The sequence below is a fragment of the Phascolarctos cinereus genome, unplaced genomic scaffold (assembly GCF_003287225.1).
Source record: "Phascolarctos cinereus isolate Bilbo 61053 unplaced genomic scaffold, phaCin_HiC Scaffold_4;HRSCAF=312, whole genome shotgun sequence".
NCBI lineage: Eukaryota > Metazoa > Chordata > Mammalia > Diprotodontia > Phascolarctidae > Phascolarctos > Phascolarctos cinereus.
This window is the reverse complement of record NW_027555847.1, coordinates 678,544,450-678,616,538: the sequence shown is the minus strand read 5'-3', so window position 1 is coordinate 678,616,538 and position 72,089 is coordinate 678,544,450. Positions and strand designations below refer to the sequence as shown.

At 43.1% G+C, this 72,089-nt stretch overlaps 1 protein-coding gene across 2 annotated transcripts; it reads left to right on the top strand.

The window, feature by feature from the left end:
- Positions 1–19,540: 19,540 nt before the first annotated feature.
- Positions 19,541–53,565, top strand: PGPEP1 (pyroglutamyl-peptidase I). Of its 2 annotated transcripts, none has more exons than XM_078154152.1 (5): positions 19,541–19,665; positions 24,118–24,170; positions 46,770–46,886; positions 48,665–48,897; positions 50,203–53,565. In XM_078154152.1, the coding sequence occupies exons 1-5, from the start codon at positions 19,632–19,634 to the stop codon at positions 50,393–50,395; spliced, it is 630 nt and encodes a 209-aa protein (XP_078010278.1). In that variant the 5' UTR covers positions 19,541–19,631; the 3' UTR covers positions 50,396–53,565. The 2 variants fall into 2 exon arrangements, with proteins under 2 accessions (XP_078010278.1, XP_020864515.1); XM_021008856.2 differs by lacking the exon at positions 19,541–19,665 and adding an exon at positions 35,416–35,530.
- Positions 53,566–72,089: the final 18,524 nt, after the last annotated feature.

Sequence of the window (72,089 nt, the reverse complement as noted above, 5' to 3'; positions counted from 1 at the left end):
CATAACTTCAAAGTCATTCTTGACTCTTCTTTCTCCTTTATCCCTCATAGCTAATCAGTTGCCAAGTTTTGTTGCTTCTATTTTCACAACACCTCTTGCATCCATCCCTTTATCTCTACTCGTCTGGTCACCAACACAGTCTGCAGAGCTCCATACTTGGAAGAGACATGGAATAAATAGACCCTGAGAGAGGAGAAGCCGACCCTCCACCCCACATCTTCTGAGAGGGCAGCTCAGCCTGCTCTCTGACCTGAACACCCCCTCTAACAGGGGCAGCAGGGAGAGGAAGAGCTCCAGGTCAGGAGCCTGGCTTCCAGCTTTGACTCTCCACCCTCAAGTCACTTACCCAATCTGGACCTCAGTTTCCCCATCTGTAGAATGGAATCTATAACCCTCGTGCCCCTGACCCTCGGGGTTTTTGTAAAGGAAGTGCTCGATAAAAGCCTTAGAGGCCCTATAGAAACGGATCTGCAGGTTCCAATGAGCCCCAAACCCTAGGCTGAGTGGAGAAGGATAGTGTGTATCCAGCAAGGCAGGTGATGATCCTGCTGCCTTCTGGCCTAGTCAGGCCACGCCTGCAGGATGGTTTTGAGGGGAGCATGTTCTAGGAAGGCCATGGACAAGCTGGAGGGTGATCAGGATGGTGAGAGCACTGGAGACCCCAGGAGGAGCTGAAAGAATTGGAGATGGTTTTAGCCTGGAGAAGAGAAGATTTGGCAGGGCTGAGGGGCTGCCTGTCTCCTAGCATTGCAAGAGGGCAGAACTAGAAGCAATGGGTGGAAGTTGCAGAGGCTCTGATTGCAGCTCAGCATGAAGGAGTTCCCAGTAATCACAGCAGTCCTGACAGCCTGGAAGGTTAGGGAGATGCATGTCACTGGAAGTCTTCATGCAGCAGAGATGCTGGAGAGGGAATTCCTGCTTCAGGTAGGGGTTGAAGTAGATGGAGAGATGTTGTCCAAGCACCTTTCCAGGTCTGAGAGTCTAGGATTTCTGGAGTTCTTTTAAAAACCTACTTTTGAGTGAGGTTCAAACTGGAGGATTTTGTGAAGTGCTTTGCAAACCTTAAAACACTAGTAATTGTCAGGTTGGTTTTTTTTAAGCTGGTATCCCACCTTTTTCTGTGTAGAGTACTGTGTTGGACCCTGGGGGAGAGGCTTGTTTTTGAAGTTGGAAGGGTTGTTATAGATCCCTTTTCAGATGAGGAAACTGAGGCCCAGAGAGGCTAAGTAACTTGCTGGTAATGAAGGCATGGTCCCTAGTTCTAACACAAATGTTCTGAAGAGGAAAGACCACTAAATTTAGAATCAGTACCTAAGTTTTTGGAGAAGCTATGGATAGAGTGCTGGAGTCAGGAAGACTTATCTTCCTGAGTTCAGATCTGGCCTCAGTTACTAGCTGTGTGACCCTAGACAAGTCACTTAACTCTGTTTGCCTTAGTTTACTCATTTGTAAAATGAGCTGGAGAAAGAAATGGCAAATCCCTCCAGGGTCCTTGCCAAGAAAACCCCAAATGGGGTCACAAAGAGTCAGACATCACTGAAAATGACTGAATAACAACTTAAGTTTGAATCTCAGCTCTGCTAGCTAATAGCTGTGGGGCAAGTCACTTGACTTTTGTGTGCTTTGTTTTCCTTGTCTGTAAAATGAGCAAGTGTGACTAGATTTCCTTTCCAATACTCAGGTTTTTTTTAATCCAATATCCAAATAAGTATAAGATACTATAGAATAAATGGGGATAAGATTGAAGAGTAAGGCCAAGTTTTATATGTAACACAGATGGAAGGAAAAGTAATGTCCAAAATGGCGGAAGATACCTTTTGTCTAGTAGCTGTCTTTTCCTTGCAGGCATGTAAGACAATATTATTCTTGTAGATGATGCTCTCAGAGAAATACGGTGGGGAGAGGCTTCCCAGGTTCTCTATCCCTCCTCCCAGTATACCTTTTGGGGGATATGTACCTGAGCACATTCTTTGTCTTCAGTGCTGAATAAAAATACTACTAAATGTCCCCTCTGATGTGTGTAGTAGAGACAGTGTTTGCTCAGCCCATGGAGGGTAGCTCTGACAAAGCCCTTTGTACAAAGGGCAACTACTGACACAAAACGAAAGCAAAAATTCCAGTAAATGAAATTCAGAGTAATAGATCAAGAAAAAGGAGAGAAGATAATTTGTAAAGTATTTTCCTTACCACAACCTTTTTTTTGTTTGTTTTTTGTTTGTTTTTCATGAGGAAGTCGGGGTTAAGTGACTTGCCCAGAGTCACACAGCTAGTGAGTGTTATGTATCTGAGGTCGGATTTGAACTCAGTTCCTTCTGATTCCAAGGCCAATGCTCTATCCACTGCACCACCTAGCTGCCCCACCACAACCTTTTAAGAGGTAGGCATAATATGGGTCATTAATTCCATTTTATAGTCAAAAAAGCTAAGGCTCAATGAAGTAACTCAGGGTCTCACAAGCTGTGAGTGGCAGCACCAGAACGTGTTCTTATGGTTCTCAGTCAAGCACTTTCTGCAATAAAATGCCACTGCTGAGCCAAGATGGCAGAAGAAAGGCAGGGATTTACCTAAGCTCTGCCCCAAACCCCTTCAAATAACTTTAATGTCTAGAGTGGCAGAACCTACAAAAGGGCAGGATGAAAGAATTTTCCAGCTCAAGACAACTTAGAAAGTCATCAGGAAGGGTGTGTTGTACCAGGGTGATGTGAAGCCTAGTCTAGTGCTGGTAGACTGGGCCCCAGCAAACCAGGAGCAGGCCTTGGGGGCAACTGAATCAGTGGTGGAAGTGGGAGTTTCCAGACCTCTCAGCTCACATATGGTAAGGGGATCAGACAACTGGTCAGAAGGATATTGCAGGGGTACCTTGGCAGGCAGTGGGGACAGGACTCTGTTGCATTGCCCATACTTGGATCTGAGTTGCAGTCCAGGATCTCAGTCCCAGGGCAAGGAGGAGCAATAGAACACCAGAGCTTGCCAGCCACAGGGGAGTGGGGACCCTTGGTTACAGTTCCAGAGTGGAAAAGAAGAGAGTAGTAAACACACCTCTCCTTAGATCACACCACCTTGGAAGAACCAAAAACTTACAGGTCCCCAGAATTACTTTTGAAAACAGCTGCACAAAAAACCTAAATCTTGGTGCAGCTAGGTGGCATAGTGGATAGAGCACTGGCCCTGGAATCAGGAGGACCTGAGTTCAAATCCAGCCTCAGACACATGACACTTACTAGCTGTGTGACCCTGGGCAAGTCATTAACCCCAATTGCTTCACCAAAAAGCAAAACCAAAAACAAAACCCTAAATCCTGGGACAGTGCCTTCACCATTCCAGAAACAGAGCCCCACTTTAGCGTAGAGTTAAAAGTCAAGAAAATAGGCTGGAAAATGAGCAAACAGCAGAACAAGATCCTGACTATAGAAAATTACTGTGGTGACAGGGAAGATCAAAACACAAACTCAAAAGAAGACCACAAAGTCAAAATTCCTATATCCAAAGCCTCAAAGAAAAATATAAATTGGCTGCAAGCCATGGAGGAGCTCAAAAAGGGATTTTAAAAATCAAGTAAGATTTAAAAATCAAGTAGAGGAATAACTAGGAAGAGAAATGAGAGTGATGCAACAAAACCATAAAAAAATCATGAGAGTCGGCTTGGTAAAGGAGGCATCAAAAAAAAATACTGAGGAAACAACACCTTAAAAAACAGAATGGGCCAAATTGGTAAAAGAGGCACAAAAATCCAATGAAGAGAAGAATGCCTTGAAAAGCAGAACTGGCCAAATGGAAAACGAGTTACAAAAGCTCACTGAAGGAAAAATTCCTTAAAAATTAGAATTTGCCAAATGGAAGGTAATGACTTTATGAGACATCAGAAAACAATAAACAAAATCAAAAGAATGAAAAAAAGTGTGAAATATCTCATTGGAAAAACAACAGACCCAGAAAAGAGATCTAGGAGAGATAGTTTAAGAATTGCTGAACTACCTGAAAGTCATGATCAAAAAAAGAGCCTAGACATCATCTTTCAAGAAACTGTCAAGGAAAACTGCCCTGATATTCTAGAACCAGAGGGTAAAATAGAAATTGAAAGAACCCATGATTACCTCCTGAAAGAGAACCCAAAATGAAAACTCCCAAGAATATTATAGCCAAATGCCAAAGGTTCCAGGTGAAAGAGAAAATATTGCAATCAGCCAAAAAGAAACAATTCAAATATCATGGAGCACAGTCAGGATTACATGAGATTTAGCAGTTTCTACATTAAAAGATCAGAGGGCTTGGGATATGATATTCCAGAGGACAAAAGAGCTAAGATTACAACTAAGGATCATCTATCCAGCAAAACTGAGTATACTCCTTCAGGGGAAAACATGGATATTCAATGAAATAGAGGACTTTCAGGCATTCCTGATGAAAAGACCGGAGCTGAATAGAAAATTTTGAATTTCAAATGCAAGACTCAAAAGAAACATGAAAAGGTAAACAGGAAAGAGAAATCATAAGGGAATCAGTAAAGTCAAACTGTTTACGTCCCTACATGGGAAAATGATATTTTTAACTCTCAAGAACTTTATTAGGACAGTAAGAAGGAATATACTTAGACAGAAAGCACCGGTGTGAATTGAATATGATGAGATGATTATCTGAAAAAAATAAAGGGTGACAGCTTCTGGGATAAGAACTTACTCTTTGAAAAAAACTGCTAGGAAAACTGGAAAAGAGTATGGCAGAAACTAGGCATAGACCAAAATATCACACCATGTACCAAAATAAAGTCAAAATGGGTTCATGATTTAGATATAAAGGCTGATACTATAAGTAAACTGGGAGAGCAAGGAATAGTTTACCTATCAGATATATGGAGAACAGAAGAAATTCATAACCAAATGAGATAGAGAACATTACGAAAAGCAAAATGGATAATTTTGGTTACATTAAGTTGAAAAGTTTTTGCATAAACAAAACCAATGCAACTAAAATTAGAAGGAAGGTAGAAAATTGGGAAAGAATTGTTACAAGCAGTCTCTCTGATAAGGGCCTCATTTCTAAAATATATAGAAAATTAAGTCAAATTTATAAGAATACAAGCCATTCCCCAATTGATAAATGGTCAAAGGATATGAGCAGACAGTTCTCAGATGAAGAAATTAAAGCCATCTATAGTCATATGAAAAAAATGCTCTAAATCATTATTGATTAGAGAAATGCAAATCAAAACAACTCTGAGGTACCACATCACACCTATCAGATTGGCCAACATGACAAAACAGGAAAATGATAAATGTTGGAGAAGATGTGGGAAAACTGGAACACTACTGCATTGTTGGTGGAGTTGTGAAATGATCCAGCCATTTTGGAGAGCCATTTGGAACTATGCCCAAAGGGCTACAAAAATGTACATACCCTTTGACCCAGCAATAGCACTTCTAGGGCTATATCCCAAAGAGATCATACAAATGGGAAAAGGACCCACATGTACAAAAATACTCATAGCAGCTCTTTTTGTGGTGGCAAAGAATTGGAAATTGAGAGGATGCCCATCAATTGGGGAATGGCTGAACAAGTTGTGGTATATGAATTGTAATGGAATAGTATTGTGCTATAAGAAATGATGAGAAGGCTGACTTCAGAAAAACCTGGAAAGACTTTTGTGGTCTGATGCTGAGTGAAATGAGCAGAACCAAGAGAACGTTGTACACAATAATAGCCATGTTGTGTGATGACTAATATTGATAAACTTAACAATTCCCAGCAATACAAGGATCTAAGACATCTCCAAAGGCCTCGTGATGGAAAATGCTATCCATATCCAAAGAAAGAACTATGAAAGTTGAATTGCTATTTTTTTCTCTTCTGTTGAATTTTGTTTCATCTTTCTGATGGTTCCTTCTGTTGGTTTTAATTTTTACTTACAATACCACTAATGTGAAAATATGTTTAATAGGAATGTAAATGTATAGCCTATATCAGGTTGTGCACTGTCTTGGGGAGGGTGGTGGGGAGGAAGGGGGAGAAAAATTTTCAACTCAAAAGCATATGGAAGTGATTGTTAATAAATCAAAATAAAATTAATAAATTTAAAAAAAAATAAAAGGTGAGAAAGAAGAATTCATTGGGAGAAGGGGAAAGGGAGAGATAGAATGGGGTAAATTATCCGACATGAGTCCTGAAAGAGATTTTATTTTGGAAATGGGGGTGGGGGGCCAGAAAGGAACTTGTGAATCTTACTGTCATCAGAATTGGCTCAAAGAGGGAATAACATACACTCTCAGTTGGGTATAGAAATCTATCTTACCATACAGGAAAGTAAGAGGGGGTCCTGATAGAAGGGAGGGCAGATTGGGGGAGGTAAAAGTCAGAAGCAAAACACTTTTGTGAAAGAACAGAGAGTAGGATAAACAGAGAAAGTAAGGATGGAGGGAAATACATAGTTGTAATCATTACTGTGAAAAAAAACAGCAAGTTTCTCTGATAAAGATCTCATTTCTCAAATATAAAGAGAACTGAGTCAAATTTATAGAAACAAGAGCCATTCCTAAATTGATAAATGATCAAAGAATACGAACACGCAGTTTTCAGGCAAAATAAAGCTATCTGTAGTCATGAAAAAAAATGCTCTAAACCACTACTGATTAGAGAAATGCAAATTAAAACAACTTTGCGGTACCATCTCACACCTATCAGATTGGCTGATACGACAGAAAAGGAAAATGACAAATGTTGGAAGGATGTGGGAAAATTAGAACACTAATGCACTGTTGTTGAAGCTGTATACTGATTCAACCATTCTGGACAACAGTTTAGAACTATGCCCAAAGGGCTATAAAACTGTGCATACCCTTTGACCAAGCAATACCACTGTTAGGTCTGTATCCCAAAGAGATAAAAAACACAAAAGAAAAGGATCTATGTGTACAAAAATATTGATAGCAGCTCTTTTAGTGGTGGCAAAGAATTGGAAATTGAGGGGAAGTCCATCAATTGGGGAAAGGCTGAACAAGTTGTGGTATATGAATGTAATGCAACACTATTGTGCTATAAGAAATGATGAGCAGAATGTTCTCAGAAAAACCTGGAAAGACTTACATGCACTGATGCAAAGTGAAATGAGCAGAACCAGGAGAACATTGCACACAGTAACAGCAATATTGTACAATGATCAACTGTGAATGACTTAGCTGTTCTCAGCAATACGAAGATCCAAGATAAGTCAGAAGGATTTATGATGAAAAGTGCTGTCCATCTCCAAAGAAAGAATTGGTGGAATCAGAATGCAGATCGAAGATAGCTTTTCTTTACTTTCTTTATTTTTCTTGGGTTTTTTTTTTGTCTGTGTTTTCTTTCCAACATGATGTGCATAGAAATGTGTTTTGTATGACTACACATATATAACCTATGTAAAATTGCTAGCCTTCTCAATGGGGGAAGGAAGGGAGGGAGAGATTTGGAACTCAAAATTTGAAAAAAGAATGTTAAAATTGTTTTAACATGTAATTGGGAAAAAATAAAATATTTAATTAAAAATGAGCCACAGAAAAAAATCACCACTGCCCAGTGAAAATGAGGCAGAGGGCTATGGTGTCATAGCAAGAGCCCTGGATTCAGGGCTAGGAGACCTAGGGCTGAATCCTGGCTTGGCTACTTATTATCTGCTTGACTAATCTAGTCAATTCACTTCCCCATGTCCCAGTTTTCTTATCTATAAAATGAGGAGGTTGGACTAGATAATGTCTAAGGTTGCTTCCAGCTCTACATGCCACACACCTATAAACTTTATTGGGATATTCTACAACATCATAGGCATTTATGGTCCAAGATCATCTATCAGTAAAAATCCCATAAAGGGACTAAATAAAAAGATGATAAGCTTAGAGAAAATTCCATTCTTATCTGATTCATTTGATTAAACAATTTTACTATGAATGTAGGCTGATTTTACTTTCATGTCTTGATTTCTCATAATGGGAATTTGTTGGAGACCTGCTTTCAATATGTAAAATTGGTGGTTTCTAAACCAGCCTTAGAGCACACATCTCTGTATCTCCCCCACTTCCTCCTGAGCAGTTGGAAATTCCACCTCAGCTAGGCACTCTAGTACAAAATTTGAATAGTATTCAGATGAAAACAGACTTCAGAGGGGATGGCTTTTTCAGCACCCACCCAGCTTCTCTAGGTAAAATATACATAAGCCAAACCAAGGCATTCAGTGGAAAGGGCACTAAGAGTTGAAGTTGAAAGACCTTGGTTCTAGTTCTCCATTAATAGCTGCATGAGCTTGGCCAAGTCACATGATCTCTTTAGCCCCCGTTTCTCCTCTATAAAATGAGGATAAAATTCTTGTATTTCCTACCACACAGTGTTACTGTGAGGAAAATATGTCAACTCAAATAGAATTAAGAGAATTATTATTACAATATCTGCTGTAATGATAATTTCCATGGATGAAATAAAGGTTTGCATCCATAGAAAAGGGTCATTGGCAACATCTGAAATATAAATTGGATATACGTCAGGCTTTTTCTGGGAAGTGGATGCTATGGCCTAATACTTCTATTTCTGTCGGGTATTTAGAACAGCAGGATTTGACCCTTCGTCTATTTTTATTTCTCAAATGAGAAACAGTAATTTTACTGTTTTAGTTCTGAAAAATTCAGATATACAGATATTTCCCATCCCCTCCCATCTCCTTTAACCAGCACCCCATGGGCTGTTAGGCCTATGGGCAGGAGGGCAGTTTCCAGAAGAGAACAAGCTATTCTTTTGGTTCATTTTGTGCTCTCACTCCCAAGGCCAAGCCCAGGCCTGCTTTCACATTCCTTAACTAATATGCAGAGTAGTAAGATCGATGAAAATAGCAGCTTATCCACCGTCAGTGTTCCTGTATCTGCATAAGCCAGACCCAGAGTTCTGCTCCGTCAAGTACAAGCAAATGGACTGGTCAGCAGAATAAGAATGGACTCTGTACGAGATCTTATCCAGACTCCTAGTTATTAGTCAGGTGGGCCAATAATTAGCCAACAAAATTTTAAAACAACCAGAGCCCAACTTTGCTCAAAGTTATGTCATCACATCAGTTTTAGGGTTAGGCCCTCCCCTGAAGGAGCAGCCAGGAATCTAGGCTTTCTGAATCTGTGGCTCCATACCCCACCTCCTTTGGAAAGAATGCATTATAAAGAGACAAACCCTGTGTTTACCTTAGGTCCCTTCTCAGGGCAAAAACAAAACCTTTAGGGGCAGGACAGGCAGCTGGCCCAGAAAAAGCTGGAGTCTGGGCCAAAGTCTTATCAAAGTAGTAAATCACTATGATGACCTTTTCAGAATCAAGAAGGCCACACAGATCCATCCACTGGGGGATAGAGTTGAAGCAGCAGAAGATAACAGTCTTCTTTTTTTGCAGTTCACTGTTCATTTGTATTTAGGTGAAGGAAGAGCCTCCAGAAATGTACAGTTGTGTACTGAGAAGCAAATGTTTCTACAAGTTTTCATTAATTCTTCAAAAAAAAAAGAAAAAAGAATTATTTCAAGGAACATGATTGTGCACTCAAATGCACCCTCTGAGGCTGAAATGCAACAAAGTATGGATTGATTCTGTGTTGCTTGTGTTAATTTGGCCTAACAGTTAACACCAAGAAAACACAAGTTCTTCACCAATCAGCACCACACCATCCATATGTGGAACCATTGGTTACAGCACATGGAGAAATTTTTAATGCTGTGGATAAGTTCACTTATCTTGGCAGTATACTTTCTAAGGATGTACATGTAGGTGATGAGGTTGCTGCATGCATTGTCAGAACTTAGTGTTTGAGAAGCTCCAAAGAAAAGTTTGGGAGACACTCTCCCCTATCAACCTCTGAAAACCCAGAAAATATCACCCCAGGAAAAAAAAAAACCCTGGAACACATGAACTAGAAGAAAGACAAGGAGCAGCAGTGCAGTAGCCCAGCAAACGGGTCTCCCAGTGCCTCAGCAAAAACAAGGGGCCCCAGGCAGATAAGTACCCTGTGCATTCATCTGAAAGGAGGTGAAGAAAACAACCTAAGGCTTCCTAAAGCCCGGCCTTGCTGATTCCAACCCAACACCAATGAGCTTAGGAGCCCTGAAGCCTCCAATTGTGAAGAAATCCTGAAGCCCAGGTGGTAGGGCAGGCAAACACCAACACCTGGACCTCCGAGTGCCTCAGTGAGGGTGGGGGGAACCGGTGGAAACCAGCTCAGAAAACCACCAGGAGTCTCGGCACTCCACCGCAAAGGAATCTCCCGGTGCATTAGCAGAAACGAGGGAGACAACACTGCAGAGGGCCCCAGGCAGATAAACATCCTGCAGCAGCCATCTAAAAGGAGCTGAAGAAAGCTAAAGGAAAGGAAAAGCAGGCAACCTAGAATTGCCTGAAAGTTCCAGCCTTGCTGATTCCAGCCCAACACAGGTAAGCTGCCAGAAACCTACAGCCTCTAGTTCCCAGCATAAGAGGCCCCAGAACGCAAAGCCAGTGACCAAGACCTAGGCTTCCAACACAAGAAGCTTGGGTCAGTACCCTCTGTTCCCCAGCAGGAGAGCTCAATCTCTTTAAAGGCCAGGGAATAAAGAAACACCATGAGTAAAAAGAAACGTACCATAGATTCATATTATGAGAAGAGTGAAGATCAAGACAAAATTCTGAAGAGGACAACATTGTCAACAAACCCACATCAACAACAAAAGGGAATATGAACTGGTCTGAAGCCCAAAAAGCCTTCTTAGAAGAGCTCAAGAAGGATTTTAATAGTCAAATGAGAGAGGTAAAGAGTCCTTCAAAAATACAATTGGCCAGTTGGAAAAAAATACACTGAAGAAAACAAGTCCCTAAAAAACACAATTGGCCAGTTGAAGAAGGAAGTACAAAAACTAACAGAAGAAAACAATCTGTTAAAAACTAGAATTGGACAAATGGAAACTAATGTCTCTATGAGAGAGCAAGAATCAGTCAAACAGAAACAAAAAAATGAAAAAATAATGAAAATGTAAAATACCTCATCAGTAAAACAACCACCTGGAAAATCGACTCAGGAGAGACAATTTAAAAATTATTGGACTACCTGAAAATCATGATGAAAAAAAGAGCCTGGACAGTATCTTTCAGGAAATCATAAAGGAAAACTGCCCAGAAGTCCTAGAACCAGAAGGGAAAATAACCATAGAAAGAATCCACCATCACCACCTGAAAGAGATCCCAAATTGACAACACCAAGAATATAATAGCAAAATTCCAAAATTACCAGATGAAAGAGAAGGTGCTGCAAGCAGCCAGAAAGAAAATTTAAATATCATGGAACCACAGTCAGGATTACACAGGACCTTGCAGCTTCTACATTAAAAGACCAGGGCATGGAACATGATATTCCGTAAGGCAAAGGAGCTTGGAATGCAGCCAAGGATCAATTACCCAGCAAAAATGAGCATCATTTTTCAAGGGAGGAGGTGGATATTCAACGAAATAGGAGACTTCCAAACTTTCCTGATAAAAAGACCAGAGCTCAACAAAAAATTTGATCTTCAAGTACAGGACTCAAGAAGGACTTAAAAAGGTAAATGGGACAGAAGGATACAATATGTTGTTAATAAGGGGGGGGCTGTTTAAACCCCTACAAGGGAATATGAGACTTGCAACCCTTGAGAACTGTATTGTTATTACACCTTGTTAAAGGAGTATACATAAAGAGGGTGGATATTAGTTGACTTTGATGTAATGATAAAAAAAAATCTAATCAAGTGGGTTAAATGGATCCAAATAAGTGGATCAATCTGATCTTAGAAAAGTACTGAGAAAGGAGGAGGCAGACAAGGGTAAATTACATTACAGGAAAAGACACAAAATCCTATTACAGCAGAGGGAAGGGGGGGAGCATTGTTTGAACCTTACTCTCATCAGATTTGGCTCAAGAAGGGCATAATATAATCAGTTAGGTATAGAAATCTAACTTGCCCTATAGGCAGTAGGAGGGAAAAGGGGAAAGAAAAGGGGGGGGGAAGAAGGGAGGGAAGCAGCAGTAAGACTAAAGGGGAAGAAAAGGGAAAGGGATAATAAAAGGGGGAAAGGACTGAAGGAGGCGGTGGTCAAAAGCAAAACACTAGTGAAGGGGAGAAAGGAAAAAGGAGAAAGAAAAGCATAAATGGGGGGGGAAAGGATGGAGAAAAAGACACAGCTAGTAATCATAACTGTGAATGTGAATGGGATGAACTCTCCCATAAAACAGAAACAGATTGCTGAATGGATTAAAAACCATAATCCTACAATATGTTGTTTACAGGTAGCAATTCCAGATCTTAAATTGTATTATAAAGCAGCAATCATCAAAACTGCTTGGTACTGGCTAAGAAATAGGGAGGTGGATCAATGGAATAGGTTAAACATGCAAGACACAGTAGTCAATGACTATAGTAATCTATTATTTGATAAACCCAAAGACCCCAGCTTCTGGGATAAGAACCCACTCTTTGAAAAAAACTGCTAGGAAAACTGGAAAAGAGTATGGCAGAGACTAGGCATAGACCAAAATATCATACCATATACCAAAATAAAGTCAAAATGGGTTCAGGACTTAGATATAAAGGCTGATACTATAAGTAAACTGGGAGAACAAGGAATAGTTTACCTATCAGATCTATGGAGAACAGAAGAATTCATGACCAAACAGGAGATAGAGAACATTATGAAAAGCAAAATGGATCATTTTGATTACATTAAATTGAAAGTTTTTACACAAACAAAGCCAATGCAACTAAGATTAGAAGGAAGGTAGAAAATTGGGAAAGAATTTTTACAACCAGTCTTTCTGATAAAGGCCTCATTTCTAAAATATATAGAGAATTAAGACAAATTTATAAGAACACAAGCCATTCCCCAATTGATAAATGGTCAAAGGATATGAACAGACAGTTCTCAGATGAAGAAATTAAAGCCATCTATAGTCATATAAAAAAATGCTCTAAATCATTATTGATTAGAGAAATGCAAATCAAAACAACTCTGAGGTACCACATCACACCTATCAGATTGGCCAACAAGACAGAACAGGAAAATGATAAATGTTGGAGAGGATGTGGGAAAATTGGAACGCTAATACATTGTTGGTGGAGTTGTGAAATGATCCAACCATTTTGGAGAACAATTTGGAACTATGCCCAAAGGGCTACAAAAATGTGCGTACCCTTTGATCCAGCAATAGCACTTCTAGGACTATGTCCCAGGGAGATCAAGGGAGATCAAACAAATGGGAAAAGGACCCACATGTACAAAAATATTCATAGCAGCTCTTTTTGTGGTGGCAAAGAATTGGAAATTGAGAGGATGCCCATCAATTGGGGAATGGCTGAGCAAGTTGTGGTATATGAATGTAATGGAATGCTGTTGTGCTATGGGAAGTGATGGGCAGGCTAACTTCGGAAAAACCTGGAAAGACTTATATGGTCTAATGCTGAGTGAAGTGAGCAGAACCAAGAGGACTTTGTACACAATAGCAGCCACGTTATGCAATGACTAAGAATGTTAAATTGAACCCTTCTCAGCATTACAAGGATCTAAGACATCTCCAGAGGCCTCGGGATGGAGAATGCTGTCCACATCCAAAGAAATAACTATGGAAGTCGAATCGCTCTCACTTATTTTTACCTTCTGTTGAGTTTTGTTTCATCTTTCTGATGGTTCCTCCTGTTGGTTTTAATTTTTACTTACAACTTCACTAATGTGAAAATATGTTTAATGGGTATGTAAATGTAAAGCCTACATCAGCTTGTGCACCATCTTGCGGAGGGTGGGGGGGAGAAAAAGGGAGAAAAATTTTCAACTCAAAAGCATATGGAAAAAAAAATTTGAAAAAAAAAAGAAAAAAATGCTCAAAGTTGGGTTATAGTGGAAAGAACCCACAACTTAAAGTCAGAGGACTTGGATTCAAATCCTTGTTTTGCTATTTACTACCTGTGTGACTTATTCTCTGTACCTCAGTTTTTTTCATCTGCAGAAGTGAGATTACCTCTAAGGTCCTGTGGTCTAATCCACCCATTCATCCAGCATCACACTCTCTTCTTAGAACATCCTTAACAAGTGGGGTGAACATTTCCAGTGGCAGAGAGCTACTACCTGAAGAGCATCTCAACGCAATGCATTGTTAGACATCTCCAGCTGTTAGGTAGGCTTTCCCTATATTGAGCAAATTATGGTTCCCTGTGTATGGGAAGGTTCCCCTTACTACACACACTCCCCTAGTCACCCTTTTATAATTTCCTTTTCTTATGAAAGTTCATTCATTGTAACATAGTGTCATCTGGATGAAAATGTTGGGGAAGGATGTGGGACACACAGAAATATTGCATTCTGACTATACCCCCATAGGGTCAGCCCTAATAAATCAATCAATAAGCATTTATTAAACACCAGTTATGAATCATTTTCCTGGGCAATGGAGATACAAAGAAAAAATAAAGACAATCCTTATTCTTAGGGAATTTACTTTCTCTTGCGGCTGTTATAATACTGGAATCTCCCCTTCTGTTACCTTCATCCCCTCTTCTTTCTCCAGGAGGTCCACTGCCAACCATCCCCACCAGGCTTTGCAAATACCTAAGTCCAAAAAGTAATTGTACTTTGTACCTGTTTGTTTTTAGTTTTGCTCTGGATGCAGTGGGGTGGGATGGGGGCATTCCCTGGCAATCAGCCAGCAAAACCAAAGTTTAGTCTTGGCAAGAGAACCCCTTATCATGTCAGGAACCTAGGAGCCAAAGAACTTAATTTGATGAGGAAGTGAATTCCTGATCCACTCAGATAACAAAAACTAGCTTAGGTGAAATTCAATCAAGAAGGGAATAAATGGATGAAGTGAACTAATGAATGAATAAGTGACTTAGAGAATGAATGATTAAAGGAATGGACAAAAGAACTTTATGTACTGAGTGTTGGGGATACAAAAGCAAAAAGCAAAACAATGAATAAATTAACTAATGAGTAAGTTATTGAAGCAATAAATGAACAAAAAAATGTATAAGTACTTGTTCTGTACCAAGCACTGGGAATAAAAATACAAAAGTCAAAAAAAAAAAGTTTGGGAGAGAAGAGGCTGCCTACCAAACTGAAGGTCTACAGAGCCATTGCACTGAACTCGTTGTTGTATGTCTGTGAAACCTGGACAGTATACCAGTCTATGGCAGAAAACTGAATTGCTTCCATTTGAATTGTCTTAGGAAGATTCTGGAGGTCACCTGGCAAGATAAACCAGACACTGAGGTCCTTTCTTGAGCTAAACTTCCAAACATTCAAACTCTACTGCAGAAAATACAACTCCTGTGGGCTGGCCATGTTGTTCAAATGTTAAACCTACATTTGCCAAATAGACTACTTTATGGAGAACTCACACAAGGCAAGCACTCACATGGAGGTCAGATGAAGTGATACAAGGAGACTCTTAAGGTCTCTGAAAAACTTTGGAATCGATTGCATCACATGAGAGATACTGTCAAACCACCCAGCATGGCATGCCTGCATCAAAGAAGGCCTTGTGTTCTATGAGAAAGCAGAATTTCAGCCACTCAAAAGAAATGTGATATGCACAAATTTAGAGACATTTCTACTCCAAATGTTTATGTGGATTATTTGTGCCCAAAGTGTAGTAGAGCCTTCTGAACTAGAACTGGTCTGATCAGTCACAGTGGGACACACTGTACCTTAACCGCAACATAACAAGGTCAGTTGGGTCCTCTTTAAGAACCAAAGACAACCCAATTTCAAGGAATAAAAAAGAGGCTACATGGTATAATGGGAAGAGCATTGAACCAGGAATGGGAACCAGCACTCTCCTTTTGACTCTTCTATATAACTAGCTACATGACCTTAAAGGAATGCCTTCTTCCCCAATGGGCTTCCGTTGCCTCATCTGTAAAAATAAGCAAATTGGATTAAATTGTTTCTGCTCTTTCATGTTCTAAGGTCATTTCCTCCACTGACATTCCATGTTTTATGATCTAAGGCTCTTCTAGCTCTGATATACTTTGGTCCTAGGATTTCTTCTAGCTTTGTCAAAGTGTAGTAGAAATCAAAACATAGACTCATGACCCTAGGCTGTCACTGCAAGACTAACCTTCCTAGACCCCTGCTATATCTCTTTCTAGCCTAGCCCTATTACAAGAAGGAGACACAAGGAGGCCCCCTCCTTGGGGACCAAAGTGTGGTAAAGAAAATGAATGTATCTAGTGTTGTATTATCTTGTCTTTGCATCTTAGAGCCTTACACAGTGTAGCACATAGTAGGTGCTTAATCAGTGTTTGTTGCTTGTCACTTTATAGGCATTTTCAGAGTTAGTTTGTCTAGAGTACTGAGAAGTTAAGCAATTTACCCATGGTCACACAACTAGCATAGGACAGAGGCTAGACTTAACTCTAGCTTCTCTGACTACATTTTAGATGGAGGAAACACTAAGACAAAAATGAAATTCATCTCTGCTGTCAAGGAGCTTCCATTATCAGGGGAGAGAACAAGCATTCCTTAAGTGCCTACTATGTACTTGGATTGTGCTAAGCACTTTACAAAGATTATCTCATTTAATCTTTTATTTATTGGGATGAAACATCAAGTACATTGATCAGTAAACAGTAAAAAAAAAACAACAGTAAATAAACACAAAGTACCAGGTAAATTTTTGGGGGGGAGGGTGAAATGGCAAGTTGTTCAGCCAACAAGCATTTACTAAGCTCAAGGAAGCTTAATGACCCTGGATGACTCCAGCAAGTCATTTTTCCTTTCTGAGTTGCAGTTTCTTCATCTGTAAAACGGAAATGGTAGCTACCGTTGGGCTTCCCTCACAATGTTGTGACTTTTATGAGATGTCTGTGAAAACTCTTTGAAAACTATAAAGATCTTTTAAGGTGTTGATGTCAACTCTGTTGAGCTCCGTGGGTGGGATGGGACGATGTAAACTTGGAGGATTCAGGGTAAATGAGATGGGGAAAAGGGAGGATAGTGGGAAATCTTTCACAAATATTTCTTGAATTGGTCTTTCTTTTCATTTCCATTCCTTTCAAGTCAGCTAGCATTTTAAAGTGCTTATAATGTGCCAGGCACTGTGCTAAGCTCTGGGAATATAAATAGAAGGAGAAAGAAAGACAGTCCTCAGCCGTGGAGTTCACATTCTAATGGGGAAAGAAGACACATAAAAGGGAGCTGAAGGATGGGGAGTAGTGGGAAGGTACCTGGCAAGGGGGCATGGTAGAGAAGAGTCCTGTGGAGATGAGTTGACTGAAGCCTGGAGAGGAATGAAGACATGGTTTGCCCAGGCCTCCTCCTTGAAATGGAGATTCAGGGAAGAACCAGTCAATCAGAGGGAGAGGCCAAAAGAGGAGAAGGGTACTTCCAATAAGAGAAGTAGTCCAGGTGTGGAGTGAGTTTCCTAGGTGAAGAGGCTTTTGTGGAATGGTAGAGAAAGTCCCTTGGAGATGAGGCAGCAGTGAAGCCTGGCTTTTGGAGGAGGAGAAAGGGAAAAGTTCCCTTCACTCTCCTCCTGAGGAAATTCGAAAGCAAAGGAGATTGACTTGCTTAAGCTGGCCCTAGTTCCAGAGGCCTCAGCTCTACTCCACTGCTCAGGGGTGTTCTCTGTACTTACTGTAGCTGGCTGGCTCTATCTCCTACTATGCCTGGGCTTAGTAGCTCCAGCTTTCCTTCTCCTTCCTCCCCAATCCCGCCCTGGTGACCCCTGGCCCCAACCTGAAAGCAGGGCCTTCTCTAGGCTGAGAAGGAATCCTGCCTGGTCATCAGAAAATGGCTGAGCCCCCTTAGGGCCAGTCTCATCATCTCTGGACTAAAGGCTGGACAAAATCGATCAGGAGGCAATGTCTGTCTGCCTCTGGTCTCTTCATAATACTGCCAGAACCATCTTCATCATGGCTTCAGTGGTTTTGCATTGCATGTCAGTCTTGTCCAACTCTTCGTGACCCCCTTTTTGGGGTTTTCTTGGCCAAGACACTGGAGTGGTTTGCCATTTCCTTCTCCAGCCCATTCAGTGACCCTTTCCCAGGGTCACACAGCTTACTAAGTGTCTGAGGCTGGATTGAAATCCATTGCCACCTAGCTGCCCTGGGTTTTACACTGCCGACTGAATAAAGCCCAAACTGCCTAGTCTGGCATTCAAACCTTTACACAATCTGATTCCTCTCTACCTTTCCAACAATATCTCCCAATATTCCCCTTCAAAACATCTGCTGTCTTACCAAACAAGACTCCCAGTCTCTAGATCTTTGTTCCTGTCATGGTTTTGACCTGTAAATTAACTTCCCTGTCTCCATCCCCCTTCAGTCCAGTTGAACTGCCCAGATTAGATACCAGCTTCCTCCCATAAGGATTTCCATGGTTAAAGAAAAATTATTAATACTGTGGAAGCATATTTAAAGCCTTAAGCTGAAAATGTTAAGAAATATTCTGAAAGGGGCAGCCGGGAGGTGCAGTGGATAAAGTTCAGGGCTTAGAGTCAGGAAGACTCATCTTCCTGGGTTCAGATCCGACCTCAGACACTTACTAGCTGTGCATCCCTGGGCAAGTCACTGAACCCTGTTTGCCTCAGTTTCCTTATTTGTAAGTTAAGCGGGAGAAGGACATAGCAAACTACTCTAGCATCTCTGCCAAGAAAATCCCAAATGGGGTTACAAAATGTTGGACACAACGGAATGACAACAAACAATAAGGTTCTGTAAAGTAACCTCTCTTCCACAATCTCACTCAGCGCTTTGTAGCACCTCTCCAAGTCACCTGCCGTGTTTTAGTTGTTTATCGTGTTGTCTTATCTCACCAATCAGACCGTCAATAAGGTAATGAAAAGATCCCCTAAATTTGAAGTCAGGACCGGGATTCAAACTTATCTTCTCTGACTCAATGTCTGTAAAATGAGGGAGACTGGCTAGCTAAATCAATAGCTGCCCCTTCCAGCCATGAATCCGATGCTTCTTAAGGTCAGTGCAGTGCCCAGAGCCAAGCCCAGGTCCGGGCACATAAGTAAGAGTAAGTTTGATTCCTAATAAACATCTGTTGAACTGAACCGATCTGAACCGAGTCGTAGGTCAAGTGCCAGGAGTCGCATGATTTGGGACTAGCCCTGCCCGCAGTCGGCCTCTTATCTCCTCCTCTGCGGCTTCAGTATTCCAAAACCACCTCCTCGGGAGGGGAAGGAACCCTAGATCAGAGGGAAAGTCCCTACGTGAGAGTCTGGGAGGCTCTACTTACTACCTATATAACCTGGGGAAGGGGCAAGAGCTCATCTGTAAAATGTAAAATTAAATGTAAAATTTCCCCCTGGTAAGGGTGCAGCCCGAGAGGCGCCCCACAGCCTTAGGGGGTGGGGTGTGGGTGGAGAATGGGGGAAAGAACCCATAACCCCGAGAGGGAGGAAGGCGAGGACGTAGGAAGCAAGTGGTGAGAACGCGCATGCCTAGTTCTCTGTCTAGGGGACGCGCACGCCTGCGTCCATTCCGGGTTGGGGAAGAGAGGGGAGGACAGGGGGCGGGGCACAGGGGGCGGGGCGGGGCGGGGGCAGGTCGGGTGGGTTAAGACAAGACTGCAGCGGAGCCCAGGCAGCAGCGGCAGCTGCAGGGGTCGGCGTTGGAGTTGGCCGCTGCGGCCAGTGTCTGCGATGGAGCAGCCGAAGAAGGCAGTGGTGGTGACGGTAAGAATGGTCCCGCTGGGGAAGGGGCAGTTTTGGCCTGGGGAGCGCCTTCTGAACGAAGGGACAGCTCTGGGCACACCTGACCAGTCTCCCGATCGCTGTCCCTTGGGCTTCTTGAAGTTGAATCCGTTCCTTCCCTGTCCTTCCCCTCCAGCCTTCACTGGCTTTGGAGAGGAGGGAACTGTTTCTCAGCAGTTGTGGGATGGAAGTACCGCAACTCTCCCCTCCAACCTCATAGCCCCCTCCTACCACCCGACTGTAGGGAAAGGGTCAGGAGCAACCTCACCTCGCCCCCCCCCCGCCCCGGGGAGCAGCCCCTAAGTGACAGAATGGAGCGGACGGGGGCGGGGGGGGTGGTGACCAGCCTTTGGAAGGAGTGACCGGCTCTTGCCCCGCTGCTGTGGACTTGTCAGAAAGTCGCCTTTCCCCACCCCCACGTCCCCCAGAGTACAAAAGGAGAAGTTGATTTGTGGGGGGAAAGGCGTCTCGTTGACAGATGAACCCTCTCGAGAATTGTTCAGTGTTCCTTTAACCACTGCCCAAGTTGAGATTTGTGTTTGAGATACGTAGAATGGGGAGGGGGAAAGGACGTGTTGCTCTAGGTTTAAGACCAGTGACTCAGGGGAGAAAGTGGGAGGTACTGTGAACTCTTGCGCATACCTGAATTGTCCGTTACAGGGGGGCACCAGTGCCAAAGGTCCTGCCTGCCTCACAGATGGGAGAGAGAGAGAGGGAAGCACCTGGCCAAACACACAACTTTTCTGCCTCTAGGTATATGGGAGGTGGGGCTGGGTAGGAGAGGTTTGAAAGTCGTGGCTGACCTATTTGGCGCTCCCTCCTTTTTAGTTTTGAGTCTAGCATACTATCTCAACTAAAGTGAAATGGTGCCCTCCCAAAATAAAAGCAGTTTTGGTTTTGTTTTTCTGTTAAGAAAGATGCATGGGTTTGGTTTGGGGGGGGGTTGGAGGAGGGGAGTAGGAAGAGAGGGAAAGGGGAGGGGACAGTGCCTTCAAGGTTTTTTGCACCTGATAAGCTGCTAATTATTTTATATCACGTGCTTATCTCCCCAGGGAGATGATGCTAAGGTGCTCTCTGGGTGTTCTGGGCTGTTTATCTGATGGCATTGACTGAGACCATGTGCAGGCTCAAAGGATGAGGGTTTTCAAAAGTTCGCATGAACCGGGATGAGGCTTTGGCCATCCTCATGCACCTACTGGTTTTCTTGTGCTGCTGAGAAGTTTGCAAATTAAAAATGGACCTTCTCCATCTGTAGTAGTAATCCTTCATTTCTGTAGCAAACCACTTTCCTCACAACCATTTGATGAGATAGGTAGTGCAACTATTATTTACAAATGAGTCAACAGACTTACAGATAGGAAGTCAAAAGTAGGACTCAAACCTGGATCTTCTGACTTTTTTAAATCCACTTGATTCTTTCTCCTTGCCACCTTGCCTTCCTGTAGGGAATGCCACTATTCTACCAGTGAAAGAAATGCCAATTCTGTCTGTCTTTCCTATAATTAAAAGTTCCTTTTCTTTTCTTCTGAAATGAGTTTATTCATTGGAAGGATTTTATACAAACTTTTGTGGGGATGGCCCAAGACCGTTTTTCTTCTTGTGACTGTTAATCTTTTTCTTGTTTGTTTTCTTACAGTGTTTTGTGTGCCAGAGTTAAAAAATGGATGAATTGGTTTACCTAAAATGAAGTGAAATTAGTATAGAGTGGTTGCCAGTCTTAAGGGAATGCCCAGGTAACAGGTGTCTACTTTTTCCCTTCATAAGGCACTTTACTAACAGAGGCAGTGGCTAGAGGACCAGCCCCTCTTAGGAATAAGTCCAGAAGCCTGAGATTCAAGCCTTTCCTCTGGCACTTAATAGATAGTTGGTGTGGCAGTAGATTAGTCACTTAACCTTTCAGCATCCCAGGCAGTTCTGTTTAAAAAGAAAAAAGAATGTCTAGGTTACAGAAGTGTTGAGAAAGTTTATAAAGTTTCATCAGCAGGTATTTCCATATAAAGTCACACATCCAGACCAAATTATAAATATTCCCCAATCTGAAAATGATGGTCCTCTCCAGGCATATGCCCATTTATCCAGCAGTGATGGCAGGGTAATGAAATGTTAGGCTCTTAATCTGGCTCTGTGTGTGAGCCAGGGCAAATCACAAGCTCTCAAAACCACATTTTAACTTGGAAATACTTGTATGGATTGATGCTGAGTGAAGTGAGCAGAACCAGGAGAACATTGAACACGGTAACAGCCACGTTGTGCAGTGACTAGCTTTGATAGACTTAACCCTTCTCAGCAATACAAGGATCTAAGACATCCCCAAAGGTTTTATGATGGAAAATGCTATCCACATCCAGAGAAAGAACTATGGAGTTTGAATGCAGATCAAAGCATACTGTTTGCTCTTTTTTTTCCTTCTGTTTTGTTTCTTCTTTCTTGTGGTTCCTCCTATTGGTTCTAATTCTTCTTTACAACATGACTAACACAAAAATAAAAAAATTAAAAACTGTCATTTTGCCCCTCTGTATAATTAGAGTGGTGAAGTGAAAAAAAAAGCCCAGTGTAGAGTCAAAGGACATGGGTTTGAATCGTAGCTGCCCCTCCCTGTGTGACCTTGGGAAAGTCACTTAACCTGTTTGGCCTCAGCTTCTTCACTTGTGTGACAAGGGGATTGGACTAGATTATCTTTAGATTTGGCTTTTTATCTTACTCTAAATTCTGTTACTTGTAATGCACTGACTAGTCTTGACTGTAGAGGTCTGTTGAGGCATCACTTTTTTCTCTCTGGAGGTATAAGGGTAGGGGCAGGTGAACAGAATGTCAGACATGATGCCAGGGGCTAACTTGTTTTCCTTCAGTGTGTTTCTTTGTTACAGGAGAGGGTTCTTGCTGTGGCTAGGGCAGGTGGTACCAGGAGAGTTTCAAAAATCAATCAGACTTCAAAACAAAGTCCTATGATCCATTAAGGCCTCTCAACTAATCACATTCTATAACTATAGTCCTTTATCTGCTCCTATGTTGATAAGATTAATACTTTCCTTGTGGCTTAGAACATTTTTGGGTGTCTGGATAGTTGTTTTATGCTCACAAGTCACTTCTGGATACTTTTGTCTGCCCAATTTTGAATATATCCCAGTAACTTAATTCATGTTGACATCAACAAGAAAGATGGTTATATTGGAAAGCTACTTCTCTTTGGTTATTCATCAAAAGGAAAGAACATAATGTGGGCTCTGGTTTTTACCAAATGGTTGTAGCTTCTGGGAGAACCATCAGCAGCTTCCTGTTCACTTTTCCTCATGCTTTCATGTTTGTTTGTCAGGGACCCAACTGCTGTTTCCTTGTCCCTCCTATGAGCCCTTTCTTGACTTCTTGGAAGCATGGTGCTGTGGAAAGAGCACAGGACTAGGGAACCCCAGAAAGGGGCTCAGAAGTTTCAACTCTGCAGCTTACTAACCAGGTGACCTTAGGCAGATGGCATTCCCTCTCCAAAATCCCGTTTCTTCCTTTGTAAAATCGGAATGCTAACCCTTGCATTACATTGCTCCAAAAGCTGTTGTTGGGATAGAATGAAATCATCTGTGCGAACCGTAAAGAGTCGTACTTATGATGAAGTGTTGTTATTTTGTGGACTTGTTGTGGAGACACAGATTATTTGAGCTGATGAGTCAGGAAGCAGGACTCTGAAGACAAAAAATGCTTGCTTTTATGACAGCAGCTGACTTCTCCGCTACCAGGAACAGTGGAAGCTAGTTCAAATAGTATTTCATGATTCTTAGAATGTATATTTAGAAAACGTATGGTTCTTTTCCATTTGCTTTGTGACTTGGATAAATCTGATCATTTTGGGGAGCTGGTTATAATAGAGTCATGATTAGGGTAGGAAAGGATCTTAGCAGTCATCAAGTTTGACCCCTTCATTTTACAGATGTGTAAACAAAGGCTCAGAAAGAGGAAGGGAAAAGTTCATTAATTACAGAGCCAAAACTGGCAGCTCACATTTCTATAGCACTTAAGGTTTACAGATTACTCTCCCCACAACAACCCTCTGAGGTAAGAAGTAAAAGTGTTATTATCCTTATCTTACTGATATGGAATCCGAAATTAAATGACTTGCCTGTCCTCACCGTGCAACCATAATGAAGTTGGTAAGGCAGGATTTGAACCCAGGTTGTTGATCTGAGTCTTCAGCTCATTCTCCTACCTCCTACCTTGACATTCTATTCTGATTACGACTCAGTTCTCCAAAATCCTCTTCTATTGTTATGTTATTTCATGCCATCTTTTTTGGTAGGCACACGTTGAGTCTGGTCTGGGGAGAGAATCCTTGACCCGCTCAGGTATTCCGGGGCTCTTTAAGGTAGACAAAGATGTAGTACACTGCATCTTGCTGGTTGGGTGGGAATGATGGCGTTCTCATGATACGCTCCTTCTTTGCTTGCAGGATTTGGCCCGTTTGGAGAACATACAGTTAATGCCAGCTGGATTGCTGTTCAGGTAATAGTATACTTTCTAATACTGTGTGCCTATGCAAATATGCCCCCTTCAACCTGAAAATAACATGTAGCAAAGAAAGAAAGACACCCCTGGCTAAGAGTGAAGAATTTATTTAGAGAACCTGGAAGAAGCTGTAATCCCATATGTGCAGTTTGTAATTTTCCTTATTAAATCTCGACCATTAGCTATGGGCATTTACTATAGATTTTGTCACTTGGAAATTAGCCCATGTTCTGCATGTGGGAAGCTGTGCCACCAAGGGCAGGAAGTGTGCCACATTCGAAGCCAGAAACGGGCAGAGTTCGTTACTCAGAATGGGCTTTCTCCACAAGACAACTGCAATGTTTGGGCATCTCTGTGGGAGACTTTTTGCCTCCACAAGGATTGTTCCCCAAATCAGTTTTGTACTTTAACCAACTTACCTAAAAAGTGGGCTTAATAATAACAGTATTCATGATAAATAATGGGGGCAGTATGGGATAGTGGATAGGGAGCCCAGCCTCAGAGCCTGGAAGACCTGGGTTCAAGTCCTACCTCTGACATGTATTGTCCCTTATGTCCCTGGAAAGTTATTTAATCTCTCGCCAGAGGGTGTCCAATTGGTGCTTAAATCAGATTGAAATATAATTGGGAAATATCTAACAAATTATATAAAAATACAAATAGAACACAGATAATGCTAGCCTAATATGTGGTTTTCTGAACCAACATTTAGAGGCCCCCTTTCTGTTTGGTTATTTGACCCCACTGGTTTGTAGTTTGACCCCACTACTCTAGGCAACCCTTTAAGACTAGGAGTTACAGAGAAGATGTTGACCTGCATTGGGAGAGGAATTTCCTCATCTGGGAGTTCCCTGTTACAGTGAAAGCACAGGTCTAGCATAGCACCAGCCCCCTATTAATAATGCCTTTGTATAAGACTTGACTTTGAATGAAGCTTTTTCATAGCCATTATCTCTAGAACATGGGGATCTAATTAAGAAAGTTTATCTACCCCTCATCCTCCCTTCTGCTATTAGCCCATGCTATCTTGGATAAATACAAAGTTCTATCTTTATCTTCACAAATAGAATCTTAAGGAAGGACTTTCTGTTCTTTACAATGGAATTTGGGGCTGTCTGTCCTTTGTCAGACTGAAGTTCTTCATGCAGATGTACCCTAACTTTGTTCAGTTTAGGTTTAGATGAAATATGGTGAAAGCTGGGCCCAAGATGACTGACCCAGTCATTCCACACTCATGCCCTGTCTAACCTCTGTGAGCCTTTGCACCTCTGATCCTGTGGCTTTGGGGGGCCAAGGCACCCTTCTAAGGTTCCAAGCTTAGCCCAACTTGGGGGGGAGGAGGAATCATTGAAATGTGGAAGGGCACACCCAAGCTTAGTCGGCTCAGAACAACTGCAGAATGGCTCCTGCCCAGCTGGGGTTTAGTCCAGCTGTCCTTAGCCCAAGGTCAGCCTGGGCAGCCAACTCTCATCTCAGGGTGAGAAGAGGTGTTAAGTGGGATGGCATGAGAGAAGACCGTACTGAGCTTGGGTGAGAGAGAAAAGAGAGAGAGCAAATGTTTTCCTGCTTGTTGTTTAAATCATATCCATTAAGTTTGCTGGAGAAAAAAAAACCCAACATGCTATTCCTGACCTCATCAGGGATTCCCCTTCTTCTGTCTCCCATGTAAAGGCCTTGACTATGGAGAGATCTCAGAGTTTGTAATTCATTAAAAAATCAAAGTTGCATATCCCATTTCCAACCTAAACACTGGCTTTTGTAATCCTCTCTCAAGAGGGCCTTTGAGTGACCCTTTTTCCTCCAAGGTTAGTTTGGCGCTCAGGTAAGGAGAATCTCAAACTCCAAAATCTAAAATGTTCAAACAGCGTGGAAGAGATTTGCCTTTTCCTAGCTAGGTTCGAGTCCCAAGAGTCCTAGACAAAAAGGAACAGCATGTCTCTGAGCACGTGCACGCCTGGCATTGTGCGAGCTTCAGACAGGGGACTCACGGAGCTGCGCGGACACAAAGACGTGTGTCTGAGTTTCTGAATCCCAGACGGTGTGATCTGCATCTTAATAGAAGAAAAATCAATTAAACAATCTTTGTAAACCCTTGCTAGCTTTGGGGCTAAGCTAGTTCTGGTTTATTGCATCTTTTATTATCCTGCAACCAGAGGATAAAATTCTTCTCCCCACCCCCATCTCTCTAGCCCTCCCCTTTCTAAGTTTTCCTCTCAGTGTTTGAATTTACAAAATGCAAACTGTCTACACGTTAGCCAAATGGTTTATTTCGAATCAAATATGTTCCCCAAGAAAACATTCCATGCCTGATAGTTCATGTTCTCTTTCTGTCGGTGCAAAGTTACTCTGATGAGCAGCCATAGATATCTTCTGCACCTGCTTTGAGGGATTCGGTTCATGTTGTCGACTGTGATGGCAGTGATACCTATGTTTACATGACAATAACCCTTGTTTAAAGTGGGGTTAAACATTTACAAAGTGCTTTCTTTATGAGATCCCTGTAAAGCAGGCTACGGTTGTATCATCCCCATTCTACAGAGGAGGGGACTGAGGTCCACAGATATAAAGAGACGTGGTCAAGGTCACAAAGCTGGTAGATTTCAGCAGAGCTGAAACCCAGCACCGCTAACTCCCAGTCTTGTTGCTCATTCTGTACCTGTCACACCCAATTTTACCATTTGTAAGGCACTTTATCATCTATTAATCACCACAGCTCTTATGAGATCGATGTAGTAAGTAAAATCCCCATTTAGTAGATGACAAAACTCTCCAAAAATAAGTAACCTGCCCACGTTAGCATGGCTCGTTAATAACAGAGCAGGTGCTCTGATCTGATGCCAAGTTCGGCCTTTAATGTGAAGATTTCTACTCGTCTGCCTTAAACCGCTCTTCTGAGGCACAGGCTGCTCTGTGGTGAAGAAATCCCTTTTGGTCACAAACGTGTGCTTGTTTTTTTCTGAGCGCTCAACTTGGGCTCCGTCTCAGTGTGTGGAGCGAGCTGGTGCCGTGGCACAAGAACGAACTCTTTCCCACGGGCCACATTTGGCTGTTGGACATTTGGGGCACTGAGGGGTGACCCTCTTGTTTTCAGGGTGACGGCCCTCTCTTGTCTGTTTGGCTCTCCAAGCTGCTGCATTATTCATGCAGACGATTTCCTGTTTACACCAGGTCTGATAGTTCTCCAGTATGGTGGGTGGGTATGTATATGCTGCCTTAAGATGTATAATTCATCGTAGACTCAGGTGTGTCCTGTGGACTGTGAAGCTAATTGTGTCATGTGGCCAACCTCTTGATGTGTTTCTGCTTGAGTCGGATGATGAGTAGATGGGTCAGAGGGCATTTTGACATTACCAGGGACAATTGCTGTCAGGGTGTCTAGACAGACCTGATAAGGATATTAAAGGCTAACAAAGAGGCCCATTGTCGAGGGGTCAGGGAATCGGTCAGACATGTTCGTTTTTCTATATTTGTCAGGTATACAAGGCAGTAGACAATAAGTTGTCTGGGGGCCAGAGAACTTCTTTTCACTCCTGAATAGCAGTGCGTGTGCACACTGTTTGGTAAAATGTTATTTTGATTTTGAATTAGCAAAATTGCACTTTATAGAATACGCTGAGGGAATGACAAGATTTATTCTTAATTATATCTCAGCAGAAGTATAAAGGCGAGGCACGTTGCTGCCTGGTCAGGGGTTTTGAAAGTGGAATTTTAAAATCGTAACATGTTAGAGTTAAAACAGTGATCTTAGAATACGTTAGCCCAGCTCCCTCATTCTGCAGACAGGGTAACCGTTTCACCCAAGGGCACACAGTGGGTTAGAAGCAGAGCTGAGTCTGGGGATTTAGTTCAGTTGGGTTTAACTCCAAGTATAATCTTTCTCTACTCTCTGAGAAGGATGGAGAGAATTCCCCAAAGCTATCTCTGGTTTTCAGGCTACATCAGCTTCTTTTCCAACATTCAGATTCTATTTATAGGACAGTCTAGCAATGCATCAAATTTTAAATCTCCCCTTCAGGTTAGAAAAACATAGGAGGGGGTGAACCTAGATCCCTGTTGGGGAGATGAGCTAGACAGGCACTAGGAGTCCATTTCTAACAAACAGTGAATCTTGACGTGGTACAGATACCGACCGATAGAGCAAGCCTTTGCTATCAGAGAACTGAATCCCAAAGCACCAGCTAGTCATTAATGATGGCTGTTGGTCACTGCCTCAAGTCAATTACTAATCTTTTTGCTTTACCAAATTTTGTTTTCACAAGAAAATATTAACATGAACACACAAAAAGAAAGGATACTCCCACCATCACCCGCCCCTGCAGAAAAAAAAGAAAAAACTTGGACAAAAAGATACTTTTGTTTAAAATTGTGTGCCTTAATTCTAAGTAGGAAGTACAAACTTTTCCTATTCAACAAGCATTCATTAAAGACCTACTGTGTGCTAGGCCTTGAGGATATAAAGCCAGATTGTATTTAACCTGAGGTCTATTGTCATTTAATGTTGTCTTTATTTACATAGTTGGAGTCTGTGTATATTGTTTTATATACTCATCTTGTTATCACTGTAAGTATTGCAAACATGCATGTGCCAGAGAACCAGAGAATCATAGAGCTGAAAGGGCCTTCTAGATCAATTTAGTTCAGTCCTCTCCCCAGTGAGTGCAGCAATCCCCTCTATAGCATCCCTAGCAAGTGGTCACGCTGCTTCTGCTTGATGACCTCAGTCCACCATAAATCATATAACTGAACACACAATTTATTGCCTGCATGGGCTTGTCCTGAAGTAAAAGCTACAGGTTTGTCAGCACCCAGTTCAAGAAAATTCAGTGTTTGAAAGGTTCACTGAAGTGGGATTATTCACAATTCAGAAGCACAGACTCTTAGGGTCAGACTGGACCTTATAGGCCTTCCAGGCTCCGCTGTAAGACCTCAGGGAAAAGAGCTCTGTTTCCAGAACCACCCAGTACTCCCCTCCACCCTTCTGATAGTCAGAGAGCTTTTCCTTGAAAACCCAAAATCGACTTCTACAGTTTCTGCTTATTGCTCTGGGTTCTGCCTTCTAAAGCGAAGCAGAATTAGTCTGACTCTGACCCCTCCTCCACATCACAGTCCTGGAAATACTGGAAGCTAGCTATTTTGGGATTCTTTCCTCTCCCCCCACCCCCACCCCGACTCACCATCTTCTCCAGACTAAATATTCCCAGTTCCTTTAACTGTTACTCCTATAAGATGTGTGACAGGGTCTCTAGGACCCTCATTGCCATGGTTTCCTCCTCTGAATGTGATTTCCCTCCTGTTTGTGAATGTACTTTCTAAAACTCTATACCCAAAACTGAACACACTATTCCCAATGTAGTCTGACCTGGGTAGAGTACATCTAAGGTTCTGAGTTTCACAAAAGGATTTCTTTTCAATAGTGGGCTCTATTCCTTTCTCTTTCTCTTATCTCCCTCTACTCCCCTCCATGCTTAATTGTGTTCTGTATATATTTTCTACTAGGAAGCAAGATAGAGAAACTTAGAATCATAGAATCTGACAGAAAATCCTCAGGAGTCATCTAGAGCAGAGGTGGGGAACCTTTGGCCTCGAGGCCACATGTGGCCTTCTAGGTCCTTAAGTGCGGCCCTTTGACTGAATCCAAGCTTCACAGAACAAATCCTCTTAATAAAAGGATTTGTTCTGTAAAACTTGGACTCAGTCAAAAGGCCACACCCGAGGACCTAGAAGGCCACATGTGGCCTCAAAATCAAAGGTTCCCCACTTCTGCTCTAGAACAACTCCTAGAGTCTTAGATGAGTCTTCTGCACACAATTCCCTGCAGAAGAGGCAATTGCAAGGATGTAGTTTAATGCGTACACGTACAGTCAGAGGGAACTCTCCAGTTCAGGAGGAAGTTAATTTCATTTTCAGACAACCCAGTAATTAGGAACTTCTTCTATTGAACCAAAATCCTATAGTGATAAGTGCCTCCCTTTGTTGTAGACTACTTATAAGTTAAGAAAAAGCAGATCTGAAATTCTAATGCAAGTCAATTGGAAAATGTGATTTGATTTACCCAGAAGTCTGAAGGAACACATCTATTGTGTAAATTCCAGTACACCTGTGTTGACATTCGTTACCCCTGGCCTGACATCCATTGTCAGCAGTTATTGGCCCTGGGCAAACGACTCTTTGAAAGTCTCTAGTTTGTTGTGACTGTGTCTAGTTGTACCACTGTATAAACATTCCTAGTTCCTTTCATTTATCCGTGCATAGCTTTTCTGTGAGAAAAATGATGAGAGAGAATGATTTAGTTTTTTAAAAAAAAATAATGTTAATTTTAGAGAAATTCCTGGGCACAGTGTGTAGAAATACCAAGTAGTACAGAGTTTTAACAATTATCATTTATTTAATTATTCATTCTTTACTTGTTTTTTACATTTGAGTTTTAAATTCTGTCCTTCCTTCCTGCCCCTACCCCACCCATTGAGAAAGCAAGCAATATGATATCATTTATACATGTGAAATCATGCAAAACGTATTTCCGTATTAGTCATGTTAGCACAGAATTTAAGGGAAATTAGGATGGGATGGTTTTGCTCATCAATTTTTAGGTGTAATGTAGGAGTCTGGAACCTGCAGCCTCGAGGCCACATGGCCCTCTAGGTCCTCAAGTGTGGCCCTTTGACTGAATCCAAACTTGAGGGGTGAGGATTCAGTCAAAGGGCCACGCTTGAGATTTAGCAAAGTTGCAGGATCCACACAAATCATCAGCATTTCTATATATTGCTAACAAAGTCCAGCAGCAAGAGATAGAAAGAAAATTTCCCTTTAAATTACTGTAGATATTAAAATATTTGGGAGTCTACCTGCTAAAACAAAACCAGGAACTATATGAACACAATTACAAAACATTTTTCACACAAATAAAGCCACATCTAAATAATTGGAAAAATATCAGTTGCTCATGGGTAGGCCAAGCTAACTTAATAAAAATGACAATTCTACCTAAATTAATTTACTTATTCAGTGCCATATCAATCAAACTTCCAAAAAAAATTATTATTATTAACTTTTTTTTTCTTTTGTGAGGCAGTTGGGGTTAAGTGACTTGCCCAGAGTCACACAGCTAGTAAGTGTTATGTGTCTGAGGCTGGATTTGAACTCAGGTACTCCTGACTTCAGGGCTGGCACTCTATCCACTGCGCCACCTAGCTGCCCCCCAAAAAATCATTGTATAGAGCTAGAAAAAACAATAACAAAATTCATCTGGAAGAACAAAAAGTCTAGGATATCAAGGGAACTGATGAAAAGAAATGCAAGGGAAGGTAGCCTAGCTGTGCCAGATCTTAAATTGTATTATAAAGCAGCAGTCATCAAAACTACTTGGTACTGGCTAAGAAATAGAAATCTGAGAAAAAGATCCACTAAGAAGTAGTGGATCAGTGGAATAGGTTAGGTATGTAAGACACAACAGTCAATGACTATGCTAATCTACTATTTGATAAATCCAAAGACTCCAGCTTCTGAGATAAAAAATCACTATTTAACAAAAACTGCTGGGAAAACTGGAAAAATGTATGGCAGAAACTGGGCATAGACCAACATCTTACACCCTATACCAAGATAAAGTCAAAATGGGTACAGGATTTAGATATAAAGACTGATACTATAAGCAAACTAGAAGAGCAAGGAATGGTTTACCTTTCAGATCTATGGAGAAGGGAAGAATTTATGATCAAACAAGAGGTAGAGAACATTATGAAATGCAAAATGGATAATTTTGATAACATTAAATTGAAAAGATTTTCCACAAACAAAGCCAATGCATCCAAGATTAGGAGGGAAGCAGAAAACTGGGAAAGAATTTTTATAACCAGTGTCTCTGATAAAGACCTCATTTCAAAAATATGTAGAGAACTGAGTCAATTTGATAAGAATGCAAGTCATTCCCCAGTTGATAAATGGTCAAAGAATATGAACAGGCAATTTTCAGAGGAAGAAACTAAAGCTGTCTATAGTCATATGAAAAAATGTTCTAAATCACTATTGATTAGAGAAATACACATCAAAACAACTCTGAGGTACCACATCACACCTATCAGATTAGCTAAAACGACAAAACAGGGCAATGATAAATGTTGGAGAAGATGTGGGAAAATTGGAACACTAATGCATTGTTGGTGGAGTTGTGAAATGATTTTGGAGAGCAATTTGGAACCATGCCCAAATAGCTATAAAAATGTGCATACTCTTTACCCAGCAATACCACTTCTAGAGCTGTATCCCAAATACATCAAAAAATTGGAAAAGGACTCACATGTACAAAAATATTTATAGCAGCCCTTTGTGTGGTGGCCAAGAATTGGAAATTGAGGGGATGCCCATCAATTAGGGAATGGCTGAACAAGTTGTGGTATATGAATGTAATGGAATACTATTGTGCTATAAGAAATGATGAGCAGGCGGACTTCAGAAAAACCTGAAAAGACTTACATGAACTGATGCTGAGTGAAATGAGCAGAACCAGGAGAATGCTGTACACAGTTAGATTTGGCTTTTCACAGCAATGCAAGAATCTGAGACAACTCCAAAAGACTCACTATGGAAATTGCTATCCACAGCCAGAGAAAAAACTATGGAGTCTGAATGCAGATGGAAGCATACTATTTGCTCTCCTTTTCCTTTGTTGTTTTGTTTTATTGCTTCATTCTCATGGTTCCTCCCGTTAGTTCTAATTGTTCTTTACATCATGACTAATGGGAAAATATGCTTAATATGAATGTATGAGTAGAGCTTATATCAGATTGCATGCCGTTTTGGTGGGGGGGGAGAAATGGGAGGAGAAAATTTAAAACCCAATATCTGGTGGAAGTGAATGTTGAAAGCTAAAAATAATTATTTAAAAAAAAAAAGACCACACTTGAGGATCTAGAGGGTCACATGTGGCCTTCAGGTCGAAAGTTCCCCACCCCTGGTCTGATCCAAAAGATGGATTAGGTAAAACATTAGAGAGAGAAGCAACTGTAAATATTTATCAGAAGCATCTAAAATTGGAATCAAGAAAATTAGAATCATAGAGAAACATAGAGGCTCAGAATTGGAAGGGACATTAGCAGTCATTTGGTCCATCTCCTTTCCCACTGAGTGAACCTTCCATTATGATATCTCGTATTCGTGGTCACCTAGCTTCTACTTGAATCTCTTTAGCATTCATTGTCTGCCACAGTAACTAGGTAACATGTTGATTGACTGACTGATTGATGGCAACAAGAAGCCTGATATCATTGAGGGCGACCCCTCAATTCTTAGCAGTGCTAATTGTCCAGGAGGATGCCTTTAGTTGACCTGTACTTAGTGACCAAATGCAATTGTGGTTATGATGAGCCAGTCTCACATTTATACCATTTATTACATTTATTTCCAGTCTTTTCTTTTTTTTTTAAGGCATTTGGGGTTAAGTGACTTGCCCAGGGTCACACAGCTAGTAAATGTGAAGTGTTTGGTCTGAGGCCAGATTTGAACTCAGGTTCTCCTGACTTCAGGGCAGGTGCTCTATCCACTGCACCACCTAGCTGCCCCCATTTATTTCCAGTCTTTAAGAGGCCACAGATACAGACAAGAAGAGCCACAGGTGTTAGGTCTGGGGAACAGTATTTAACATTGTGTAGGAAGCCAGGAAAGAGCTTTCCAATCATTGTCATTTATATCTCTCTTCTGATACTCGTATGCAGGTGTTTGACATTCATGGGAATTATGTTCTTTAGCCGTGAAATAAATCAGATGCTGAGATTTAGATTGGAAGGTTGTTTCTGAAAAATCTTTACCTAATTGTAGGCCAGTCTGTGACCATGCTTAACATAATTCAGATTGGTTATGATTGATAGGCTGTGTATGTTTCCCACTAGATCGAGTCATCAGTAAGGGCGTTGGAAAGCCATCATCCCTCTCTCTGTGCTCTTTGGGCCAGAGACTGAGTGAGGCAGGCCCATCAAACTGGAAGTTCTGGGTGAATGAAGGTGTCAGTCCTGTTAAAATCACAAAGAAGGTTTAAGCAGATGTAGTCCAAGTACAGATGGGAACAATAGTTTGCTGTGTTTTGGAAAAGCAAAAGAGAAAAATGCGTAATAATGTCTTACTTTACACTATTTTTATTCTTTTTATCAGTCAACTTGCATTTATTAAGCACCTGCTGTATGCCAGGCACTGGGCTAAGTGCTAGGGATATTAAAAAAAGGCATAAAATAGTCCCTGTTCTCATGGAGTTCAGAATAGTCTTATGGGGCACACGACAAAAACTTTGTACAAACAACAATAAACTGGGGACAATCGAGAAGGAAGGCACTAGAATTAAGGGGGAATCAGGAAAGGTTTCTTGCCAAAGGCAGGATTTTAGCTACAAGTTGAAGGAAGCCAGGGGAAACCAGGAGGTGGAAATGAGGAGGGGGAGCATTCTAGGCATGTGGGACAGCCAGGGCAAAGGTGTGGAGTCTGGAAATGGAGGTCTTGTGTAAGGAACAGCAACCAGGCCAGTGCAGTGAGATCAGGAGGGTAGGAAGGGTTCGAGTTATGACAAGCTTTAAAAGCCAAGTAGAGGATCTTACATTTGATCCTGGAGGTGATCGAGAGCCGCTGGAATTTATTGAATCAGCATGGTATGGTCAAACCTGTGTTTTAGGAAGATCACTTTGACAGCTGAGGGGAGGATGGACTAGGGTGTAGTAAACACTATATAACGTTAGCTGGTGTTAATATTATTATTGTGGAGAAAAGGGGGTCTAAATGAGAGCCGTTAAGGTAGAAATGACAGGATTTGACAATGATAGGATTTGGGGGGTGATAGGAGTTGAAGATGAATGACAGTGAGGCTGCCCGCCTGGGGGACTAGGAGAATAGTGATGCCCTTGGTAGTAATAGGGAGGTTAGGGAGAGGAGAAATAGTCCAGGGCAGGGGTGGGGAAACTGAGGCTTGAGGCCACATGTGGCCTCAAGCCTCAGTTTCCCCACCCCTAGGCTAAGTCATGCCTGAATAGACCAAAGAGAGCAGGTCTAGGAACAAATATCTGATTTGAAGTGTGTGGAGCTGGAACAGACAAATAGAGCTAGAAATGACCTTAGAGATCATTTAGCTCAACCCTCTAGGAAGTGAGGAAACTGAGGGCCAGACTAGTGGAATGACTTGCCCAGAGTCATTGGTTGACTGCTAGAATTTTAGGCCAGGTTCTTTGACTTCTTCTCCAATGGCCTTTTCACTTCTGACATCCAGTTCAGAATTCTGAGACTGGCAGATGGCATTGACTGGCTCTCGAGAACAAAACCAGGATCAGCAGTTGGAAGCACTAGGAAGAACTTTCTTGCAGAGCTGTCCAAAATGGAATAAGGTGCGTTGGAGTGGGGAAGAATGCGTGTCAAAGACAGTGTAGAGGGGGATGATTGCCTTTGGGAGGAGCTGGGCAAGATCGCCTGTTGTTTGTCCTTCGTTCTCCAAGGGGACCATGGCGTTTAAGGTTCTGAGAGTCTACGGTCTAATAGAACAACCCCACCCAAAGCTAGCCCTATGATGGGTGGAAGACTGCCCAGAACGCGGGCAAGCGCTGTTCATTAAAGTTTCTGATTTGAATTTCACGGTAGTCCCAGCTAGTTTTCCTTCTAGAATGGAAGTGGCATTGGTGAGAGGCAGCCTGGTATGGTGGACAGAGGGCAAGCCTCAGAATCAGGAAGCCTTGGGTTCCAGTTTGGCCTCTGACACATACTGCCTATGTTATCCTGGGCAAGTCACAACCTGTCCGGATTCTTGGACAATTGCTAAGATTATAAACTACAGATTTGTAGTAGTAAAGGTGTCTTCTTCTCTGGTGGTCCCCCCTCACCAATGAAATTACAAGTCTGTACCCTCCCTCCTCTTGCTCAACCCATTCCCCCAATAACTTCCCCTCCTCAAAAAAAAATGTTGGCACAGATTCTCAGTGTCGTTTTCTGACCCCATCCCTACCCATGTCCCAGTACCTTAAAAGGACAATTCTTTAGACTCACATTCCTTAATTCTGGCAGCAAGATAATAAGAGAAGATTAAGGTCTAACAACCATAAAACCTCAGTTCACCAGAACTTCTAAACGACTGTGATTTTCTTTTCTCCTTGCAGACTCATTTAGTGGAAAGAATACAAGATTAGAATCTGGAGTCCTGAAGGTCTGGTTTTGCCACTAACTTGAAATGTGGTTTGGGGCATATCATTCATTAACCCTTTTTGGACCTTATTTTCCTGATCTGTAAAGGGAAAGGGTTAGGCCAGATGGGTTCTCAAGCCCTTTCCAGGTCTAACGGAAAACCTTCTAGTCTAGACTTTGGAGTTACTGGCCCTAGGTTGATATCCCAGTTGCGACAGTAGCTGTGACCATGATCAAGGCATTTAAAACAAGCCTCTTTCCTCATCTGCAGGATGGGTATGGTGAAAATACATGCCTCTCTCACCAGACTATTGTGAGGAAAGTATTTAATGCCTGTCAAATTGAATTCTCATTTGAACCCTCCGTCTGTGTTCTTGAAGGACTTCAGTCCTTTTGCCTTCTGTGAGATTCTTAACAGATTTTCCCAGGTAGGTGTCATAAGTCTCTCCTAGGAGCCTCTTTCATGCTCACAGCCGCATTTGGTAAACCAAACACTACCATTCTGTGTTGGGTTTTTGTGTTTCCTGTAATGGACTTTGCCTACCCCTAACAGCTGTGTCACCCCTAGCAGCTGTGTCAACAACAGCGGCCCCTGATCCCTCTCCCCTCAGATGGAGGTTTGTCTCTTAGCCTGATACAATCCCAGGGTATATCTCCTGTTTACCAGTCCTGAAGGAAGAATCCATTCTAGCTACTTCCAGACATTCTCACGTGCCCTTACATTTTAGCTGCCCTAAAATCTAGCTACGCTGACTGAGATGGCTCTCACTGCCCTATAGTACCTCAGACTGAACTTTCGTGCGTAGGTATCTTTCATGTCCTGCCCCAGATCCCAAAGACTTTGATCATCTTGGGGCACTCTTCATGTTCAAATGGTTTTTAAGTGTTTTATCTTGTTCCTTAACCTGGTTGGGGTGTCTCTGAAATTATAGAATCCTCCTTAGATTGGAAATGTTGAAAACGACCTTATCTAGTCAGATACTTTCTAAAACTAGGCCTGCTTACAACTTTCCTGACACTTGGAGAGATTTTGAGAAATTTCCTACCCCAAGGTGACTCATTCCACTGTTAGCTCTGCCTGCTCCAGAGTTCTTCTTCATTCACTAGAGATCTGCCCTGTAACAAAGCCACATCAAACTGGAAAATCTGCTCATTTTTCCACCTGACACGTCCTCCAGTGTATTTACATACACATTCCCTCTCCTCTCCCAAACCATGTTTAGAATATCAATCTGTTTTACAAGGTCCCACCTTGTCTGAAATAACAATGAAAAAAAATGTTCTTGCCTCTGAGGAATTCTCTAAAACAAGGCTTAGGTATGACACATATCTGGAGTCTCCTCAAAATGTGAGTGACCCTTCTCAAAGGTACTCAGTGTATAACAGGAATATCGGTTGAAAGACAATTGCTTATTTTTTTCCACCCCAGAAAATGCTTAAGACTCAAAGACTGGGACAGCTAGGTAGCTCAGCGAATAAGACACCAACCCTGGAATCAGGGGGACCCGAGTTCAAATCCAGCTTCAGACACTTTACCAGCTGTGTGATCCTGGGCAAGTCATATAACTGCAATTGCCTCAAAAAATAAAAAGACATAAAGACAAATAATAAGTACATGGGGACAAACGTAAAACATGTTAAAGATCCCATTAAACTCATTATATTGTCCCACAAGGTAAAAAGCCATTTGTGGGATGACAGAGACTTCACATTCGCCTCAGACTTTCTGGTCCCACCAACTTGATGGGAAGGACACATAAGTTGAAGAAGGTGGCCAGCACTCAAGCTTCCGTGTGTGTGTGTGTGTGTGTGTGTGTGTGTGTGTGTGTGTGTGTGTATCAACTGCAAGCAAATGGTAGGGAGAGGGGAGAAAAACCCTCTCTCCTCCTTGCTTGAACTTTAAGAGAGAAAAAACTCTGGAAAAAAGAGTCCTAGGGTGAGAAGAACCCCCAAAAGAGTAGGCGGAGACATTTATCACAGGGAGGGTTGTAAAAATCTGTTCTCCTTGATAGGCAGAGCTAATGGTCTTTCCATTACCCTCCAGCTGATGGGACCAATGAGGTGCTTCACCATCCCAAGAATCTGCAGATCCCTCAGTTAGGAGCCAGAGCTCCATGGGAGATGCCTACTTCCTAACAAAGCCCCATGGCCTGTAATTTCATCAAGTAGACTGAGGATTTGGCTGACCAAGGTCACCTCCCCTTAACTACCCCCACAGTCTTCTTCTGCAAAACTAATTGCCCACAGCCTCTTATGTTGATATGAATTTAGGAAACCATAGTTCCTCCTAGGTCAGGGTGCAGAACCGGTGGCCCGGAGGCCACATGGTTCCTTCCAGCTCTAGCTCTTCAAGTGCAGCCCTTTGACTGAATCCAAACTCTCCTAGGTCCACTGGAGAGCTTCTCTGAACCAGCCTCAAATGGCCTTGTAAATAATGGTTTTTAGCAAACCGGTTTAGAATTTAGGGAAATTAGGCCTTTTTTTTTTCCCTTTCAGCATCTTTTGGACTTTTTTAAAAAGATTATTAGCTTGTAAAGTCTAAAACACAGAACTTCCTCTGGGTATTTTTTAGCCAGCTGCTAGAGGTTTTCTCCTTGTCTTGTTTTCCAAGTCCTTCTAGGCCAAGCTAAGAGCTTTCCTAACTGATAAAACTGCTTTCTGCATCACTTAACAAAGTTTTAGGAACTGAAGTTCAAGGTCGTTGACCTTTTGGTCTTAGTTTTTATATCTGTAATATAAGAGAGTTGGAGTAAGTGATGTCGAAGGTTTCTTTCAGCTCTGACATTCTGTGTTCTAAGGTCCAGTCCAGCTCTGTTCTGTTAAATCAGCATTTATTTTTAATGCTTGTAGTAGGCTGAATGCTGCGCTAAGGCCTGGAGAATTTACAGGATTAAGATTAGACATAGTCCTGGCCTTTGAGAATTTTACAGTCTAGTAAGAAGATTCTAAGGACTCTCTCATTTCTAATATAACATAGTCAGTCTATGGTTCCTTCCAGCTCTGACAGTCTTTGTAACTGAACTTAGCCTATTTTAATTGGAATAGATCCATTTTTTCCCCCCATTTTGACAAGTCATCCTGCTAAAAAGTGGATTTCCTGTGTTTCTTTGGAGATACTCAATTCAACCAGCATTTAGGTTCCTTTTATGCTATGAAGACAAAAGACACATGCTATGAAGGAGCTGGTATTCTCCTTGAGAGTATAACATGTACCCAGATAAATAAATACAAAGTACTTACAAAGTACTTTCTGTGGGGCTGTGGAGAGCATGCACAGCTGGAGAGAGGTGTGGGCGGCAGTGAGACTGTAGAGCAGATGGTAAGTGAGCCTCCGAAGCCTGGATTACAGAGCCAGAAATGAGAGGGAAGGCTATTCCAAGCAAGTCCGGGCCATGGCCGAGGGCTGAGAGCTTGAGCAGCCTCCCTTATGCTTTATAAGATTACATGTTTAGAGCTGAAAAGGAGCTTGGAGGCCACCTAGAACAACTTCATTTTATGGATGGGGAAACTGAGTCCAGGAGACATGAAGAGTTGCCCAAAGTCATCCAAGCATCTTCTTAAGTGGCACAGCCAGGCTATGAATACAGGGTCCCAGATTCCAAAGTCAGCACCTTTGAATCCCTCATTGTTAAGGTCTGGCGGCATCTTTGTGGTTCAAGTGTGCTCATTCAGGTAGCAATTAGACTCTCTCAAAATCTCTCTCTCTCTCTCTCTCTCTCTCTCTCTCTCTCTCTCTCTCTCTCTCTCTCTCCTCTCTCTCCCCCTTCCTTCCTTCCTTCCTCCCTTCCCCCTTCCCCCTTCTCCCTTCCCCCTTCCCCCTTCCCCCTTCCCCTTACCCCTTGCCCCTTCCCCCTTCCCCTTGCCCCTTCCCCCTTCGCCCTTCCCCTTTCCCCTTCTCCCTTCCCCTTTCCCCTTCCCCTTCCCCTTCCCTTCCCCTTCCCCCTTCCTCGTGCAGAGGTAGGTACTGTCTTAACACACGGAGTGGGAACAGCCATTAGAAATCATTTATCCAACCTCCTCATTTTACAGATGAGAAAACTTGGGCTCAGAGGGTTGAGATGGTTTAGATGAAGTCGCACAGCTAAGTGCTGCTAAGGAACCAGAATATGAAGGACATAAATCACAGGATGTGAGAATGCCATTTCTAGTCTGTTCTCCACGGGTTAGAGTCCTAAAACAACCCTATTGTTGCTCCGCATTATCTCATATCTTCCTGTAACGTTAAATGAAAGGGAGTTGCACATAACAAGTAACAACCACACATTCTTGACTTAGAACAATATCTTTGTCGCCCAAACTATTCCCCTCCCTTCTCTTCTTGCCCATCTGTGGCTATGGAGCCCTCCATATTAAAGTGAACCCCCTCAGGCAAGAGTGGAGAGCAGGGGTGAGGAAATAAAAAGAATAGTGGACTAGCTCTGTGATCTTGGCAAGTCCCCTCTCCTCTCTTGGCCTCAGTTTCCCCATGTGTAAAATGAGAGAAGGGGAATTGAACTAGGTGATCTGTGAAGTTTCTTTTGGCTCTAAAATTCTGTGTTTCATTGCCTCTCGCCCTTGCTGATCCCATTTCCATATTTATAAGGTAGACATAATACTTGTATCTCCCACGTGATGTGGTGTGAGGATCAGTGAAGGAGGGGAGCCGTGCTCCAAGTGGTATTATTGGTGCTACTCTAATCCACCGCATGCCCAGACTGACTGGCTCCAGAAGCCCACTTCCAGAAACATCAATTTAATACATGTTAAAAGGAGTTCCCAGTAAAATGACTTCTTATGATGAAAGAGGGCCCAAGAGAGTTCTCAAACAGAAACTCCCCTGGATGTTCCTGCCATTTCGCAGGTGGCTCTCTATTCCTAGCACCCAGAGAATCAAAGTTTCTCTCTTCAGGACTGTTCTCCTGAAATGATACCCTTTTATCCTTGCTTTATTTCTCTACCACCCATCTACCATTGTAGCCCAGCACACTTAACTCAGCTGTTAAAAGTGCACAAACTATTTTACCATAGTGGGTGGGTACCACAGGAAACACATTAGGGGAGTTACAGGAATAGAGTTTCACATTATTCTGTTGAACTTGGGGCAGGTTCACACAGAGAAGGCCTTTGCAAGTTGTTCAGAATCATCATAGAATTATCAAGTGTCAGAGTGGGAGGGATCTTAAAACAGGATCTAAGAGCTGAAAAAGACCACATAATAACAATACCTGCTATTATATATGTATGTGTGTGTCTTTTTTAGAATTTTATTATATAACACTGTATATTTATTTTTCTCATTTGAGCCACTCAATAACCCTCTTAAGTGGTACTAGAGATAGTAGTGTCCCTGTTTTACTGGTTATGAGATTAAGAACTCTTTCAGATCTGGCAGCTAGTCTGGGTCAGAAGGGAGTCAAACCCAACTGCCAAGTCCAGCACTCTGCCCACCGCATTGTGTAGCTTCTCAACAAAATAATATCAGAGCTAGAAGGGGCCTGAGAACATTGAATATCAGAAGGTCAGAGCTGGAAGAACACAGAATATTAAAACTTTTGGAACTCATTTTTCAGATCTTTTGGAACTCATTTTTCAGATAAGGAAACTGAGGGCCCCCACCCCAAAGTCACATAGTTCATTCACATTAGGCCTCAGATATGGCAGATATTCCTGACTCCTGCTCTCATATTCTTCCCTCTAAACCATGTTGCCCTCCACACCCCCCCCCCACTTCCTGGTACAACCTCATGGCTATATCTGAGGCCAACTTCTCTTTTTCTCAGTTCCCTTGGTTACCCTTTCTGCCAAGTATACAGCTATATACCTAAGTCTCCAAAGCCACTCAGTCATTTTCTTGGACTCTGTCCATCCATCCATTCATTCATTCAACAAATATCTATTGACCATCTGCCCTGTGCAAGATCTGATGCTAAATTCTGGGGAGAGACAAAAATAGCAAATATAAAAGTCACAACCCTCAAGGAGGTTTACAGCATTGTCAAGGTGGACAATGTATGCACACATCATTATAATACAAGGCATGATGTGATAAAGTCCCTAAGGTGGCACAAGAAATGTTATGGAAGATTCAGAGGATGAATGGGATCTTTTGTTTTTTTCTGGCTGGGGCAAATTATGAAAAACTTCAGAAGAGCATGAAATTTAAGTTGAGTTTCTAAATTAGTGGAATATAAGGCTGGAAAATTGATTTATGACCAGATCATGGAAGACCCTAAATGCAAGACTGAGAAACTTGGACTTCTGCTCTTAGACTGTTCCTAAAGGAGACTCTTTCCTGGCTTCTCAGCCTCTAGTTAGATTCCTTGAGTTAGACTCCCCTGGCTTCTTTATCTGTCATCTCTCAGCATGCTTTTTCACTTTGTCTCATGCTTTCTGATCCCAACATTTACCTAAAAAAAAAATCTAGGGGTTATTTACAATTATCTCACCTGCCCATACCCCAGCCCTTCTGCGTCACCCTTTTTCCTGGCTGGCACAGAACTCTCACTCCCAGTTCAAACTGGCTTCTCAAAGAACATTCACATGTGGAAAACCCACTCACTCTTTGATTCCTCTATCTGCTGACTTATTCTAATGAAATAAATCCAGTCCACATAGGATTTTCAATGAAAGAGGTTTTATACTACAGGAAGGTAAATACTCTGGTGGATTCACTTTACACCTTTGCAGAAAATAATGTTATATTTTTTAAAAATCAAAACACCTCACCCTAATTACTCAGAACCATAGCTTCTTAGAATTGGAAAGGTCCTCAAAGACCATGCAGTCCAACCATCCTGAAACAGAAATCCCAATAAAATATCTCTTGTCAAATGATTATAGACCTCTGGTAAGGATGAATTAACTATCCTTAAGGCAACTCATTCCATTGTCAGTCATTTTAAACACCTATTATGTGCAAGCCATTGTGCTATATCCTAAGATGGGCTAAGGAACCTGCAGCCTCCAGGCCACATGTAGCCCTCTAGGTCCTCAAGTGTGGCCCAAAGACTTCAATCAAAGGGCCACACTTGAGGACCTAAAGGGCCACATGTGGCCTCGAGGCTGCAGGTTCCCCACCCCTACCCTAAGAGTAGAAAGACAAGTATAATGCAGTCCCTTTTCTCATACAGTCACTTCTTTCATAGAACCTACTATCTAATGGGGAAAGGAAATGTGAACAAATAACTACAACACAGGAGAGTAAAATGAGATTTGTTTAATATTTTATTTTTTCCAATTATATGTGAAAAGTTTTTAACATTTGTTTTTCAAATTTTGAGTTCCAAATTCTGTCTTCCTCCTCTCTCCCCTCCCTGAGATAGCAAGCAATTTGATATAGGTTATACATGTGCAGTCATGCAAAACATTTCCATATTAGTCATGTTGTGAAAGAAAATACAGGCAAAAAAAAATAAAGTAAAAAATGGTATGCCTTGATCTGTATTCAGAGTCCATCAGTTCTTAAGATTTTCTTTTACATCATCTTTATTTTAAAAAGAGTCTGAGCTAAGTACAAAGCAGGGATATAGACCATGCACCGTGAGAAATTTGAAGGGGGGGATATTGCTTTCACCTGGGGGTGTTAGAGAAGGCTTCATAAAGGAGGTGACATGTAAGGTAGGCTTGGAAGGAAGGAGCTTTAGCAGAGCTTTGGGCATTTGGGGGCAAGGATGAGGAGCTATCTATTTCGGATATGGAGGACTGCAACATCGGTCAAAGCAGAGACAAAAGGTAGTAGGACAAGCCTAGGAGACAGAGAGTAGCTTGTTTTGTCTGGAGCACCCAGCTTTGAAGGGGAGATAAGGCTGGAGAAGTAAATTAGAGCCTTGGGGAAGGTCTTAAGTCACTGGACAGATCTGCTTCAGATTAATTCAACAAGCATTTTCTGCTCAGCATATCCCCAGGGGGTTCACCAACAAAAGGAAAGGCTCCATACACACGAAGATATTTTGATATTTTTTGTAGTAGCAAAGAACTGGAAACAAAGTAAATACCATGGATTGGGGGATGGCTAAACTAATTATGGTACAAGAACACAATGGACTCTTACTGTGCCTCAAGAAATCAGGAACGGTGATGAACAAGGAAGGAGGACTACTGACTGAAGTGAGCAGAGCTGCAAAACAGCATACACTGTGTGTATGTAACCATGTAAATAAGAAAGGAGAACAGTCACACAACAATTGAAACTCAATGTTGCAAAATTAGGAAGAGCAAGCTTGGCCCCAAAAGAGAGATATGAGAAGACGCCTCCTCCTCTGTAGAGGTGAGGGTCCGAAAGTGGGGAAAGTCACTGAGAAAGGCACACTTCTTCAGTCTGCTGATTGGTTTTACTAGAGACCTTTTCCTCTTTTGAAAAGAAATGTATTTGTTATAAGAGATGACTTTCTGATAGAAAGCAATAAAAAATTTTAGGCAATATAAGAATCAATTTTTTAAAAATGTTTATTTTAAAATTTTAAAAATTATTTTTAAAAATTGTATTAATAAAAAAAAAGCTTCATTAGCAAGGCACAGTGGAGATTTTTAAAAAGATCCCTCCACCTCTGAAAAAAGAAAGAAAGAAATAGTTGCTACCCTCTAGGAGTTTATATTCCAGCTGGGACATATAGCCTGTGCATAGATAAGTAGAGCTGCTTTCTTTTGGGGAGGAGGCAAGATCACTAATAATGGCTGGGGAGTTCATGAAAGGCTTCCTGAATGACATTAGAGGCATTAGTATCTGCTTTACTGCTCCACCTAAGAACTATGGGACCTCTACAACTGAAATGCATCCACAGACTGCCCAATGGGTTGTGTACCCTCATAAATGTGAGTTCCTTGAGAGCAGGGACTATCTGAATTTTCTATTTGTACTGGCACTTCATGCAGAGTTTTAGCACATGCTTAATTTTTTTTTGAAGAGAGAGAGAGAGAGAGAGAGAGAGAGAGAGAGAGAGAGAGAGAGAGACAGACAGACAGAGGAGAGAGAGAGAGAGAGAGAGAGAGAGAGAGAGAGAGAGAGAGAGAGAGAGAGAGAGAGAAGGAAGGAAGGAAGGAAGGAAGGAAAGAAAGAAAGAAAGAAAGAAAGAAAGAAAGAAAGAAAGAAAGAAAGAAAGAAAGAAAGAAAGAAAGAAAGAGAGAGAGAGAAGAGAGAAAGCCTTCATGTAGGAGATGGATCCTGAGCTGAGCCCTGAAGGAATCTAGGGATTCCAAGGGGGCAGAGGTAAAAGAGAGAGAATTCTCAGCCTGGGGAGAAGGCCCAGAGCTGAAAGATGGAATGGCAGGCTACTGAGAACAACAAGTTTAACCAGCACAAACCCATCCATGAGCACATGTGAAGCACCTACTGTGCTCCATGTTCTGTACCAGGTATTGAGGATAAAAAGATAAAAATGAAAACAGATACTTATATCCTGCCCACAGACAAGTAAAGATAAATATATTCAAAGTAGCTCCGGGAGGGGGAAGTAAAAGCTGGGGAGACAGGAGGCCTCATGCCAGAGATGAAGTTTGAGCTGAGCAGGAAGGAAGCTGGGGTGTATTCTAGCCATGGGATTCTAGCCTGTGCAAAGGTGTGGAGGCTAGAGTCAGAATGTTATATATGAAGAATGGCCAGGAGTGAGGAGAAGAAAATGTGGAAGTAGGCTTGGGATGGCAGCAAGAGCCCAGCTGCAAGGGCTTTAGATGCCCTTGGTTTTTATTTTGTCTTAGAGGTGATAGGAATCGGCTGGAGTTTCTTGAGGGATGTGGCATGCTCAGAGCAGAGTTTTAGGAATATCAGCTTGGAAGCTGTGTGGAGAATGGAGAAGTCAGAAATGGTTTAGGCAGGAGGTGATAAGATCCTGAAACTAGGGGGGTGGCTTTATGTGATGGAAGGACGGGGCTGGATGCGAGAGCTGCAGAGGGGAGAATGGACAGCCAGCAGATTGATTGGGAGGGGGCCTAGGCTGGCCAGGAAAGCTGGCTAATGGGGAATGGTGGCGTCCTTGACCAAAGTCAGGAAGTGAGAAGGAAGAACAGGAGTTCCTCACGTTGAGCCTCGCTGTACTTTTCATACGCTGAACCTCGGTCTAGTCTTCTAGGTCAAGCAAAACAAACCTGGGCCCCTTTCTGACAGTCCAGGAGGTATTTAAAGACAGGAATCACTCTGCCCCCCTTCCTTCTCTGCCCGCGCATGCAGTGTGACTCACATTGCCCAAAAAGATTGATTAGGATATTGGCAAATCCCGGAAGTCAGATCTGGAACGGATCTCAGCAGCAGTCTAGTCTAGACCAGCCCAAGGCTAGTGTTTGTTTTCCTGCCCCCCCAAAAAAAATTTGTCCAGTGTTACCAGTGGCTTTGTTACTGAAATTTCAGAAATATTCTGGGAACAGGGGACCATTCTGTAGCCTCTGGAACATATCTGATATTACCTATTCCCTCCCAGCCCCAGATTCTTCTTCTTTGTGGAAATGGTGAGCCTAACTTTAACTGTCTCCATTCCTGTTCAGGAGCTGGAAAAGCTGGGACTGGGAGACAGCGTGGACCTTCATGTGTATGAAATTCCTGTGGAATACCAAACAGTCCAAAGGCTCATACCAGCCCTGTGGGAAAAACACAGTCCTCAGGTGAGTGAGGAAGCTTCCCTTCTCCCCACATCCCCTTACTCCCCCCTCCCCAGATGCTAGACAGAGCCTTCCCCAAATTGTAATTGACTCCTCGATATTCAATCCTAACCCCTCCCCAGGGCCCAGATTTTACGATGTCATTGCAATAGCTGGGAATCCAAAATTGATTCTACGTACCATGGATAGACCTGGGGCACATTCCATCTCTCAGCATCTGCACTGAAGGCACACACCTCTTCTTGGATTCACAGTCATGTGCCTTACCAGCACATTCCAATCTTAGGCTTCAGGCTGGTGGAATTGTTTGTGTAGTAAGACTTAAGGAGTGCTGGAAGGTGTCCCCAAAATATACCTTCTCCTACCCAAGCAAGGCCTGAAATGTCCAGATTTAGTAATCCCTTTGCCTGGCATGGGTACCACTAATTTCTTCCCACCACTGAGGAGCTCTCAAAGCCTGTACCAGGGGACCATAAACTTTAGCTGGAACAGCTTTGTGTACAGTGAACTGTGTCTGACATCTGAGGACTAAGCTACCTAAATTGAGAAGGGCTTATCCCTAGGTGAAGCAGGTAATGAATTTTTCAGCCACAGCCTCTCCCACAGACCATTTACTGTGTCACAGAGAGGTTGAAATCTGACATGGATGAAGGGCATTACCACGTCAAGGAAGTGATGAATCTTTGAAGTATTGTTGTAAGATGTATTAGGTTAAGATCATTACTTCCAGGAGTAACAATAAAATGTATCTGCTGGGATTTATACTGGAACCATGAATTATGTCTTCTTCCAGCCGTACCAGTCATGATTAAGCATTCTAAATGTGAAACCACAATGGGTCCCTAATAGATGTGGGGTATCAGCAGGAGGTCAGACTCTTGAGGAAGGCCCATAATACTCTGCCTAAGCCAGCCAAGCTGTATCAGAGTTCAGTGTGTCTTCGGCAGGCCCCTGTGTCCCCATCCTTTGTCTCCACATTTTCACTCAGTCCTTGCCTGTTTCTTTGTATATAGTTGCAGCCTATGTATCACGGCTCTGCTTCCTTCATCTGTTATTTCAAGGCTTCTCCTATTTCTTTACATTCCTCCCGACTGTCACTCTTCATTGTATCATGATGCTCTGTTACTTTAACATATCCCAGGTTTGTTTTTTTAACCTGTTTCTCGCTTGGACTAAGTTTGTTTTGCTGTTTTCTCAACCATCTGTTATTGAGTGGTTGGGGCTTTTGTTTTCAATATTGTTCTTATAGTATAGTCCCAAAAATAGTCCAAAGAGTATGATTATTTTTATAACTCTTGCATCCTGCCAAATTATTCTCCAAAAAGACGGTATCCATTTGTAATTCTACCAGTAATATTTTAGCCAGCACTTATCAGACAATTTAGAAAGGACAGAGAGCTAAGTTGTGGAGTCCTGAAATCTTAAGCTATCTCAAATCAAATCATAGAATTTGGCATAGTTTGGCTTTTTGGACTAACTACTCCCTTTTTCATGGATCTCACCACTGGGCAAGGCTTTGCTACCTATTGCAATGTTATCCTAGGTGAAAGACCCTGCCTGACCTCCTAAAAAATTCCACTTCCATGATGCATCTTTTGGCCTCTTCCACATAGTGAGGCAAGGTCACACAGCTGTGTGCTGGGTCCCATGAATATTTCACACTTGCCCCAGCCCTGCTACTGACTTGAACCATTCCTCAAGTTTAGACTGAAACAAAGAGTGAAAAATCTATCTAACTCTATCTAGTTCCCATTACTGTTAAGTGCATCGTTCCTCTGCAGCTGGTCGTCCACGTAGGGGTGTCTGGCATGGCAACCACAGTTACCTTGGAAAAGTGTGGCCATAACAGTGGATACAAAGGGCTGGACAACTGCCTTTTCTGTCCTGGCTCCCACTGCTGTGTAGAGGATGGGCCCGAATCCATCGACTCCATCATCGACATGGACGCCGTCTGCAAGAGAGTGACCACGCTGGGCCTGGATGTCACAGTGACCATATCCCAGGATGCTGGCAGGTGGGCACAGAGCTCGGGGGGCATGGCCTGCCCCCAGCCTTCCTTTCCGTTTCCTCATCCATAGAAGGAAGGGTTTTGACTAGATGCCTTTATGATCATATATCGTAAATCATATGATCTTATGATTTTTATTACGGGCAATTTGGAGTCATTAGGGCTGATCTTCTCCTCTGAGACCAGACCATCCCCTTTTTTGTAGAATCACAGACTCAGATTTAGAAAGGCCCTGAGAACTCTCTAGTCTGCCCTGCCTCTTATCTACCTTCCTAATAAGCAGTCACATAGCCTCTATCTAAAGACATCTGGTCACAGAGAATTTGTTACCTGTTGAAGCATCCCGTTCCACTATGGGAAGTTCCACAGTGGGAACTTCTGTATCAGAAGGCAAAATTCAGTTCCCTGCAGCTCCCATTCATTATTTCTAGTTTGGCCATCTAGGGCCAATTAGAATAAATATTATTTCTCTCCTCCCACTGCAGCCATTGGCTCAGTGGATAGAGCACTGGGCCTGGAGTCAGGAAGGCCTGAGTTCAAATCCAGCCTCAGATACTTCCTAGCTGTGTGACCCTGGGCAAGTCACTTCACCTCCATCTGCCTCATCTATAAGATGGGGATCATAACACCACCTACTTCCCAGGGTTGTTGTAAAGATCAAATGAGATGATATTTGTAAAGCGCAATTGAATGAGGTAATATTTGTAAAGCTTAGCACAGTGCCTAGCACATGGTAAGTGTGATATAAATGTTAAGTAGTAGTAGTAGTAGTAGTAGTAAAATGGGGATACTAACAGCACCTACTTCTAGGATTGTTGTGAACACCAAGTGACATAATATTTGTAAAGCGCTTAGCACAAGGCCTGGCACAGAGTAGGGACTATTCCCTTCCCTTCCTACGGAAAAGCCCGTACAATATTTGAAATAGTAATAATTTCAAAGTCTTCTCTTCTTCAGACTTTTTCAAACACCAGACTAAGACTTGAGTCTAAAAGTGTGCAGACCAGAGTAATTAACCTGAATTTGAGAGGCCTATGTAAAATCTCGGTGGGGTCGACAGGGTCCATAGACATGTTTAAAAGTGTCCGTGACTGTAATGCATACAAGGACCACCTTGATACCATCCCAGTGGGGAAATGCCTCCCTTTCGCCCATCTAGAACCACCCCACGAGTGGCTCATCCAGCCTGAGTCATCACTTTGACTTAGGTTATTTGACTCCTCATTACATTCAATTTTAATTTCCAATCACTAACCATCTTCTGGTGTATTTCTCCTTTTTTTGCCCTCCTTTCCTCTCGCCAAACCTTAGGTACCTCTGTGATTTTACTTACTACACCTCCTTATACCAGAGCCACGGCAGATCTGCATTTGTGCATGTCCCTCCACTAGGAAAACCCTATAATGCAGACCAGTTGGGCCGGGCCCTACAAGCCATCATCGAAGAAATGCTGGACGTGTTGGAGCAGTCTGAAGACCAAATCGACTGCAGCCACCAACACTGAGCAGGAGGGGATGGGTGGATTGTCGTGGTGACACTTGGGAGCGGTCCCTTCCTGCTCAGGACTCTAGGTATGCCGTTCAGCTCTGCCGTATAGCACAGGCACTAAAAATGCAAGCACACAGACTTGGCTTTGCTCAGTTTCTCTGATGCATTCCCCTCCTCTTACCTTGCACCAGTGAAGTTGATTCAAGGAAGGGGGCAAAGGTTTCTCTTTCTACTTTCCTTTCATTTTCTTTTTTGAAAACCAGCTGCAACCATTTACTTTGTTTCCTGAAGTGGCCAGACTTTGAGTGATATCAACAGATTTGACTACATGCTGAGGTCCAGATGTTCAGGATTGACATCTGGAACTGGAGTGTTTGGTTCAAGGGAAACTGGATGATGACCTCCCCCTTTCCCATGGTGCCTGGGTAGTCCTTAATGTAAAAGGTTGGGTAAGGGATTTTGGCTCGGTCTTTGTATGCAGTAATAGAAAACAGGCAAACCTGAAAAAGACTGGGGTGGGATAGCTTTCATTTCAAGGCTAGCGCTAGTTTGGGACACATATTAATTTATAATCCTTTTTGGTTAAAAGTCAAACATGATACAGCAAAGCTGTTTTTTAGTTTTAAGTTGGGATTCAGTTTCTTTCCATCAGCTCCAAAGGTTCAGCCCAGAAATGTGGATCTATGAGACTGACCGTTGCTCTGGGTATCCTAGGGAGCCCCGCAGAGATCCATTTTTCTTGCTGTCTAGAGTGTGGAGGGAGGTGTCCCACTGCCAGCTGCACACCCTCCTGGCCAGTTCTCCCACCCTAGCCCAGAGCAGATGCTTTGTGTTGCTTGGGAGAAAAAGATTGTTTGGTTTGTGTGTGTGTGTGTGTGTGTGTGTGTGTGTGTGTGTGTGTGTGTGTGTGTGATGTTTTGCTTTGATGGCATTATTTTTCATTCTTAAAACACACACATACACACACACACACACACACACACACACACACAAAACACAACACAACAATTCATTGAGTTGAAAAAATATCCGAGCAGCCACTGTCTGCCATTTGTGATTCGTTTGCCTGCCCTCCTGGTACTACAGGTGGATACAGCTCAGTAGCCTTTAGAGTAACTCATCATGTTGTATTATCTTTTCTGTACTGCCCCTGTGAAGGGGAAGGCTCCCTGGTAGGGACTCTATTTTAAGAGCTGGTGATGAGTTCATTAGACGACCATTTCCAAAGGGGATTTCCAGGCAGCGCTAAAAGTGTGCATGTAGTCTTCCCCACTTTCTTAGATCTAACCTAGGAGTGTTGAGGCCTAGAGTGGGGTTTGGGGGAGGGGGTGCCGTGAGACAGGAGAAAGACCCTCCAATGGAACTTTGACCTTCAGCTCTTCATGTCAGGACATGGCGATGAGAGCACTGAGGGCCCTAGTGGGGGAGGCAGGCATTGGGCCTTCCAGCCAAAGCTGAAGAAGTTAGCAGCAGGGCAATCCCCCAGCCCACAAAAAGTAGCCAGAAACTGTGTTGTGCAATAGGGGGCAGAGTCCCTATGAACAAAAGTGAGACCAGGCATTGCTGAGCTGTGTCCTGAAGACAGTTTAATCACCAATAAGTAGCTTAAGCATTTCCCCAAACTTTGCTCAGGAATCCCTCCATTTCTTTTGTAAACCTTTTTGTTTTTAAAATAAATATGATTTTACAGTGAAATCTGCTGGAATTGGACTCAGTAAGAGCCATCCTATCAGCATTTCCCAGCAACAGATTCTGTTTTTTAGATGAAATTCATTTTCTTAATGAAGGAAAAAGGCAAGATTTTTTTTTAAGGCCATGAGTAATTTCTACTCTTTTCTCTTCCTTTGGAGGCAATATGGCTTAGTAGATGGTGTGATGTATTTGTTCTCAGCGAGACCGGGATTCAAATCCTGCCTCTGACATTTACTAGCTAGCTGAATGACCTTGGGCCTCAGTCTCCACTATAAAATGGGGATAATACCTATAGTACCTACCTCCCAGGGCTGTTTGTGAAGCTCAAATGAGAACATGTATGTGAAGTGCTTTGTGAAATTTAAAACAGTATCTGAATGTTTAGTTATTATTTCCAGAGCTGCTGAACCTTTGGAAAACGTGAATATACTGAAGATGGGGATGCAGTTTGAATCTCTTTCAAAAATCCTTGGCTCCCTTTGACCAGGAAACAGCAAGGGGGAATGGGAGGTTTGTGGCTGAGTCGAGTAAGAAATCTTGAGAAGGGTCCTCGGTGACCAGCAGATAAAAAGTCCCCAGGCTTTGTGCTGCCAGGCACTCCCAGGCAGTTGTGCAGTATTCAGCTGTCTTGCAGAACCTGTTGGGTCTGGTTTATCCACATTACTCCCCAAGGAGACAGACCTTTTCCCCCACTCTGCTCTTCCTCCTGAAGTCATATGTCTGATTTGGCCAGGGTCTGAGTTCTTGGTCTGTTAGACTGAGTATATTTGTCCCACTCTTGGAGGAGTGTGCATGTGTGAGTGTGTTTGTATGCATGTGTTTGTGTGTGTGTGTGTGTTTGTATTCGTGTGTGTGTGTGTGTGTGTGTATGTGTGTACACATTGACAATTTCCTATTGGAAACCCTCTTATTTAAGGTTTTTGAAAACAGGATGTCTGTGGAGTTTGTGGCTAGTAAACCTCCCAATATAGATGAGGGAGCATACTCTGGAATGTCCCCTGAGGTCATGAACTTTGAAACCAGCTGGAGAGAAGAGTGTAAGGCATGGGGGAAGCTTAGTGGTAGAATCTGGGGAGCAGGGGCAGCCCTGAACCCCACAGCCTTCAGTGGGGGGGGACAGACTTTTCCTAAGCACATTTGTGTCAGTCGCTGATCTCTTGACAGCCATTCAAGGATTTGAACAAAGAGTTTGCAAAAGAACAGCAAGTTTCTCTCTCCAACGTTGTGCTCATTTTGGGTGGTTTGTTTCTATTTTTATTTTTTGGTTTTGACTTCCAATCCATGTTTAAAGCATTGTGTGATTTTATTTACTAGAAACGTAACTTATTCTATAATCGTTGATTTTGCAAATGAGTAAGTAGCTGAGTCCCATCTATAGAGATGGGTCACATATCTTGTCCTTAGTGAATTTTGTATAGTGATCACCGTAATTGTGGTATCCAGCTCATTTTATTTAATCTGATTTAAATTAAACATTTCACTCATCACTGCCAACTTTTTAATTTTCTCCTTTGGTTAAATCCATTCATCCACCTCTTCATCTCTATTTCGAGAGCCACACCCAGTATTCCTTGCAAGGCACTTTTTTTTCTCTTCCTTGGTTCACAATGCTTTGGGCTCTTTTGGGACAGGGTTAATCTGGGGAGTGAGGTTTGGGTTAGCTGAGGTCAATGGGAGCTACTGAGAGCTCCAGAGGGGTCCCTGGGGGACTTTCACAGAGCAGGCAAGTATCATGACAAGTGAAAGACAGATTGAAGCAATGTAGTGAGAGGGTTAGTCAAAGAAGGAAGAGTGGGAGCATCCTCGGAAGATAATCAATAAGTCTTTGCTTCAGTTAAGACTGTGTGTCTCTCTCTGCTAGGCTGCCAGGCTGTGCCCTCTGGGCAGCAGGATATCAGTTTTAGGTGGGGGAGGTGGCTAAATCATGGTTCTTTTAATTTCTAAATAACAGTAGATCATAGAATCATGGCATTTCTGAGCTGATGGGGACCTTACAATTTTCAGGAAGAGAGATATTAATGAAAGGCATTGTGGTGGAAAGAGCCCTGGACTGTTGGGAGATCTGGATTCCAATTCTGATTCTGCCACCAACATGCTTCATGACCTAGGCAGGCCCCTCTCCCTCTTGGGGTTTTTAGGGCCCAATGTGTGAGATGAAGGTCCTGAGGTCACACTCAGCTCTGACTTTCTATGAGTCCATGACATGTCCATCCACCTTTGAGAAGCCTGAGCTTTCATTGACTGAAGTTCCTCTTCCAAAGTTGTAATTTCTCCCTTTTGTAGAGGTTTGACACCTGCTTTTTTTTATTTCATCTCCAGCCTTTCCAGAATGCAATCTCCGTGCCACCCCTCCTCCCCCAAAAGACGCCATATGGCATATTTTTCAAAACAAATAAATCTAGTTTTGAAACACTAGCAGCTCTGGGAAGGTGACTGGTGTCTGGCAGCTATAGCCTGGGAATCATTGTTAACACAGAAACTCCAAGGGTCCAGAGAAGGGCAGGAGGGAGCAGTCGTGTATGAGACAGTGAGGAAGGGGAGGGCAAGATCCAGATGGGCTAGAAGGAGAAAGATCGATGAAATTGGAAAGGAGCCAGAAGGATTAGAGAATCCTCAAATGTCAGATTTAGAAGAGGACCTCAGAAATCAAATAGTATAACCCTCTCATTTTTGACAGTTGAGGAAACAGAGGTCCAAGGAAGCAATTTCCCCAAGAGCAGACACTAGAACCCAGTTCTGTCTCCCAGCCCAGAATGTAGGTAGAACCCCTAGAGACAGAGTCAAAATGTGAAGATTATGCTACAAAAACAAGTCCACACGCCTTAAGGCTGAGGGATAGCCTGCAGAGTATGGCTCTTCTAAACCCACTGGAAAGATTGTTTTTTGTTCCTTTTGAAGTTGCCTGTGTAAAACCGTTGCTGCTGGTACCCCCAAAACCTTTTCTTTTGGTATTCGCCCACCATCCCTTCCCTCCTAATACCCTGTAATTGTCTGAAATGAGTGAACTATAGTCAGGAGAGGGCCAGTCTAAAACATGAGATATGTGGGACTCTGAGCTGGAGAGAGTTTAAACTCCCCAGAGGTCTGGTCCCTGCGCTGCTTGGCAACCTCATTGAAGGAGTCAGTGACCCAGGTTCTCTTTGGATGGCAGGTGATGGCTCCCTGCCACCCAGCCCAGGCCTAGCCCTGCAGATATACAAACCTCAGGAGCTCCTTTTGGGAAAACCCAAAGGAAACTCAGTGGCTCCTGATAATGGCCAATAGTCATTCTTGAAGCATTCAAGTGCCCTCCTGAGGACCCTGTGCCAAGTAGAGCCTTTAGAAGTTCCTGAGTTTTGATAATCTGAATTATTTTCTACTTTCATACCCTATGTAGCTTCAGATAGTACTATCCCTTGTTGCCAGACAGGCCAGACAGTCCTGGCAGACAGGAATAAAATGTATATTTTAGTGGGGTTTTATTTAATGAGCCCAGTTTACCTGGGGAAGCTCAAGGGACAGAGAGGGGAAAGAAGAAAGAACTATGCTATTGGAATATTTTTTCTACAACTAGTCCCTCTGCCCTTGAGTGAGGATGAAGTGACTTTACATGTCGCTGTTGTTTTTGTTTCCCCTCGTTCTCAAAGAAGACGATGGCATCAGGGAGGTGATGCCATGACATGCAAGTGAATTAGATTTTAAGTGAGGGAGGGCTGTGCCGGGTCACAGGCCTCACTTTCTCCTCCAGAGCCATCAGGGGCCAGTGGTAAGATGTAGATCAGGACGACTGGGAATGCCCCTGGCATGCAGAGGGAGACCCTGACCTTTTTAAGCTAAGGTCTTTAAGAGGTCTCAGTATGACTGAGGCAACACCCATTCAATGAATAAGGCTAGGTAAAAAATGAGGCCTAGTTAAAAAAAAAAAATCAACCTGGGAGGGGAAGACCCTTAGGGTTTTTGGTCAAAGCAAAAACAGTTGCTTAACTTCACAAGTGTTTTGATCCTAAAGCCTAGAGTGAGATGTGAAAGTCCCCTTTCTCCTGTTTCTGAAACAATTGTTCACAAATGGAGTTGCTGCAGGTGTCTCTCTGGGGAGCAAAAACAATAGAGAGTCTTTTTAAGTCTGGGGCCTAGCCAGCTGGCCCTAGAGTCTACCCCTTCAGGGCCCCTCTTCCTTCCTCCTCCTGAGCCCCTCCTCTCTCCCTAGACACCCACCCCAACTTTTCTGAAGCAGCCGAAATGGCCCCTGGGGACAACAAGGACACCCTTCTCTCTGGAGAAGACTGGGAGTGGTGGGGTGGTGATATGTACTCCAAAATCCCCAGAGAGTTGGGGTTTTACCCTCTGGGGGCTGGTTTGAGATATCAGCTTATTATCTTTGACAGAGAAAATGTTTACTTTTCTTTCCCAGGGAAGTGCCTTCCCCTACACACACACACACACACACACCACACACACACACACACACACACACACCCCTAGTCCCTGTTGAACACAGTGTCTCAGCACGGGGTAAGATAAGCCATTTACGCTTGGAGGGGAGGAAGAAGAAAGTGTCTTTTGTATCCAGTAAGAATCCTTTATCACTGGTGCCCTTTATTGCCTGTGAATCCCACAGACGTTTGGTACTGTACTAAGCTCTTCAGCAGACATTCCCCAAATGCTCCCAAGCCTGGCAGAAAGCTGGAGGGAATGACACGCTGACCCTCAAATACTTTTGGCCCCCAATCAAATGGTCTAACAACCTCACCTGACCGCAGGTGCCCCTCCTGTTTTACAATGAATCCTTGAACGCCATGTTGTCTGCGGGAGCCAAGAGGGAGTGGGAAGCCTATTCAGGGGTTTCTCCTTCTTAGTATTCTCAGGGTTGGCTTGGCTTTCTCATGTTGATCAGGACTCTCAGGACTCCTACACATACACACATACACACTCACACACACACACACATACATACTCACACATACACACACACTCACACACACACACACACACACACACACTCACACTCTCTGATTCTGACAGGGCAGCTAGAATTGTCCCTCCTTGATGGGAGCTGCTCCTGGGTGGTTTTTCTCTGCAGTGCCTTGTCAAACCAATGTTGTGTTACTCAGAGCAGGGACTCAGATTATCAGACTTTGCCTGACTAGACTCTGTAAGACCTGCGACCAGCACTTGGAAAAGCGAATAAAATGAGTGAACTCTTACTAATGTTTGTGTTGTTCTTGTGTCCCCCTTCCTAGTTCCCAGTTCTGCTGGCCTCATGCTTGTCACAGCCAGGCCTGGTGGCTGGCCTCCCATCGTGGGGCCTAGGGCCAGGGCCTCCTGTAAGGTTGCCACTAGAGTGACAATAGGCCAGTGGTGCCCCTTAAGCAGATTTCTTCAGGAAGTCCAAAACTTCCCCAATATGAATAACTTCACGTGAGTTGCTATGTCTGTGCCAGAGAAATTAGACTTGGACCAACACCAAATACCATATTACACCATACATGCCTAAGTGGGTATGTTACCTTAGTATAAAAAATCATACCATAAAATTAGAAGAGGAACAGATCATATACTTTTCGCAACTATGGGTAGGAGATGTATTCTTAACCAGAGAGATAGAATCAATTACAGAAGATAAAATAGATAACTTTAATTACATGAAAATGAAAAGCTTCTGCACAAACAAAATTAATGCACCTATGATAGGAAGTGAAGCAATCAGTGGAAAAATATCTTTGTATCAAATGTCTCCGACCAAAAGTTATTCAAAGATTTGAACAAAGAGTTCTCAAAAGAACAGCAAGCTATTAACAACCTTATGAAAAAATGTTTCAGATCCCTGAGAAAAGGAGAAATGTAAATCAAAACAACCTTGAGGTTTCACCTCACACCCTGCAAATGACTAACGTGACAAGATAGGAACGGTCAACATTGGAGGGGTTGTGGGAAGATAAGCACACTACTATGTTGATGGTGGAGCTGTGAATCAATACAACCGTTTTGGAAAGCAGTTTGGAATGATGCAAATGAGGTGACTAAAATATCCACACCCTTTAACCCAGAGATTCCACTACTAGGCTTACACGCCAAGGAGGCCATTGATAAGAAGAAAGTGCCCATATATGCCAAAATATTTGTAGCAGCATTTTTTTGTGATAATGAAGAATTGGAAACAAAGTAGATGTCCATTGATTGGGGAATGGCTAAACAAATTATGGTACCTGAATGTCATGGAATATTACTGTGCTGTAAGAAATGGTGAGTATGATGAATACAGAGAAACATAGAAAGATGTACATGAACTGATGCAGAATGAAAAGGAAGCAGAGCCAAGAAAACAACACAGACAGCGACTACGACTATGTAAATGGAAGGAGCAACCATATACACAAAAAATCAAAAGTGAATGTTGGCAAAAATATGAAGGAGAAGCTTGGCCCCCAAAAAGAGATATAGGAAGACTCCCGTACTCCACCCCTATGTAAAGGTGGGGGTCCCCCTAGGATGGTAGATTGCTATAAATATTTTCAGGCTTTTGCAACATATTGATCAGTTTTGCTAATTTTTTTTTCTTTTTTGCCTTTAAAAAATATTTGTTATATGGGTTGGCTTCCTGGGAGGGGAAGGGGAAAGGATACTAAGAAGAATTTTGATGATGTAAAATAAAAACCAAGACATCAATAAAACTTTATTTAAAAAAATACAGTGCCAGATGTGGAAGGATTCCTAGAACAGGTCAAAGCTGGGAAATTCCTAAGAACATTGGTGTTGGAAGGGGCCTCACAAAATAGGTCAATCAATAATCATTTAAGTGCATAATACATTCCAGGCTCTGGAGATGCAAATACAGATAATGAAACAATCCCTATGCTCAAGGAGTTTACATTCTATCCAGGGAGCCGATGTATACATATATAAGAAGATATAGAGAAAAAATGCAAAATAAATACAAAATGGGCAGCTTGATAGATCGGGAAAACAAAAAGGCTTTGTGTAAAAGGTGATGTTTGAGCCAGACCTTGAAGAGAGGAATTCCATGAGGAGAGGTGAGAGTAAGTCCAATGCAAAGACTCAGAGAAGGAGGTGGAGGGCCATGTGTGAAGAACATGGAGAAAGCTAGTTTGGCTGGATCAAACTATGAGTGGGGGAATAATGTATAATGAGGCTGGAAAGGTAGGCTTAGGACTAGATCTTAAAGGACTTTCTACTTGAACCTAGAGTCAACAAAGTTTAGTCATTTCAGTTGTAACTCCATTTGCAGTTTTCTTGGCAAAGATACTGGAATGGTTTGTCATTTCATGTTCCAGCTCATTTTGCAGAAGAGGAAACTGAGGCAAACAGTTAAGTGACTTGCCCAGGGTCACATAGCTAGTAAGTGTCTGAGGCCAGATTTGAAATCAGGTCATCCTGACTCCAGGCCCAGGACTCTATCCACTTGGCCGCCTAGCTGCCCTAATTTCAAAGGAGTCGTGATAAAAAAAAAAATGCTGCCCATATCCAGATAGAGAACCGATGGATTCAGAGTACAGACTAAAGCATGGTTGTTTTTTTCCCTCTCTTTCTTTTATTTAGCCCCCCCCCAACTAATGAGGAAATTTGCTTTGCATGACTTCATATTTGCAATGGATATTTTCATTTCTGGCCCTCTCAGTGGGCATGGGGGGAGGGGTGGAGAGAGGGAGAGAATTTGGAACTGAAAATAAAATAAAATTGAATTTAAAAAAAAGAAATATTTTTAAAATTGTTCAAATTTTAAAAATTGTAGGGTTCTGAATTCTAAAACCCAAATTTATGGCCAGTGTCTGGAAGAAACAGAATAAGAGAATTATAAATAAAATGCTTTCCCAAAATCACAAAGTGGCCAGGCTCTGGTGGTCCCTTTACTCCTACCCAGTACCATGTGTTTCCCACTCTCTCCCTGTTACTATTAGTTCATTCTTCCCAACTCTCTTTCCCAGCCCAAAATGACTGAACTGGACCATTAGGTTATGATTCTTTTTTCTTCATATGTTAAAGTGACCAAATTGCTTACGTGAAGACCTTCATTGAAGACCCACTGTGTGCAGAGCACTGCCCAGTCTGGGGAGGCAGCTCTCTTGGGAGAGAAGTCTGCCATCCTCACCAGCTGTCAACCAACTGCCACAAAGAAGGCAGGCAAGGCAGCAAGGTTCCCAGAGGCATCTTGTGCCAGGCGAGCCAGACCACCCAGACCCCCTTGGCCACCATCTCTGCTGAGTCCCTGACTGAGGCAGCCCAGGACAAGAGCCTTGGGAAGAGCGAGGCTTCCAGCCCAGGGCCCTCCTGCAGGGGCTGCAGCCATAGCTACCAAAGACCCAGAAAAGAGAGTCCTCATCACCGAAGTCATCGGCATTCTCAGATGGTTCAACATTAGGAGCTGTCATGTTTTATCTGCAGAAATGACGTTACAGAACACGGGTCCCCATCAGCGTTGCTGCTGCACCTTAAAGACCATGGGATTTTTCCATCTGACCTGCAGCTGAAACCTTCCCTATGTGTTATCTCTCCCATCAGATCATAAACTCCAGGAGCAGGCACTGTCTTAACGTTCTACTGGTATCCTCAGTGCTTAACACAGTACTTTGTACGCAGGAAGCACTTAATAAATGTTTTCTTCATGGACCTGCCCATCTAACACAGACCTGGAGAGCCTTACACTCTGAGCTGGACAAGTCACCTAGTCCAATTCCCTGCACCACAGAGTTCAAAGGAAAAGAACCAGAAGGGACAGCTAGGTGGCACAGTGAATAGAGCACGGGCCCTGAAGTCAGGAGGACCTGAGTTCAAATGCGGTCTCAGACCAAACACTTGATGCTTACTAGCTGTGTGACCCTGGGCAAGTCACTTAACCCCAATTGCCTAAAAAAAAAAAAAGAACCAGAGAAGGCCTAGATCTCTTATGAAACTGTGTCTGGAGCAGCCCAGTCACATTACTAAGATGACATTGGGACAGCTGATGGAGTAGGAGACAGAGCATTGAGCTTTGTCAAGAGGACCTGAGTTCAAATCAAGCCTCAGACACTTACTAGCTGTGTGACCTTGGACAAGTTGCCTAACCTCAGTTTCCTCAACTGTAAAATGGGGATAATAATAGTGTCTCCCTCCCAGAGTTGTGAGGATTAAATGAGATATTTGTAAAGCACTTAGCACAGTGCCTGGCACATAGAGGGCGCAGTATAAATGTTTATTCCCTTCTTCTCTCCCCTCACTTGCCCAGGAGGATCCAGAGCTTAGGTCGGTTTACTCTATTCCCTGTCATTCATTTCTTATCCCTGTTAAGGCAGATGAAGACCTTGGAGTTCCCACTCAAGCCACCAGGGGGAGCAGAAAACCTGAAAGAAAGAAGCCAGCCTAGTTCCAGGTTCCATTCATTCATTCCTGAATAGTCTCTAAAACATCAGAGTGAAGAGGGACCGAGCTGCCAACCACATAAAGTGCTTTTGTTATGACTAAAGAAACTGGGAGCCAGGGGGAGGGTGACTCACTCAAGGTCACATCCCATCAGTGGCCAAGTTAAGGGTAGACCCTCCCAGTCCTGTGCTAGATAGAGCTTCTACGTGGGACTCTCTCTGGTGGGCTAATTACAGCATCTTCTCCCCCCACACCCTTGCCCCAAGTCCTCTCCTTCTTTGCCTGACACATGTCCCTTTTCTCTTCTTCTGTCATCCCTAGTACCTTTCACCCATCCTTCTCATTTCGCTCCTACTCCCGTGCTCCCATCCCCTGCCTCCTTATGTTGGCCCATTGCGTGGACAGACTTCCCTGTAACCCAAACCTATTTCCATCCCTAAGAGTCCACACTGCCATGGACAAAGGGCATTTAGGACTAGAGTGCAAAGACCTGTGTTTCAGACACCAGCTGGGTGACCTTTGACAAGTCACTTCCCCTGTGTTTGCTTCCATTACCTCATTTGTAAAATGAGGATACTAACGGACCCTTCTCCCAGGGTTTTTGTGAGTGTCAGATGAGATTATATTTGTAAAGCACTTAGCACAATGCCTGGCACACAGCTGTTTGTCCTATAAGTGAGTTAATTTATGTAAAGCACTATATGAGTGCTTGTCATTGTTATTAATTATTATATTTCTATATTTATGGTATCACATATTATAAATATATTTATAAATAAATAATTTACTATTTAAATACTATAAATAAATAACTTGTGAATTATTATTAATAATAAATGGTTGTTGATTGATTATTTCATTGATTTAAACCTAGCTCTCTCTCTCTCTCTCTCTCTCTCTCTTGCCCCACGGAAAACTTTTCTGATCCTCCTTCCCCTCAACATGGCTATTGCAGATTCTCAAATCCCCTCCATCTCTCAACTGCTGCAAAGATTAAAGTTGTAAGAGGCCTCGTGTCTAACCTTTCCCCAAAGCGTAGATCTTCCTTCTCGTAACATTGGCTCAGCAGTGCTAGTTTGGCTCCTCAAATGGCGTTGAATAAGTCTCTTTCCCGTTCCACGCAGCAGCCCTTGAACTAACTCCTGCTAAGCATCTCCATTTCCTTCACCCTCTCCTCATCTGACCAGGTGATAAGTCTGCTTCCCAAAGGAGTCCCCCTCCAGATGTGCCCCAGCTTATCTGGGCCCCTTCCCAAATGTGGTCTGTGGAACTGAACACAGCTGTCCAGGTGTGATCTGAGAGCAAGGAGCACCGCCTCCCTTGCTCTGGTCACTGGCCTTCTGTAAATGATGCTTCCTATCCATTCAGCCCATGATGGCCTTTGCTCATTTGGCAGCCATATCATACGGCTGACTCCCACTGACTTTGAAGGCCACAGAGATTCCCTGTCCCCTACCTCTTTTACATGAATCGTCGTCTTGCTCTGTCTCCTTTTTTTAAGTAATAAATTGGACTAGAAATATCATTTGTTGTATGGGATGGTTTTTTGGGAGGGGAAGGGAAAGAGATATTGGGGGAGGGGGAATACAATGACATAAAAAACAAAAAACACAAATAAAAACTTATTTTAAAATTCTACTGCAAATATAACCATGTATCCTGCCCCTTAGATTTCCTTCCGCTAAATTCATGGTTCATGCTCTGTGGTCCTCAATTTCCTTATCTGCAAAATGGAGAGATTGACTTAGCTCTCCAAGGTCCTTCTAGCTCTAACCTATGGTCCTGTTGTCTACAATCACCTGAATTTCATCCCTGATATTTTCCCTGGCAACTTCGACATGTCCTATATTAAAAGGAATACAGGGACTGCCTTTCTTTTTTGTCATTCTTTGTATCCCTAGAACTTAGCACAATGCCTGGCATGTAGTAAACACTTCATAAATGTTTGTTGACTTGACTTGTCACTTGAGAAACCACTGGATCCCTCCCCCTCTTGGTTCCTTGACTGCTTCTACAAGCCTCGTGTATGGCTTCAGAGGTCTTCTAGAGCCACGACCCACCCAGGGCAGGAATGTTCTCAACGGCATCACTAACAGGGAGCTCCAGTGGTGGTGAGCCCACTAGCTCCTGAGCCATGCCATCCCATTGTAGAACAGCTCTGCCTCCATGAGCATGCCTCCCACCTTGGCCCCACTACAGCCTTCTCTCAGCTTTATAAGGCAGTGCTCCCCCTCCCAGATCTCTAATACCTAGATCCCTTCCTTACTAACCCTAACCTTTCGCATTCCCCTACACCAGGGGTGGGGAACCTGCAGCCATGAGGCCAACATGTGGCCCTCTAGGTCCTCAAGTGTGGCCCTTTGACTGAATCCAAACAAAATCGTTCTATGAGGTTTGGATTCAGTCAAAGGGCCACACTTGAGGACCTAGAGGGCCACATGTGGCCTTGAGGATGCAGGTTATCCACCCCTGCCCTATACCAACAAACCAGCTTCACCCTCCCTCCCTTCACCAGGGCTTCTAGTCTTTTTTTGTTTGTTTTGTTTTGTTTTGACTTAATAGTATTCTTTTTTCCAATTGCAGGTAAAGATAGCTTTCAGCATTCACTTCTGTAAGATTTTGAGTTCCAAATTTTTTCTCCCTCCCTCCCCTACTCCATCCCGAAGACAGCAAGCAATCTGATATAAGCTATATATGTGTAATCATATTAAACATATTTCCTCATTAGTCATGTTGTGAAAGAAGAATCAGAACAAAAAGAAAAAACAAGAAAGAAAAAACAAACAACAAAAGGTGAAAATAGCATGCTTCGATCTGCATTCAGACTCCATAGTTCTTTCTCTGAATGTGGATAGCATTTTCCATCATGAGTCTTTTGAATTGTCTTAGATCATTGTATTGCTGAGAAGAGCTAAGTCTCTCATAGTTGATCATCTCGCAATGTGGCTGTTACTGTGTACAGTCTTCTCCTGGTTCTGCTCACTTCACTCAGCATCAGTTCATGTAAGTCTTTCCAGGTTTTTCTGAAATCCGCAGGGTTTCCAGTCTTGCATCCCCCTCAGTTTACCCAGACTGGCTTCCCTAGCCAGGAAGTTAGGTGGCACAGTGCATAGAGCACTTGGCCTGGAGTCAGGAAGACCTGAATTCAAATCCAGCCTCAGACACTTCCTAGCTATTTGACCCTGAGCAAATCACTTAACCTCTGTCTGCCTCAGTCTCCTCCTGTGTAAAATGGGGGTAATAACAGCATCTCCCTCCCAGGGTTGTTGAGAAGATCAAACAAGATAATATTTGTAAAGCACAGAGACTAGAATATAAGCCTAATAAATGCTTTTCCCCTTCCCTAATCTGAGCTCACACTCAGCCTTCTCTTCTCCCACCAAAAGAAAGTTATTTTTCAGGCACTAGTATGACAGAGTTCACCAGATCCCTACTGGCTGACAGCTAGTGTTTGGCACCAGAACCCCGGGAGGTTCCTCCCTGTAGCTTCCGGCCAAATCCTTCTGTCTCCTCCCTGGAGAGGCAGCATCATCTCCTGAGGAGCAGAGCCAGGTCCAGTCTCTGACTCTCCGCTGACTGGCTGTCTGACCTTGAGCCTCAGTTTCCCCATCTGGAAAGTGAAGGATAATAGTCCTTCTACTTCCTGTCTCACAGGACTGTCGTGAGATCCTGGCTGGGAGAGTGCTTTTCAACTGTAAAACACATGGGAACCATTTAGTAACAGTTCCCAATTCATTAACCACCTTCTAGCTAATCTGGCAGCAGCCCAGCTTGGAACCTTCCAATACAGATGATGTTAACCTTTATCCAGATTCAGGTATGATTAAAGTTCACCAAGCCCCCAAAGGCTGCCCTGTGCCAGGTTTCTGAGTGACTGGAGTGGAGCCAGGAGCCGTAACGGCAGATTTTTTCTTCCTCCCTCCCTCCCCTCCCCCCTGCCCAAGATAGTATGCAATCTGATATAGGCTATAGATGTATAATCCTATTAGACATATTTCCACATTAGTCATGTTGTAAAAGAAGAATCAGAACAAAAGGTGAAAACCACAAGAAAGAAAAATCCAAAAAATAAGTGAAAATAGTATGCTTCGATATGCTTTCAGACTCCACGGTTTTTCTCTGGATGTGAATAGCATTTTCCATCACTAGTCTTTTGGAATTGTCTTAGATCAGGGGTGGGGAACCTGTGGCCTTGAGGCCACACGTGACCCTCTAGGTCCTCAAGTGCCACCCTTTGACTGAAGCCAAACTTCACAGAACATATCCCCTTAATAAAAGGATTTGTTCTGGAGAACTTGGACTCAGTCAAAAGGCTATACCAGAGGACCTAAAAGGCCACATGTGGCCATGAGGCCACAGGTCCCCCACCCCTGTCTTAGATCACTGTGTTGCTGAGAAGAGCTAAGTCTATCAAAGTGGCTAGTGGTTGGACGAGCCACCCTACCCCATCCCCCTACTACATTTCCTGAGCTGGAATGAGAAGTCTTTGCTTAGCTCTTTATGCATCTTAGTTTTTTTCCCTGTCAAGTGGGAGACAGCATGTGACTACTGTGACCAGAAAGGAGGGGGAGGAAGAAGGAATAGGCATGTATTAAGTATCTACTATATGCTAGGCACTACACTTTATAAATATTGCCTCAGTTGAGATATTTGTAAAATATTTCTCATTTGAGAAAAAGACTCATTTCCCTAATGCATACTTTTACCTTTAATGCATAAAAGGAGGCCAGGGAAGAGTAACTTCCTTCCACCCATCCCTCTCTTGCTTGAATGCTCTCTAGGCAGGTGGGGAGAGGAGAAAAGGGGGAGAAGGGGCCCAGCATCAGCCTGGGGAGGAAGGAACATTAATCGGGCATGTCGGGCATGTCGGGCATGTTGACTGGATTCAGTTGGTGAACTGGTGCCAAGCAGTTACTCCCAAATCCCTTCCTTCTGGGGGGTGCTCGGGTTCCACGTTGGGGGTGTGGAGAGGACAAAGGGCAAAGGAACAGGGTAGCTCAATGTCTCTCCCACTCCTGAGAGAAATAAAACAATTCCCATTTCTATCTGCTGGGCTTTATGATTCCCCAAAGCTTGGCTCATAATAGCCCTAGGAGACAGGTAGTACAGACGTTACTGTGGCCTTCTTAGAGGTGAGGAAACTGAGACCCAGGAAGGGGGAACAGATCAATAGGACTATCAGAGGAAGCCTAGTGGAAAGAGCAGTGAAGTTTGAGTCAGAGGGCCTGGGTTCAAATCCCAGCCCTTCGATTTTTTACCTCTATGAATGTGGGGAGGATGGGTGCATTGATTTTTCTCATTTATAAAGTGATGGGATTGGACCTCAGGATCTTTATAAAATAATCAATGCCCTTTCTCAGTCCTCAGCCTTCTCGACCTCTCTGTATTGTTTGACGTTATTCATCTCCCTCCACTCCTGGACGCTCTCTTCTCTGGGCTTTCGAGATATTACTCTCATTTGGCTCTCCCCTTACCTCTTCTCACACCCCCTAACTGCAGGTACTCTATGAGCAAAGCAGAGTTGAAAGAGCTCAAAGGAAACGCAGGATGAGCAAATTTAGAGAATCCACCCCAAAGGTTCCCACGGACTATTTGTGCGAGACCTGCGGTAGAGCATTCCGAGCTCACGTTGGTCTGATCAGCCGCAGTCGGGCACACTGAAGCTTGGCTCTAGCACGGTGACGCCATGTTGGTCCTCTCTGAGAATGGCCAACAGCCAACCAACCCATTGCAGGTGTACCTCAAGCTCCAGCCCCGGGGCTCTCTTCTCTTGCTACACTCGCCATTTCCTTCTCATTTTACAGATGAGGAACTAAGGTAAACAAGGTTAAGTGACTTGTCCAGGGTCATACTGCTAATAAGTGTCTGAGGTTGGATTTGAACTCTTGCAGATGAGTCTTCCTGATGCCAAGCCCAGCGCTCTTACTCTCCAGTTGTTTTGACTTTTGTCTTTTGACTGGACTTTGATGGCTCTGAAAAAAAGAGTGAGGCTGATGACTTTGCGCAAATCTTCACTTCAATTGGATTCATGAGCAAGTCATCACCTGTGATGTCATTGGTCCTCTTCCAAAATGAAGGACAGGGGCAGCTAGGTGGCACAGTGGATACAGACCAGCCCTGAAGTTAGGAGGACCTGAGTTCAAATCTGACCTCAGACCAAAAACTTGACACTTACTAGCTATGTGACCCTGGGCAAGTCACTTAACCCATTGCCTAAAAAAAATAAACATGGAGCCAGGACATCTGGGTTCATCTGCTCTTTACTATTAAGCAGCCTTAGGCAAGTCAGTTTCCCCATCTGTAAAATGGGAACAGTAATAATAATAATGTCTGCCCTCCCTACCGCAAAGTGTTGTTCCTGGAACAATGGTTGTTCCTTTTTATTAAAAGGATTTGTTCTGTGAAGTTTGGATTCAGTCAAAGCCTCACTTGAGAACCTAGAGGGCCTTGAGGCCACAGGTTCCCCGCCCTTCCTCTAAGACAATTATTGCTTTGTACATTATGGTAGGAGAACAGCTTGGCTCTGATTACTATTGTTATACAGGGCGGGTCGCTCAGAACTCCCAGCACCTCCCCTGCAGGACTAGTTCTCTAGACTCAGAGGGTGCAGCTTCTCCAAGGACCCACTCCTACACCTGTCTGCATCTGGTCATCGACTGCAGAACTTGAAGGCCCTTGGCCATTTGTTCTCCACATCTTGGAGAGGCTTTCAAGCAGAATGCTTTACCCCACACCGGCCTCTGGGCTCCGCAGATGTCAAAAGCCTGCTCTGTAACCTGGCTGTTGACAGCAAGGTTTTCTCCCCAAAAATGAATGGATGAATGAGTGAAAGAATGAATAATTTAGTAAATAAATGACTGGATGAATGATGACTAAGTTAATGAATGAGCTAACAAATCAATAAATGAATGAATGGAAGAGGAAATGAGGAAGTAAGGCTATGAATGAATGAGGATGAATGAACACCCAAGATTCCCAATTAGCATACATTCTTAAAGGAGGACACATGGAACGTTTGTCTTCAGACCATGGATTTCAGTAGCCTTCAAGTGTCTGTGGTACCTACACTGGTTTGCTCTTCTGCCAGATTTTGCCACTGATATGCTACGTGACCATTTTCCCATCTGAGGAATTAGATTGTCCAGCTAACAGTGCCTCTCTGGCCCCTGCTACCTGAAGGCCAGGTATGTTACATTGTATTCCTCCCCCAGGGTTCTTCAGGACCCTCAGGGAATTGGGGGTATCTAATCTCTGTCATTGGCTCAAGCCCCACCCCAATTACACTCTCCCCGATTTAGGGGCAACTAGGTAGCACAGTGGATAGAGTGCTGGGCCTTGAGTAAGGAAGACTCATATTCCTGAATTCAAATCTGGCCTCAGACACTTACTAGCTATGTGACCCTGGGCAAGTCACTTCACCCTGTTTGCCTCAGTTGTTCATCTGTTAAATGAGCTGGAGAAGGGAATGGCAAACCACTCCAGTATCTTTGCCAAGAAAATCCCAAGTGGGTGATGAGGAGTTGGACATGATTGAAACAAGTGAATGACAACAAAAATGTTTGTTTTAAAGTATGTGTGCCTCTGCATTGTGAATGAAAGTGTGTGTGAATCTGAACATGCATGCTTGAACCACTGTATGCATCAGTGGGTGGGTGAGGGAGAGTGTGAGACCACTAGTCCAAGTATTTGAGAAAGGTTTTGAGCATGAGAGTGGTATGTGTGAGGGTGAATGTGAAAGTGGGTGTGTGCTTTATATGTGTGACAGAGTATAGGGATATGTGTAAGGGGATAAGAGTCTGACTATGGAAATATAAGAGACTGGATGAGGGTGAGAGTGCATGTGTATGTGTATATATGTGAAGATATGTGACAGAGTGAGAACGTGTTGGTACACACATGTATGAGGGTACCTGTGAACGTGATGTATTCTCATAAAAAAAAAAGTCAGCTCCATGAGGTCAGGCACTGACATTCATTTCTGTCTGTATCCTTAGCACCTAGCACTTAATAAATGCTTGTGGATTCATTGAGGATATAATGTGTGTGTGTGTGTGTGTGTGTGTGTGCGTGTGTGTGTAAATAACTGTCAGGAGATGTGTGTGACAGAATATGTGAGGATCTATATGAAGATATCCATCTGAGTATGTGAATATGAGAGCGTGTGTGTGTATGTGTGTGTGTAGGAGAGAGTGTTATTATCTGTGAGAGAATTTGTATAAGCCCATGTAAGAGCATGTCGTGTATTATATGGGAGTATAAATATATGGATGAGTATACCTGAGTGTGTTTGTGTGTATACTGGGTGAGTCTCCAAAAGTGTATTATGAGGATGTATGAGGGTGAAGCATGTAGAATGAATACGAGTGTGCCAGGGAACATCTGTGTGAAAGAGACAGAGAGACAGAGGGAGAAAGCTAATGAGTGTGGGTGGGTATTCCAGGAGGTTGCATCAGTCTGGGATATGCCACTTTCCCTGGGCTGGTTTGTTAATCTCTTACAGCTGACTGATTTCCGGATACAGGCTGGGAAGTTCCCCAGGAATCTCTCAGCCACATCCTGCCTGGGCTTCCCCCTTCCCTCCCTTCTCCCCCCCCCCCCCCCGCCCCAATCCTACTCACCCTCCCCCATCCCCTGGTTCCTCAAACACCAACCTGAACTGGCCTTGGGCCACACCTAGTAATGTGCTCAGAGAAGGAGGGTCTCCTGTTCCCCAGGAAGAAGGGATGCTGACCCTAAGCCTGGCTGGCTGTTTGGCAATGGCAAAAGTTAGTTTGCCATTAACTGTGAGTTCTTGGCCCCTCTCTGGCATCAGTTTCCCTAGTGGTTAGATGAAGGGTTTCGAATAGAGGATTCTTTTGTTCTTTCCAGCTGTTTGCCAGCTGTGTGACTTTTGGCATGTGACAATACCTACCTTCAAGGGTAAGTGTTGTGAGAGTCAAAGAATTTAATGTTTTAAATCACTCTTTATATAAATCTGTGTCATTGGTATAATTGTAGAGACTCTACATGTGGTGAGACCCAAGGTGTAGCAAGAGCTGCCCCACCCCCACCTCTAGCATAGGGGTATCATTGTGTGGCTCAAAGTGGGGCAGAATAGACATCTCTAGCCTCTTCTCCTCCCGCTCTTCTCCAAGGGAGACATTCATTTCTGCCAGGAGGGAAAGCAGGAGGTTGGGACCAGTAGTGTAGGCAGGGGTGGGTAACTTGCAGCCTCAAGGCCACATGTGGCCCTTTAGGTCCTCAAGGGCATCCTCTGACTGAATCCAAATTTCACAGAACAAATCCCTTTAATAAAAGGATTTGTTCTGGAAAACTTGGACTCAATCAAAAGGCCACACCCAAGGACCTAGAAGGCCACATGTGGCCATGAAGCCACAGGTCCCCCACCCCTAGGTATATGATCAATCTAACTTTTGATCACTGTGTTATTATTAGGGGAACAGAGGAGCCCAAACTCTCTATCCAAGGCTTCACTCCTTTCCCCCCAAATACCAATTCTACAATGAACACACATAGTGAATTACAAAGAAACCTATTTATCTAAATCATAGCAAAGCAGAAATCAGAGAAGGTATGGGTAGAAGAATATATACCAGACAATAGAGTGAAGGAGCTCTCCCCTTAGGGTGAGATAATTCAGTTCAACTGAGAGAGAGAGTCTCAGATCTCACCCAAGGAGAACTCCCTGCAGACTTTATCCTAGCAAGTTGAAGACAGGAACATGATGTAGACAGCCAGCTTCTCCCATATCTTTCCAGAGTCTTTTCCTTCAGCAACCTGAGGTGGGGTTGGCCTCTTCCATCTTTCTTCTTGAAGGTGGAAGCCAGAAGGCTTCACACAGAGAACGACATTCATCTCCACCAATGAGGGGAGAGTCCCATACCACTGGGACCCAACTGGGGACTGGGATTACAGAATTATTTATCAATACATCAGTGGAGCAGAGATGGCCTGGGTGCCAAGTGATGCCCCTTTCCACTAAAAGCCACTAGCTCTGGGATCATATGCATGGATACTGATTTAATGGTGAGGGAACCTAGCCTCTAAAGAGAGTCAAGCTTTTTCTCATTGTCCAACCTTCAGTCACAGAGAAAATCACTTAAAGCTTAGGTTAGGCTCATTTTTAGGATCTCCCAAAAATGGGGGTGGGAGAGGAAATAAGCATTTATTATGCACCTACATTGTGCTAAGAGCTTTATAAATATTACCTCAGTTGACCTTCACAACAACCATGGGAGGCAGGTACTATTAAGATCCCCATTTTACAGTTGAGGAAACTGAGGCAAATAGAAGCTAAGTGAATTGCCCAGCTAGTAAATGTCTGAGTCTGAGTTTACTTTCAGGGCTTTCTGAATTCAAATTCTTCTAGTACTGTAGCCACTGCAACACCAGCTACCTCTAGATTAGAATGGCGCTCAATGAATCAAAAAAATGAATCAGAAAGATACTAGGTCAGGTATAGGACAGCTATTTATTTCCTCCACTACAAAAACAGTGCTTAAAACTCAAGACTCCTAAGTCTAGTTAATAGAGACTTAAAACATGATGCAGTAATAATCTATAACTCCTATCAAATTCTCCTGGCAGGTTGATCATTGAGACCTTAAAACATGGAGGACTTAGTGAGACTGTGGAATAGGCATTTCATCTCCGCTTTATTTCACCTAATCTCAGCGCAGTCTGAA

Excerpts from the sequence above, each read along its gene's own strand:
- PGPEP1 (XM_021008856.2), top strand. The coding sequence starts at position 35,438 with ATGGCATTGACTGGCTCTCGAGAACAAAACCAGGATCAGCAGTTGGAA. Across the intron at positions 46,887-48,664 it reads GGGAAAAACACAGTCCTCAG|CTGGTCGTCCACGTAGGGGT; the intron begins GTGAGTGAGGAA and ends GTTCCTCTGCAG. Across the intron at positions 48,898-50,202 it reads ATATCCCAGGATGCTGGCAG|GTACCTCTGTGATTTTACTT; the intron begins GTGGGCACAGAG and ends GCCAAACCTTAG.